Source organism: Pistacia vera, unplaced genomic scaffold, assembly GCF_008641045.1.
Source record: "Pistacia vera cultivar Batoury unplaced genomic scaffold, PisVer_v2 Contig22, whole genome shotgun sequence".
Classification (NCBI taxonomy): Eukaryota; Viridiplantae; Streptophyta; class Magnoliopsida; order Sapindales; family Anacardiaceae; genus Pistacia; species Pistacia vera.
Window position 1 is genome coordinate 112,722 of NW_022196024.1, and position 72,089 is coordinate 184,810.

A 72,089-nucleotide genomic window follows, 5' to 3' on the forward strand; every position below is an offset into this window, starting at 1 on the left:
ACTTATTATCCATTTTTACCTTTTTCATCTTTGGAAATTTTACGAGTGGAGCTCATGGTGTGTTAGCATGCTGGGAGTCGAGATTGAATCTTTTGAGCATGTTTTTGGCATACCTAGATAGGAGACAAACATGCCACAATCAATTTGTTTGATTTAAAGACAAGGAACATGCTAAGTTCCCCCACCATACTCATCTCAAATCATCTTTCATTAACGCAATAAATTTTTCAAGTTGGTATGAGAGTGGAACCAAAATAATATCGTCTACATAAATTTGAGCACAAAATAAATCACCTCTTCATGCTTTATTAACAAGGTTTTGTCGACATTACCTCTAATGAAATTATGATCAAGAAGGAAAGAGGTTAGCATGTCATACCATGCTCTTAGTGCTTGCTTCAATCTATAGAGAGTTTTCTTAAGTTTGAAAACATGATCAGGCTTGGGAGGATTCTTAAATCCTACTGGTTGCTCAACACAGACTTCTCATCAGTAATCCATTCAAAAAAGCACTCTTCACACCATTTGGTAAAGTTTCAGCTTCATACACAGGCAACACCTATCATTAATATTATGGATTCAAGTCTAGCTACTAGTGCAAAGTTCATCTAAATCAACTCCTTCAACTTGGGTATACTCTTGGCAACAAGTCTAGCTTTGTTTCGCACATGGTTCCAAACTCATCAGATTCATCTTGAAAATCCACTTCGTCCCAATGACATTTATCCTTCAGGTCTTGGAACCAGTTTCACACACTCATTTCTCTCAACTAATCCACACTCATCAGCGTAGGCAATCCAACAATCGTCTTCAAGAGCTTCCTTTGCATTTTTAGGTTCTGAAAGAGAGACATAACATAGATTATTAATTTCACTCAATTTCTTGCGTCTAGTAACCATACCTCTTCCAGATTTTCAATCACAGTAGATGCGAATGAGCTTTTTTAATCCAGAAGGTGGTTCTCTAGTTTTGAATGTCTTTTGTTGAGTGATTTCATCAGAGAGGTCAACAATTAATTGAGTCCTTGTCTTTCTAGAAGATTCCTTTGAGCTGCGAAGGTGTCTACTTCAGATTTTGAGGTGATCACATCTTTATGAGAATTGGAGTGGACACATCATTGTGGTTAGTGGTCACATTAGGAAGTGACGTTAAGTCATCAATATCTTCTTCATGGGAAAACCAAGAAAAATCTTGAGTCAAAGAAAACAACATTAGATGATTCCATTTGCATTGAGTTCTCATATTGAAAACCTATATGCCTACTATTTGCAGAATATTGAGGAAAACACCTTTGTCATTCTAGAGTAAAATTTTCCTAGGTGATCTTTATCATTCAACACATAGCATTTGCACCCAAAATGAAAGTAGGACAGATCAGGTTTTTACCCTTCCCACATCATATGGAGTTTGAGAGGTACCTTCTTTAGAAAAACTATGTTTGCAATGGACATGCAGTGTTGATTGCTTCAGCCCACAATTTGTTGGCAATTTTTTATCGTTTAACATGACTCTTGCCATTTCTTGAAGAACTTATTCTTTTCTCTATGACTCCATTCTGTTGCGGTCTTTTTGGGGCTGAAAACTCATGCCATATACCCTGCGAATCACAAAAACTAGAAAAATCAGGTGTCTCGAATCTCTTCCATGATCACTTCGTATGTTACTACTTCTTCACACAAAAACTTTGTTCAACTTGAAGTCTTTTGATCAAGATTTGAAAGACTTCGAATGTTCTAACTTCCTTAGAAAATCAACCCAAGAGAATCTAGAAAAGTCATCAACGCACCAAAGACATATCTCTTACCTCCTAAACTTTTAGTTTGCATAGGTCCCATTAACCATATGGAGAAGTTTAAGACACGTGAGGTACTTAGTTGAGATAAGGATTTGTGAGGATGCTTAGTTTGCTTACCTTGTTGGCATGGGCCATAAACTTTACCTTTGGGAACTCTAAAATAGGTAGTCCTTTCACAACATCCTTTTTAGAAAGTTTCACAAGAGCTCGAAAAATTATGTGTCCAGTTTTTGTAACAAACATCAACATCATCAATGCTGGAACTTAAACAAAAAACTTTGTTAGTCAAGTAGAGATAGCAATTATCATTGATCTTTTTCCTTCAAAACTGAGGTTCGTGTTATTTAAAACTTGACACAATTTTTTGAAAATTTCACAACACATCCTTGTACAGATTTGACTTATGCTTATGAGATTAGCTTTAAGACCATCAACATAGAATACATCATTCAACACAGGGAAACAGAATAGTTATAGATCCTTTACCAAGGATTTACTCTTTTGCCATCACCATAGGTTACATGACCAGACTCAAAACAAATCAAGTTTGGTGAACAAACTTTATTACATGTCATGTGCCTGAACACCCACTGTCAAAGTACCATTAGTCATTTTGAAATGCAAGCATGATGATGAGCAAGCAAACTGTTGGTACTAGGCTTAGGTCTCCATGTTTTTTGTGTTTAAAAAAATTGTTTTGATGCAGGGTTTTTTAGAGGGAAAAAACATGATTTCCAATGCATCTTTCAAATATGCAATGAGCTTGAAACACTTTGGTCTAATGTGACCTTTCTTTTGACAGAATGACAAGTAGGAGTAAACCTTTTTACCTTACAAAAAGGATCAAGAGGTTCAGCGAGAACATTCTGGTCTGAGATTGTGTTGACAGTGGTGGTCGCAATTGGTTTCAAAGTGCTAGGCTTAATGAAGATGGTCACACAGGTTTGGAAGAGCTTGCTCCAAGGGAAAAACCCAAACTAGTTTTGTCACCAAATGACTTCCCTTGGCCAAGAACTTCATCAAGTTTAAAAGAACCTGCATTCAATCATTCAAAAATTGTTTTGACCTCCGTTAGTTCATTTATAGCTTGATTTAACAGAAGTTCTTTGTTAGATAAATCAATAAACACGCTGCAATTATCATTCAACAATTTTTATCTTCTATTAAGGTGCAATTTTCAGATTCAAGAGATTTGATCTTTTTTATGGCTTTCACCATGACTCATACATCTTATCATAAGCCTCTTGTGCTCCTTATAGACATCACTTGAGTGATCTGAGGACACGCTCCTATTGTTCTCTTGGTTAGTAATAAAAGCCAAGAAATTCTCTTCCATTAACATCATCACCTCCACTTCACTATTATTACTTTCATTTAGTGTGGCAGCCATGACTTTCCCTTTGTTCTTTAAGTGTTCACATACTCTAACTAAAGTGTCCATATCCCTCACATTCATAACCCTAATGCCTTTGCTTCTTCCATTATCTCTCGAAAATCGTTTCGAGAAGGCACCTTGACCAACTTGGTCAAAAGGCTTCTTCACAAAAGGTTTTACTCCATTTTGTTTGTTCAACCTAGGTTTTCTCATATTCTTTTTCAAGAATTTAGCAAAATTCTTTGTGAGTAGGGCACACTCATCTTCCTTACCATCACTAGAGACAACACACACGAAAGTTTCAAATGTTACCTTATGCTTTAGAGCAAGACCCTTTCCCGATTTCTTCTCCCATCGTTTCAGGTTGAGTTCGAATGTCTAAAGTGATCCAATGAGTTCATCTAACTGCATCTCATCCAGATTTCAGCATTCTTCGATAGAAGTTGCTTTGGACATGAACTTCATAGGTAGACTCATTCGTGATATTTTACCCAAGGCAAAGCATTCATTCGTGATATCACACAACCTACCATGAAAATTAATGATAGACTCATCATCATGCATAAAAAGATTTTCATAATTAGTAATCAATCTCCTAAGTCTGGTCTTTTTGACAGTGTTAGTTCCTTCATTCTTAACTTGGAGTATGTCCCATTCATTTTTAGTTGTTTCATAGTTGGCTATGTTTTTCATTTGGTCAATACTGACAGCGTTAAAAAGTGCATGAAGAGCTTTAGAGTTGAAATTAGACTCATCCAACTCAGCTTTAGTCCATTGATCAAGGGGTTTTCCCTTACTACTACCTTCTTCTCCTACAACTTGTGGTTCCTTCTAGCCAACGACACAAGCATTCCAAGACCTTTCATCAATGGATTTTAAGAAGGCTTTCATCCTAGGTCTCCAAAATGAAAAACTAATTCCCTCCAACAATGGTGGCCTATGAGGAGATCCACCTTCAGCAAAGAAACTCATAGTGACAAAAAAAATAGTCACACAAAAAGAGGTGATCACACAAAACAAAACGAATTAATCTGTTCAACCAGAGACGAGAAAGGAATTTACAAACAAGTAAGGACCAATTAAAATAATTTTTTAGAACCTGCTCTAATACCAATTGTAAGTTTTAAATGGGTTACCAAGTGATTAAAACTTATGCTGAATGGGTTACTTGTAAAATTTATTGCAAATGAGTTTAGAATAACTGAATTAAAACATACATAAAAATAAGTAAAGAACACGCTCATTTTTACATGGTTCGGCATCAAGCCTACATCCATGGGACTACGTCCAGAGGAAGCAATTCATTATGAAATACTTATGAGTTCAAATGCAAAGTAAGACAACCACGGTAGTAAAACACTCCCTGTTTTCTACAAAGCGATTCAATCTTCTTTGGTTGAACTTCAAGCCATCATAGCAAGCATCACGTGCATAGCCATCATCATGTTGAAGAAGAGTTCCTCTCAGGGTTTAACAATGAAGATAGGACAGTAACTTACACTCAAGCTGTCCTCACAATGAAAAACAACAACCTAAGATCTCACACAAGGGTAAGTGATGAAGGTAATTTAAAGCCTACCAAGGCATAGAAGAAACCTTAACAAAAACAAGAGCCTTAGAGAATATTCAGAGAGACAGAACAATGTAATATGGTTTCTTATCAAACAATAAAGATACGGCAAAATATATAGGATCAATACGTTAAAGGGTGGGAGACAAAAAAGTTAAACTTTAACCTTTATTTCTTTCTTTTTGCACAAGACATTTTAGGACCACAGATAAGAAAAATATTCCTTTTCTTATTCAACAAATAAACATAAGACAAGTGTAAAGAATAATTCAGAGAATCAATCAAGGAATAATTCTATCTAGAACACAAACAAATATGTGAGGTGTGATTTGAAGAAAAATATCTGTCAGAACGATGTGAACACTCATAGGCAAAGGTGCTCATACGTGTGAAGATGGTTACCTTTAGAAGTGTGTGCACAATGGATCATAAGATGACAAAAAAACACTAACAGATCACAATGTGAGGTAATCAAAATATAATGCTTTATTTCTTTATAAGTTGGGTCAATACTATAGTAAAATTGTTTCATATTGTAATCTAGCATAACTTAAATCTTGAAACATTGCCCAAAATTTCCAAACTCATGGTTCATATATTGTTATCCGTTACGAAATATCTTCATAGTATATGATCACTCGGTCTTCTTTTTTAATTTATATACTTTGCATTTAAGACCAAATAAAAATACATAATTGAACTATATAAAGTGAAAATTCTTATCGCAACCGAGGATGTTAAGTTCTTCCATTTGTTCTTCCTTCTCCTTTAATTTGTTCTTCTTCATTTCCATATTATCTCTTCTTCAAGATAGAAATAACTGGCCCTGGAACAAAGTTCCAGCGCGCGACCTAGAAGATATACCTCCGTCTTGCTCTCGTCATGCGATTTAATAAAACCTATTATCCATTTTCCCAAGATCCCCCATCCCAAAAGAGGAAACTCATATAAAATAGATGCTAATAGCTTAAAAAAGGCTGTGGAATTTCCACCTTCGTAGCTTTAAGACTCAATTTACAGAGATCTTAATAAGCTGAAATAGCTTCCACTTTCTCACCTTCATTAAATTCATGATTGAAGGGAAGAAATTAAAGAACTGACTCCACTCTTCATACTTTTTCAAAAAGATGAATAATGAAGCGCGCCTGGCCTGGACTCTTACTACTACTGCAATTCAATAAATCAATCATGGCTTCATGGAATATATGATCTCATAGAATATTTAAAATAGTTTTTATCGCTTAATAAAGTAAAGATTTTAACATGATAGAAGACTTTATGAAGTTGAATATGGAGATTCGAACTTTAGACCTTTGGTTTTAATACATGTTAAATTGTAATCTCACCTAAAAACTTAAGTTAATAGGCGAGGATAAATATTATATTAATGCAACAATATTAGAGTATTAGAGTGAAGCTAAACTTGATTTCGTACAAATTCTGTTTGATACCTTGCCAAATTATTTATATATCACTTATTCGATGCTGCTGCTAAATCAACTTAATTATAAATCAATCGTTTCTGGGCTAAATTAGCTTTAAAGTGAGTAAATATTTATAAGTCTAGCATTCAGAGGAATTGCCTGTGCTGTCAAATTTAACCAATTTTTGAGAGTTTGGCTTACTGATCATACTCACACTTTGAAAGCATTGAGGCTTTCCTTGTTACCATTTTTTTTTTTTTTTTTCCTAATTTTTCATTGATGCAATCGATTGTTATTTTGTTTTAATACTTCTCTAGATTTGATAATTATTTATCTGGGAAACAATTAGCTCAATGGATAATATTAACCTGGGGTTTGGTTTACAACCCTTTCAATATATAACCAATCTTTATTAATTAAACTTAAAAAATAAATAAATAAATTAAATAAAATAAATAAATCCAGTATCTGTTTATCAACATAATCAAGGTTTAAAATACAAAAAAAATGGACTAGTACATCTTGTGACCTTAATTGTAAACTAATAGGTGTTTCTTCTTTTATGACACTACCACGTTTAAGATTCGGATCAACATAAATATACAATTGAGTCATTGGGTACTACAACTCATAATTATATAGTTAAGTTTGAAGTAGCACTCATAATTAAATAATTAAGCCAAAATAGCTTAGGCCAAAGTGGCACTCAGATTTAAATAATTAGGCCTTAGATAGACCATCGTATATATCTGAGACATGAGTTACCAAAACTCGTAAATTAGGAGTACCATATGTATATCACCATATATAATTGTTTCATCGAGTACAACTTGTAAATAGTTGAAGCCATCATGCGTGACAATTTTAACTACATCGTTTCAGATCAGTAGTTTATATCATGTTTTTATATCCATATATCATCTATTTGCATTTATCTGCTCTCCACATAACACGTAAGAAAGCCTACAAAATTTCATTAAAGTAGGATAACAATTATATCAGTATTAGGAGAAAGTTAGTAAGAATTTAGAAATTCATTTGAAAAATCTAATTCTCTCTTAGCTAAAATTAAATAATGATACAGGAAACAATTGCATTACCTTGTTATTCCAAGATCCCCTGTTCCAATGATGGAAGAAGGTTAGAGATTGCTGAGAAGGTCTATGGAATTTCCACCGTCGCGGCCTCATATTGAATGAGTGATAGAGAACCGAGGCAATGTGACATTCCGATGGAAGAAGGTTAGAGATTGCTGAGAAGGTCTATGGAATTGCCACCGTCGCGGCCTCATATTGAATGAGTGATAGAGAAGAGAGGCAATGTGATATTCCTAGGATCGATTGAAGAAATTGTAGAAAGTAAAACTTTCTAGAGAAACAAACAGAAAGTTTCGGAGAAAATGAAGAACTTTGAAGAGCAGATATTTCTGGAACTGAAATTCTATTAGAATGAGCTTAAGCTACCAAAACTGATTACAATCTGCTTATGTACTAAACAAAATCCACGCTGGCACTCTGTGTCAATCTGCCAGGTAACAGACACTTTTGATTCTTCATAAACGTTAAAACAAACAGTGGAACTGCTCTCTAGTTCATAAAACGCAGCACTTCATCTGTTGACTAATAGCTCTGTTAACTTACGATATTTGCATTGACGTTTTTTGTTCAACGAACATTCCCATTGGCTTTGACGTTTTCTGTTCAACGAACATTCCCAGACTTTTTAACAAACTTTCAAACACTTCAAAACTCCCTTTTTATAAAATACATCTCCATAGCAGCTGCTGAACTAATCTTCTGAGTTTCTTTCTTCAACTAAATTTTCAGTCTCAATCTCACCCATACTAACAGGCAAAAAAGCTGAAGGGTTGAGTGAAGAAACTGAAGGGCTCTTAATCTTTTATGCATGCTTTAAAATTCAACTTAAAGAGATGAAAATAAGCTGACCTTACTTTCCACTATTCAACTTTATCAAGTTCAATGGTTATGGTCGAAGGGAACAAAGAAATGATTTAAAAAAGAACACCTACGTGGACTAAGTTAGGTGGCATAACAGGAGTTGCTTGCACACATATCAGACCCTCCTTGTCAAAGGAACCTTGTCCCCAAGGTTCAGATCTGGACATTCCCTCTTTAAATCTAAGAGTCTTTCCCAAGTAACCTCATTGGTACTGGAGCCTGACCACTGAACTAGAACTTCGGTGATATTACGCCTTCCTTGTCAGACTATCTTTTTAGCCAAAATTTGTTCAGGAACAGGTTGCAGCTCTCCGGTGCATGCAATCCCTGGCAGATTGATCAATGGAACCACTTTACTGCCAACCTTGGGTTTGAGCTGTGAAACATGAAAAATGGGGTGTATTTTGGAGTCTTCCAGTACTTCCAACCGATAAGCTACGCTACCAATTCGTTCAAGGACTTTATAGAGGCCATAAAATCGCTACTCTTCATTCTTCACGTTTTCTGATCAAAAAATAAATAATGGAGTTGTGTGGACTCCCACACTTATATAATTAATTATTTTATTCACAAAAACATATGAAATATCCATGTGCATCATCAAAAAAAACAGTGAAAACCAGGACTGGAGCTGTTGGATGTTGCTCACGGCCTCTGCTATAACTTAAAAGAAATTATTGTGTAACTATAAAAATACATAAAGTTCTGTTTTGGATGATTAGTCGAAGGTGGGGAAAAATAACTTGCTTCTAAATAAACAATGTACTGTATTTGGAAACAAACCAATGGTATTGTAAAAGAGTTTGTACAAATAATTTTATTTTAAAATGATAAGAATGAAATTAATTTGAGTGAGCTGACTTTCACTATTCAGCTTTGTTGAATTTATGGTTATGTTGAAGGGAATAAATAAATGACTTTCACTCTTCACGTTTTCTGATTAAAAGATTAATATCGAGCCATTACTTTTCTTTAGGTACATCTCTTCATGCAGTAAGTTTGATGCTTTATTCGCTCCTCCGGAGAATTTCTTGTATTTATTGAGATAATCTTTCAACGAATTTTTGTGTTATATCAATTATATAAAGAATTTTATTTTAATATTTTTTTAATATTATACTTTAAAAACTTTATACAAAGTCTTCATAAAATGATGTGTCAAATATAATTAGATGAATTAATATAAAAATCAATTTATAAATACTTATTCAATGATAATGAATGGTAAATTAATACAAGAATATTATGACGCGAGAAAGAGACAAAAAAGAAAATGGTATCCCTCCGTTTCCTTTTAATTGTCGTTTTAAGACTTCTAAAATTTTCAAAATGAAAGTCGTTTTGCCTTTGTCTTGTCTGCAACTTTCATCATGCCTTCTCCACTTTTTATATCCCCTTCTCTTTCCATTCCATTTGTCCTTTCTTTACTTTTTGCCTCGTCCTCTTTAATTTTTATCTTTATCTTATCTCTTCCTTATTTCCATCGCCACCTTTCTTTCTCTAATCTGTTCTGCTTCATTTTCTCTCTTTTTCTTGTTTTCCTTTTATACGTTCCTCTCTCCACTTATTTGAAGCACCTATGTCTTCAATCTCCACCTTCAGTTCTTTCTTGAGCCTAGATGATCAGCCTTAACTCGTGAGCTTTTGGGGTTTCCTTCCAGTCCACACGGTGTTAACAAAAGCTGAAGTTTCTTGAGGGAGTTGAGAGGAGAGGACGATACAGATGATGGGAAAGGAAAGTCCTTGAATGAGTTACAGACGGAACAGAACCAGAGGATGTCTATGCGGGTGGCGGAGCGTTTAGCGATGGCGTTGAGGAGAAGTGCAGGGAGAGTGGAACTAGTCTGCGTAGTAGATTTGAGTTGAGAAATTTGTGATTTTTTTTCTTATCAAAATCATTGTCAAAATCAATTTGTGATGTTGTTGCATTATTGTCAAATTTGTGATGTCAAATTTGCGTTTGTGGCTGAATTTTTGTGACTTTTGCCTATGTTTGTTTTAGCCTATGCTGCGGGGCCTTTGATGTTGAGAAGGGCATGTGGCTGACCCAAGGGTGTGTGCTTGCAGTAGTTTTGCTGTGGTGAGTCTTGGTTTTCTGCTAGTTGGGGATTGAAGCTTTTGTTGGATTTCCTTAAGGTGGCTGGAATTTTGACACTTTTTGGCTGCAACCTTTATGTGCAGACTGTGTAGTTTAATTTGTGCCTAGATGGCTTGCTTTTTTTATTGCGCCTTTTTTTGTCCATGTACAGACTATATAATGAAAATTCATTAGCTTATCCCTCTTTGTTATCATTATGAAGGTTCAGCAAATTCATTCAATGTACTCCTGGAGGGAACTGCATATTTGATGTAGAAGTTTCAATGCAACCACAAACAACAAAAGATTTTTCAAGGAAACTTCTTGGATGGGAACGTGATTAAGGAAAACCTTGGGTGGAAAAAGTCGTTTTACTCTACAAAAATAGTGTAAAAGAAAGAAAAATCCATCCACTACAATTATTAAAATGCAATAAGATTAAAAGATAAAGTTGATTCTAGACAAAACCCTTCTCAAAGATCTTTAAAAATAACTGCTGTAGTCATAAGAGACAAATGAATCTTATTCTATGTTTAGAGTAGTTTTAAATGCATTAGAAAAGACAGAGTATTAGCATTTACTATGGGTTAGTAAACCATTTCTGTGGATAAGCATAGACTTTTCAAGTGCAAATATGTGATGCTGGACCAAACTCCTTTAGGGGAGGAAGCTTGATTTGTGCTTTTACTTTCAGTCTTTTGCGTCAAGAATGTGGCTCTTATTTTGGTCGGTGTTCCTCTTCATATTCTTTGCTGAAAACAGGTTTATTCAAGTGGGAAAAAAGTTGTCTAATGAAACACAACGACATGTTAGTTTGGTGTTTTGTTTGTCTTGTTTGATTGTAACACAAGTTACTTCTTACTCTTTAAGCCACACTGTTGATTGTCTATGCTTATCATTACAAATGATCTGCAACATAATTTTTACAGCTTACCATAAGAAGAATTCGTCAGGCAGATACCAGTTGATTGGATATACAACAATATATTCAAGGAACAATGATGTTCATGAATTTCCTCTTAGCAAATGCAACCACCATTTATTTGGAGTGCCATTGGGTCTATATGTAACACTCTACAGTCTCCCACTTGTTTCCTCTGTTATCTGCTTCAGATAATTCCTAAATAGCTTTGCATTTTAGACTCCAAAATTAAAAACAAATCAACAGATCAATGTCTAAGTATACTCAAAGCAGCCACTCACATCCCATTGTACCAGGGATTGTGCATTAGACTGAAACTGAACATTTGACAGTTTACAGAAATGCCAACATACCATACAATAATATGATTGTGGAAATAAGTAATCTAGATTGAGATTAATGCATACAGATAAATAAAATGTTGTTTTTTTTTTTATACCTGACGCCTAGTAGAAAGAAAAACTATTTTCCAATGTTATAAACTTGAACAACTTTTATAGAACTTCATCTAAAGCCATATGATGTGCAGTAGGTCATGCCAAAAATAAAATCGATCATTCAAGGGGAAGATTCACATTAGATTCAAACAATCATTCAAAAGACCTGAAACATTTGAAATATATAAAGTATGTCAGATTTCAATTTCAAGATATAAATTTTAAAATTCATCCAAAACCATCATCCTCCCGTATTTTCTGATTTGGGAATTAAATCACCATCATTCTCACCTTCTAGTCCCTGCTCCATTGATTTTCTCTTCTTAGGTTTCTTCTTGGCAGGTGTTCTTCATAGGACCTGCAGAAAAGATTAGATTTGTATATGGTTGTTTACTTCATTATAATATCATCGATCTCAGTTTAAGGTAAAGCTGATTTTCTATATGTGCATCTTTTGGTAGGTAGAGTGACACAAGAAAGTGTAGTGTACAGCTTTGGCACCTTGTTATATATTACCATAAAAAAGCTTATATCACAAAATAGAACAAGTTCTTTTTTGTATGTTGGAGTAGAATTTCTTTACAGCAAAAAAAAAAAAAAAAAAAAAAAAAAAAAAAAAACAAAATCAAAATGAAACACAAACTACTCCTAAAAGACAATATCTTATCAGAACCCATTGAACATCATGACAAAACAAAAATAGTCTTCAATACTAGATAGGTCAATTGTAACACTTATTGACATTGAGCAATTGCTTCTCCGATTAACGCGGGGTCACATCTAACTGCCTAGGAAGGCAATTTTGTCTCTCCAAACTATATTTTTTTGTGCGGAACCTTATATTTGTTCGAACCTCGGCTTTCAAAATTGAAATCATACATGACTGTAAAGTTAAAAACGTATGATTCAATTTTGTTGGCAAGTATTATCAAATGACTTCTGAACAGTTCTATGAGCGCATCTATAGAGTTGGGTGCCTGTTGGTATTGTAGTCCCTGTATCGCATTAAAAAAACCAAGGTCTAGAACATTCATATCTAGAGAATTCGGTGGTTGACAGATCAAACGTATGTCGAAGCCATCTTAGTAGCATTACTTTGAAAATACTCATCATCCAAACCAATATGAGGTTTCGCATTGTCTTGTTGGATAAATTTGGACTTCCTGATCAATTCTTGGCCACTTATCTCGGATAGCGGCAAGAGTTTCCAATTATGTAAGATCGATAAATTTCCTTATTGATAGAATTGATTGTTTTAGTCTCCATGGTTCCGGCAGAACGATTTTTACTACTCCTTCTTGCAGGTTCTTTATTATGAAAGGAAATATCCCGATTTTTCCAGAAAATAATTCATTCCCTGATTCATCAAACCTTGGGCGTGTCACTGCAGCCAGAAACATGACTTTAGTAATAAAAGTCTTACTCTTACATGTGCGTAAAGGCTCGTCTTCGTCAGGCAGGAGGTAATACTTCTCTGATGCTTTGTCATGTAGAACCACTTCTCATCAACATGAATAATATTTTCCATGTTACAAACCTCAAAAACTGGGGTTGTTGCCATGTTCATCATCGATAAACAAAAGCGTATTCTAGCTTTCATGTTTTCCACATTTAATAAAGGTTTTATAGCACTTGAATGACGACGTATGGAGCCCTCTTTTAATCGCCTAAACAATGTTGTCACTGAAAAATTTGTGACAGCAGATAAAGACCTCAGTGACGTCCTTCTTCGCAATGGAAATTTCGAAATTGACTGACGTCAATTTCAAGACGCTTACGCCCACAATTGAGTGCCTTTCTGCTAGATACATTAGTGCTAGAATCCAAAACTTCATTTTCTTTTCCCCGTTGCAATGCGTTGGACTGTACGCATACTAACTGAAAATAATTGAGCCACCTCAGATGTAGTGTTTTTCTTCAATTGTCCATAACGCTTCGCTTCAATAGAGATCAAAAATTGTTTGTCTTTGTTCATTTGTAAGGTTTTTTCGACTCCATGTGTATTAACTTTCTCGGTTATGTCATCAACTTCGTCCGTAGCTTCTATATTGGAAGAATATAAATCAATTTCTCCAAGTACACCTCTACTATTACACTGATCGGCTATGGTGACTGATTGAATAGAATCAAAGAGAACAAACGACTGAGGGACGAAAAAAAATTAAAGAACCGGAGCAGCTTAAAAGAAAAGAAACAGATGAAGTTGGGGGGAGAAACAAATGAATAAGCAAAATGGTTAAAAAAGTTAGTATTTAAATAGGCAGGAATATTTCCCACTTTTTTCAAAGTCTCTCCCACCCTGCAAAATCAGGGAAAAAAATGGTGGGAGAGAGAATTTTTCTTTTTTATTAAAACTTGTGCCCACCCCTAAAACGCCAATTAAAAGGAAACGGAGGGAGTATGTTAAAGTTAATTCATTTATTTGGATACTAGTTAAGCGCCCAAAGTACTATAAAAGAAGCAGCTGGGTGTTCACAAAGAACCACACAGCAGCAGCTTTTCATTTTAACAAGCTTAGGTTTCACTTGTTCTAGCCTCTCTCCCAGTTCGTCATCGCCCCCCACTCTTCCATTTGAGCATCCTTCTTTTTTCTTTTTCACCCTAATTCCCTGAGCAGTGCATGGAGAACGATGACGATCATTTGATACACTAAGCAAAAACTTTTTTATCTTTGGCTATATATATCATAGCTTCCCTTCTTCACCCTTCGTCCTCACTTGTATTGGAGTTGTGAGTACATTCATTCTTATTTGACTCTTTTATTTTACTCTGGCTACGGGACCAACTAAACATTTGGCCGCTCCACAACAAAACATTGCAACATTCTTTAAAACCCGAATTGGACCAGTCGGTTCGATCGGGACTGACAGCCTCTTGGTCCGGTTCAGGTTCTAGGGTTTCTACTATATTTCAAATTTTAAGGACTAATTGGTAATTTTTTAGGGTTTTTGCAATATTTAAAACTTTAGGAACTAATTAGTTATTTTTTTGGGCATTTTAAAATAAATTAAAATTTTAGGGACTAATTAAATTTTAGGGGTATTTTATTATATACTTAAATTTAAAGGATTAGTTTGCAATTTTTTAAAATACTTTTGTTGCTGACATCACGATTGGACGGTCGACCCATGACTCAGTCACTTTGTTGGGTCTTACAATGAGTCGGGTTTTAAAACAATACATTGGATGAGAAGACAACTGCAAAGTAGTAGTTGAAAATATATTTAAAAAAATAATTGAAAATCACAAAGCAGACTACCATATTCGTTGCATGGAAATGACACTATTTCATTTATAATTGATTCATAAAATTAAAGTATGATTTTAATAGAGAAGATAAATGTCAACAGTAACAATTTAGTACATCAAACAACAACTTCACACAAATTTCAAAATATCAATCACTAAAAGTTGACTAAAACTACGTAGACCAATGAGAGCTTCCAATTAATAGTCCCTGCCTATAAATAAATAATAATGTAAGAGGAGCTGAGTGAGGAAGGGAGGTCGCGTCAGGAGTGACTGCGTCAGGGCAATGTGCGCAGTCGACCTGCGAATAAACATGGAGCTCAACGCGTCCGTCTCTGCAGCAAGTCATGCAAAGTCAGCTTGGAAAAAGGGAAAACGGGACTGAAGATGGATGACGTGCTGACAATCACACCAACCCGTAGATTTAATGATGATTACACGCTTCCATTCGATATAAATGTAGAAAACCTCACCATAAGGGGGTTGGTTCATTCATTACCCAGAGATAACTCTTCTCTTGTAAAAAGTTAGAGCAAAGTACTTTTCATTAACTCTCTTGTACGTCAGTCGCTTAGCGACCTGACCCACACCAACATCAATACAAAATCAGTGGACGTAGGATTTGCACCTTAGCATCCGAACCACTTAAAAAGCCCCTTTTCTATTTCTGTAAAAGGCATCATTGTCACGAGCAAAAATTCTAAAACAGGGTCACCCACGTGACAATTGGTTGGTGCGCAAATCGAGCATCAACAGTTTGGTGCTAGAAGGAGGGCCTGATTTAGCATCTGTCCTTCATCAGGAAAACCTTTGACCCACTGGTCTTACAGCTACAATGGCCCGCCAATTGAACCTGAGCAGGGGAATCAACATGCAGAAGGAGTCCCCCCAGCCCAGGGGGCACCCCTTCCAACGTATACAGTTTCGCAAAATGCTGTTGGGAATACCCCACGGCTCCGCAACTGGACCCTGTCATTCGAAGCTACTGGAGAGGTCGACAATACTCTCCAGAGGTCAACCAGAGGTGGACCGTCTGGACCAAGGCATGTCGTCCGCGACAGCCGGTGCGGTGCAACCGCCAAAAACGCCTGCAAGCCGCGCGAAAGCACGCGAGCAGAGGGAATAGCACGTGCCGCGAGCACTGCAGCGCGAAAGCGCAAGGGTAAGCAAGTGGCAAAAAGCAAGCCTCCGAGCTCCAAGGCCAGCAAGTACAGAAGGCGCCCGAGCAGGATATCGGCAAAATTAAGACTCGGCGAAAAAGTGAATCCCGAGCTGTCCCACGCCACGTCGCAACCAAACCGCAGCGAAAATGCTGGGGCGACGATTCCGATCACCACCAGCAGAACGATCCCATCGTTCTCATGCGGTGGCCACCACACCTCGCGGGGGGTTCGTACCACCGCGAGGGGTCGTGAAAGCGCCCCGCGTTATCCACCACATTCACGCGTCTCTAGTCAGCGTGTGTCGAGCGCGGTTGGAATAGCGGGCCGAGGGGAGGAGGAATCCGACCTCCGAACTCTCCTGAACCGCAACCGAGGGCCGGGCTCGCATGGGTGAAACGACCCCCATGGCTCCTTACCGCAGATTGAGGAGCTCCAGCGAGCTCTGGATGGCTGAGGGAGCAGAAAACGAGCAGGCGCAGGTCGCCTCTACATCCCCGTTTCTCCTGAAGTATTAGCTGCTCCGTTCACCAGGGTTCAGAAGCCAGATATGCGACCGTTCATGGAAACTACGATCCGCAGGATCATTTTATGAGTCAATGACCTGATGGAGCTCCACCAGGTTTCGGACCTTGCGAAGTGCCGCTGCTTGGCGTGACACTGACCTCTCAGCCAAGCGGTGGTTTAGGTCGCTCCTGGCGGGATCTATCGGTTCGTGGGCTCAGATGAGCACAACGTTCCCCGGCATTTCCGCCCACCGAAAATTTTCAATGCCTAGAGCTACCTCAGCAATATAAGGCAAGAGAGAGACGAATCCCTGCAGTCTTATAGATCGTTTCCACAGGGAGCTCAACAAGTGGCTCACGCACCAGAAGAGTCCATCCGAACTCTTTAATAGCTGGAGTTCGCCCGCAAACCGACCTGTGGAAAAACTGAGGCTGAGGACAACATTTCCCTCACCAGGTTCCAAGCCTGGCAGAAAAGCATTCCGGATAGAGAATTCACTGGCAGCACTCCGTCGTCGCGCACCACGGCACATCCAGTAGTACGCCTGGTCGGAAGATACAGGCGAGCTGATCGCAAAGGAGATACTGCGATCAGCGAAAAGGGAAAAAACCCCGCTATGAGCGAAAAAGTCCTATGCTCCTGTTCCTCGTCGCGATCGCGACGCGACCCAATATACTCCGCTGAATGTGTCCGTATCCGCAATCCTCGACAAATCCGAGGAGGCCAGCTTGCTCGACGAGCCCGAGCCCATGAAAACCCCTGCTACGGCCAGGAACAGCAAAAAGTATTGCCGTTACCATCGGGATAATGGGCACCTCACTGATGAGTGCCGAGCTCTAAAGCAGGCTATCGAAGAGCTCATCAAGAAGGGGCACTTCAAGGAGTACATTGATGACTCCCCGAAAGAAAATCAAGGGGAACGAAAGAAAAAACGCCGTGATCGCAGCGGCTAGCCAGTGTTAACATCATCTTCGGGGGCCGCACCTCACAGGAAACACGCGAGGAGCGCAGGAGCGATATGCTCGCGAAGCTGCACGACCCGATTAGGGAATGAGCACTTGCCAGCGACCTCAAAAAGCTCGAAAAGAGGAACCGATCACCTTCTGTGAGAAAGAGGCAGCTCGCTTGCACCATCCTCACGAAGATGCTCCGTAATCACCCCTCTGATAGGGTGTGTATAATGTCTGCAGATGCTGTGGACAACGGAAGCGCTGTGAACATTCTGTTCAAATCCGCTTTCGATAGAATAACCTGGTCGAGGCCGACCTGAAGCCAGCCTCGATGCCTCTGTATGGTTTTACAGGGGATCACTGATCCCACATGGAACGATCCAGCTCCCAGTCACGCTCGGCGACTACGACGAAGTGACTAGGGTTACAGAATTCTTGGTCGTGGACTGCCCATCAGCTTTAATGGGATCTTAGGGGACCTCTACTGAGAACTTTCAGAGCAGTCACTTCCATTTATCACCTCAAAATGAGGTCCCCACTCCAACGGGGATAGGGGAGGTAAGCGGATCGCAGAGCGCATCTCGCGAATGCTATGTAAAATCGGTCCAGATGGCCGACAAAGGAAAGGGCGTTCGCGATATGCACCTCGCCACGCTATGGCGATCAGCCGGACCGAGCCCCAGCCGGGTCCGGCAGAGGATAACATAGATCCGCGAGTTCAGGAAATCCCCCGAGCGGTCCGGTTGAGGACCGTCCGAGGTTTCGGTTGATCCAAAGGAGCCGAGCCGAACGCTAAAGATCGGAAGCTGTCTCAGCCCGCAGCTCGCCTCTGAGCTAATAAGCTTCTTGAAGGAGAAATTGATGTGTTCGCCTGGTCGCATGAGACATGGTCGGATTGGCCCGAACGTTATTTGTCACTCACTGAACGTCAGCAGTGAAGCTAAGCCAGTTCGCCAGAAGAGAAGGGCAATGGATCCGGAGCGGTACGCCGCATTAAAATCGGAAGTGGAGAACCTTCTCCGCAAGGGTCTATTCGCGAGGCTCTCTATCCGACCTGGGTTGCTAACCGCGTTCTGGTCAAAAAGCCAAACGGCAAGTGGCGAACCTGTGTAGACTTCAGCGACCTGAATAGGCTTGCCCGAAGACAGCTTCCCTCTCCCAGAATGCACCAGCTCGTTGACGCCACTTCGGGGACGAGCTGTTAAGCTTCATGGATGCATATTGGGATACAACCAAATCCCGAGTACAAGCCAGACGAGGAGCATACGACCTTCATCACGGACCGGGGCTATACTGCTACAAAGTCATGCCCTTCGGCCTCAAGAATGCGGGTGGACCTACCAGAGGTTGGTCAACCGAATGTTCTCCGACAGATCGAAGGAAATGGAGGTCACGTGGACGACATGCTGGTCAAATCCCAGGCCGCACGGACCATATTTCGCATTTGCTGAGATGTTTGACATACTCCGACTCTACAGAATGAAGTGAACCCTCTTAAATGCTCGTTCGGAGTATCATCAGGAAAGTTCCTAGGGTATATGGTAAATCAGCGAGGCAAGAGGTGAACCCTGAAAAGATCCAAGCCCTACTCGATATGAAAAGTCCGACCAGCAAAAAGCAGTCATGAGTGAACGGGCGAATAGCGGCACTTAATCGCTTCATATCGAGGCTAACAGACCGCTGTTTACCATTCTTCAACGTACTGAAAGCCAATAAGAAATTCGAGTGGACTTCTGAATGCGAGCAGGCATTCCAAAGTATAAAAGAGCATCTTGGGAAGCCACCACTCCTCTCTAAGCCACTTCACAAGAATCCTGCTCGTCTACCTGTCCGTGTCTCAGTTCGCTGTCAGTGCAGCTTTAATACGAGAAGAGGAAAAGTTCAGTGGCAGTATATTATGCAAGTAAGCGTCTACGGATGCCGAGATGCGGTACCCGGAAATGGAGCGACTAGCTTTTGCCCTGCTGGTCGCGTCCAGAAAGCTACGACCTTACTTCCACGCCCCCAACAATTAATGTAATGACGAGCTACCCTCTCAGGCAGGTCCTCCAGAAACAGAGGCCTCGGGTAAGCTGCTCAAATGGGCCATGGAATTGAGCCAGTTCGACTTAAGGTACACGCCTAGGTCGACTATCAAAGGGCAAGCTGTTGCAGACTTTATCTCGGATTCTCCTATCACACCGAGCGAACAACAGTCTAGCGAGGTCGGGCAAGAAACTATCCGAACCTGTCGACGTGGAACCTCTACGTCGACGGTCATCGAACAGAAAAAGAGCTGGTGCGGGTCTTCTCCTAGTGAGTCCCGAGGGGGGTGACTCGACCATGCCATGGATCTAGCGATAACGTGACAGCATCCATGATCACAGAGCGGCTGCTCTGGGTGCGACTCGCCAAAGAAGTGGGGCGACCGCGATCAGTATTTATAGCGACTCCATGCTGCGTACACAGACTAAGGAGCTGGGAAGAACATGATCGCTATCGAAAGAAGCTAAGGTCTCTTTGGGGTGTTCAAGCAATTTGAGATGCTCAGATCCCCAGGAGAGCAACTCAATAGCGGACGCCTTGGCAAAAATTGCCGCACTAGATTCAGAGGCTCCTAATAACATTCCTGTTCGTTTTGTCAATGCTCAACAATCGGCTCGACCGAACCGGCCGTGAACGAGGTTCGGCCAGATTCCTGGATGACTCCCATTGTCCAGTACCTCAAGGATGGGACCTTGCCCAGCGCAGACAAGGTCGAGGCAAGGGTCCTACGAGTAAGGTCTGCTCGTTTCGCATCATCGGGGATAGCTGTAAGGAGGATTCAGTGCCCCACTCCTCCGATGTGTGACCAGCGAAGAAGAGACTACATCATGAGGGAAATTACGAGGGGATCTGCGGTAACCACACAGCAGCTCGGTCTCGGCGAACAAGATTGTTCGCAGGGATACTACTGGCCCCGATCCAAGAAGATGCGAACAACTTCGTCAAGAAATGCGACAAATGCCAACGGTTCGCGAACATTCCGCGAGCCCCATCTCACAGAGCTGATCACTATGACTAGCCCATGGCCGTTTTCATGTGGGGGATCGACCTCTCGGCCCCATGGCGGTTGGAAAGGGAGGAGTCAAGTATGGCGTGGTCGCGGTAGACTACTCACTAAATGGGTCGAAGCGCGAGCCGTTCCGCGATCACGACCAGGAAGCTAAAGGACTTTTTTCAAGAAATAGTGTGCCGCTACGGAATTCCTCACACCCTTATCTCAGACAATGGAAAACAGTTCGATAAGGGAGTTCAAAACAGTTCTGCGACGAGTGGGCATCCATAAAAAATTTGCCTCAGTCCCAGACCGCAGGCGAAGGCCAAGTTGAAGCAGTCAACAAGACCATCAAGCACACCTGAAAGCCAAGCTCGGGGCAGCCAAAGGAAATTGGGCTGACGACCTCCCCGAGGTCTTGTGGGCGTACAGGACAACTCCAAGGACCTCCACTCGGAAACTCCATTTTCGTAGCTTACGGCTGTGGAAGCCATGATCCCTGTAGAGGTCGGAACCGGGTCTCTTCGGAGGGACCTGTACGTAGAGGACGGAAACGAGCGCTAATGAGAGCAAGTTTGGACCTGGTCGAAGAACACCGCAACAAGGCCTCACTAAGGATAGCGGCCTACCAACAGCGAGCAAAAAGATTCTTCGACTCAAAGGTCAAACGAAGAGACTTTTAGGGCGGAGACCTTGTGCTAAAGGAGGTTCTCCTGCGGACCAGAGAACCGAGTGCGGGGGTACTAGGACCTAACTGGGAAGGTCCATACCGGGCGACAAGGTAATCAGCCGGGGACCTACCATCTTAAAAGGTTGAACGTGTTCCAAAGTACCCCGAGCTTGGAATGCCGAGCACCTCCGGCCGTACTATCGTAATCCTGAACTCAACTCACTATTTTTGTAAATTTCCTTTTTAAGTGTTACCGTGTTCGCTTAAAACAGTTGTATGTGTTCTGTTCGCATTTGTAGACAATTATGTAAATCGCAAATTGTAAATTGTACACACAATATATGAAAAGAGCGAACTGTGAATTGAATAGATAACTTCATTTACAAGGAAAATTCAAAAAACCCGATTACAACAAAGACAGTTCACTACGCCTAAGGTTGGTGGGGAGATCCTTCGAGCCAGAGCCACCCGCCTGATCGGGTCCCTGGGCCGGGCGGCAGCCTGGTCGTCCTCTTCGGCCATAATCCGCAAGGTCGCCTGCCAACCCTCCGGGAGGGCGGACATGTCCAAATCCGGGTTCCTTGCTCGCAGGGTGTGATACACCCAATCGCCCAGTCCGCGGCCTTTCTCTAGCTCCGACTGATTCTGCATTTCATAGTCAGAGATCGACCCTCGCTCGACTTTCCTGGAGCTCGGCCTCAAGAGCTAACTTTCTGTTCGGAGACCTGTTTATCCCTTCAGCTCGCTGAGCCGTGCAAAGGTCGCCTGAAGCTCCTGGTCCTTTTCTCCGACTTCTCTAGAGAGCCTGGCGGTCGTCCTTTGAAGTTCCCTGACTCTTCAGCACGCCGATCGAGCTCCTCCCTGGAAGTCCACTGTTCGCTGAGCAGGTCCCTTTTGGTTCAGGTAACTATTCGCTGCTTAACGCTTGGGTCCTTTCGCTTAATGGACTCCAAGTTCTGCTTCAGTTTCGCGACCTCCGCTCCCAGGTCGCCGTTCCTTTTGCGGCCCCAGCCGCGCTTCTCCATGGACATCCTCATGCAAGCAACCCCTTGGAGCAGTATACGAGTTAGAAATAAAATCAAAATGGGAATTCAAGGTACAGCTGGTTTACCTTGCTCAGATGCTGAAACGAGGTGGCCATCAGGTCGTCACCCGGTTGCAAATTCATTATACGACCCCGATAGCTCGCTTCGAGCAAGCCATATACATTGGCTGCAAGTACTCGGGCAGACTCCCGAACGAGTCCGAACAGGGGCGTCCTTCGCCTTGTCGCCAGTCACCGCCCCGCTCGCGGGTTCCTTTCCCGGCCTCCTGGATTCTTGGCGCGTCCTGGGGGCCTCCTCGGATTTGGTCTCAGATTTCGACTGGACCTGTTTCCTTTTCTGGACCTTTGGGCGGAGCCTTCCGCTGGGGCGAGAGGAGGTGCTGGAGCGACTGTTCTGTTTGGTCGCTTCTTGTGCAGGACGAGGCTGCGAAGGCGCAGAAGTTCGCAGCGGTTGTGCGGGAATGGCGGCGAGCAGCTTGGCCTCCCTTTCCCCTCCTCTCCCTCCTTGATCGAGGGAAAACAATGGCGCCGGCGGGATTGCCCGGACTCCTTTGGGGGCATGGTCTCTACATTTAAACTTGTCAGTAAGGGAATTTATATCACGACCGGAAAGTTACCAACATAGCTTACCGTCCAAGGGTTCTAACGATGCCTTGTCGGAGAAAAAAACCGGACTTTCGCAGGTTCGCGGTCGTCACAAGTCTCCTCGGTCCCGCTGTTCCTCGTTAGTACCCCGAAAGATACGAGCCTGTTCGGGTCGGCGAGCAATTCTGGCTGGTCGTTTGTTAACTGCATAAGAAAACAGGGTTAGCCAACGATCGTGCGAGCAGAGAAAACAAATCCAGCAAAAGAAAACCTACTGGATCCTGAAAGTGGCGGGTGACCGTCATAACGAAAAAGAAAAACTTGTCTCGTAGGTCCCGCATTGCGGGATAGCTATGTATCCCCGCAGCAATGGTAGGTCGCCGAGACAAATAGTAGGAATCCTTGTCCCTACTCTTCTTCAGGAGTAGGCGACAGAGCTCACCGCCGACGGCTCCCCCAAGCCGTTCTCGCAGCAGCAATGTACATCGCGACGGCGATGGCATACGCGTTTGGCGTCAGCTGCATAGGTGCGATCCCAGATAAATGATCCAAGACCGACCTAATGAAAGGGTGGAAGGGAATCCTCCCCCCACCCTTGAAGATCTCCTCAGAGATCGCGGCAAGGCCATCGGGTGGGCGCCGTGACGGCAGTGTGGTCGAGGAACACCTCTTACGGATATCGAACTGCCGCTTTATTTAGCATATTCCTCGGAGGTAAGGACCGAATAGACGTCGAGAGCTGTCCGCCGGAGCCCCGCGAGGACGAGCTGGCTCTCCCTCGGTCCTGGATGTTGACGGTTCCATTCCAGTCTGCAACAATCGACAGACACGGTCATTTGGGCCTTCGTGTTTGTCCCGTACGGCAGCAAGGGACAAACAGTTAAAACCTAGTGGTGATTCAAGCTGCCATCAGGCTCGAATCCAATAACGGCGTCGCGACTCCGGTGAAACACCGAAGACCCAACGCCGTGGTTCAACCAAACTAATCCAAAAAAAAAAAGGAGAAAGAAATAACCTTACTCTGTGGTATATGGAGTTAGGGCCGAGCTCGTTCCGGTTGCCTGAAAAGCGTCGACCGGAGAGAAATGACTCTTGGTTTGCCAAAGTTTGTCACTCAAAGCGAAAGAAATTTCGGTGACCTCGTCTGAAAAATACAAAGTTTTTATATGGATAGCGAAACGACGGTTACCACCTCTCGGAGTCGAAACGGCAGTTCCTCTCCCTCCGCATTAAATGCGCCCCCACGTCGCGTTAAAGCCGTGAAAAGGGGCGCATTTAAACTCACGTCGATTAAATGCAGTGATGTGGGTGTCGGTTTCAACGCGTTAAACGGTCAATACTGTCAAAACGGTGTCGGGTCATCATACGCGCATTAAATGTGTCTGACAAGCGCTGTAACGCATGCAGAGTGCCTGACAGCGCAGGGGCAGATTCATTGAACACTAGGCTAGGCAGAAAGGAGCGTCCGTCAAGTCCAGGTCGCTGAGATAAAGATTGTTAGGTCGCTTGGGCAGGGGTCGCGGAGATCGCGCGAGATCGTGTTCGCTGCGAGTCTTTAGGGCGAGCTCGCCCCATCCAGGTGGAGCGACCAAAGTCTCCAGTGTGACTTAGTTTCCAAGGCTCGTCCTCGAACCTTAAAAACTAGGGGGCTCTGTTATGCACGGGAAAATGAAGAGCTGACGTGGAAGGAGTCGGTCAGGAGTAACCTGCCCCCGCAGGGCAATGTGCGCACGTCAGACCTGCGAATAAACATGGAGCTCACACGCGTCCGTCTCTCTGCAGCAAGTCATGCAAAGTCAGCTTGGAAAAAGGGAAAACGGGACGTGAAGATGGATGACGTGCTGACAATCACACCAACCGTAGATTTAATGATGATTACACGCTTCCATTCGATATAAAATGTAGAAAACCTCACCATTAAGGGGGTTGGTTCATTCATTACCCAGAGATAACTCTCCTCTCTGTAAAAAGTTAGAGCAAAGTACTTTTCATTAACTCTCTTGTACGTCAGTCGTTAGCGACCTGAACCACACCAACCACAATACAAAATCAGTGGAGTAGGATTTGCTACCTTAGCATTGAACCACTTAAAAAGCCCTTTTCATTTATTTCGTAAAAGGCATCCATTGTCACGAGCATAAAATCATAAAACAGGGTCACCCACGTGACAATTGGTTGGTGCGCAAATCGAGCATCAACAATAATAATAATTGTCTATAATATTAACAAGTAAAAAAAAATCTAATAATAGTCACAATAAATAGCTTATTTTTTCCAAGCTCCCCCATTCCAAAATGGAAATTAAGGAATTAAAAGAGATATTGATTGCGGAAAAAAAATCACTAGATTTTCGCCACAGACGTCGCCGTGGCCGTCTGTGGCGCTGTGGCCTAATGGAACAAAATTGGAGAGTGAAGAAGCCATGGAGGTGTTTTGCTTCAAGATCACTTAATTTATAGAGATGATCAAATTAAACTGAGTTCACTTCCACTTTCGCAAAGTTGTTAAAATTCATGATTCAAATGCAGAAAGAATTGGCTACTTTCTTGCATTTTCAAAAAGATGAATTTCATAGTGACTGGACTTCCACTATTTTCAGTGTACAATATAATGATGATTAGCACAAAGTTAAGTGTTCTGTAATCTGAATTTAATTCTATTGTAAATTTTTAATAATTAAAGCCCAGATTTTTTTCTTCCAGAAATTAATTGATCGATAACGGTAATAATGATTAAAAAAAAAAAATATTTACCCTGCTAAAAATCCAAAAATTAGCCAAGCCATGACAAAGATGTTTAAAGATGACGGGGCTTATCTTTATGCAATGCTATGCTGATCTCACTTTCACTTTCTCTGCTTCATTAAATTCTAATGGAAAAAGAAGAAAGAAATGGCTCTATCTGTTAGAGTTGTCGATCATTTCAATAATAAAGGCGAGGTAGACGCATTTGGGGTTCCACTCCCTAGTGAGCAAGTAAGGGTGGAAGGGACAGTGCCTCGAGCCATAAACAGTTTGGGTCTAATCTATGAAGAAGTTTGTAAGATTTCTCTAAGTAATTAAATTCTTAATTAGGTTTAGTTTTAGGAAAAATGATTCTATTAATATTAAGTTTTTCTTATTAAACTTATTATGCTCCTATGAGTTGATAAAAAATCATAGACTAATATATTCATTATAACAAAGAGGTAAGGAATATTTCAACAATATTAACAGTATGGACGTAGACTTTTTAGATAAACCAAAGTAAATTACGCGTGTACTATCTCTTTACTGTTACTTTGTTTGTGGATGATTGTTTTTTGTTTGGTTCTATTACTTCACATTCTTCACGTTTTCTGATGAAAGGATTCATAATGGAGGCTATGGACTGTTTCTTGTTTGGTTTTCTATTACTCTCACATTTCTCAGTTTTCTGATGAAAGGATTCATAATGGAGCCCTATGGACTGTCGCAATTTACAGAAAAGAAGATGAGATGTATTATTAGTTACTTTTCTGAAGCCATGTGGTATGGGGATTGTTTTCAGTCTAGAAAATAACGATGCTTCGTACAATAATTTTGATGCTTTGTTTGCTTCCGCAATGTAATTTTAGGTCATGCAAATAACTTTTGATGCTCTTTTGGGAAAGCTGGACTCCACCATCATCGTCCATCCATTTAGTCTTTTGATCATGTTTATATATACTAATTCGTAGAGGATTTTGGCTCGTTTTCTTTTTGGATTTGCTTTGAGTTTGCATTTCTCTAAGAAAATCTATAGAATAGGAATACAATTAACACAAGGAATAAAAATATAATTCCTACAAAGATTAGAAAGATATTTTCTATTAAGAATTGTAGATCTCCTTTGACCTATAGTATACGATGTCAAGCATTGAGTTAGCTCATAGGAGAGAGAATTATGTGAGGGTGTCACAAAGTTTGTTAACATATAAGGAGTTTTGTTTAAACACATTTTGGATACCATTGGCTAGAGTTTTGGTAGGTATTGGGATATCATTGCTCCTTTGGGTTATCATATTATATGTTATGCTCCTATATCTTTGTGATCGAATTTTATTCTTCTGTCATAGGTGGACGTAGGCTTTACGCTAATCCACGTCATTAAATGTTGTGTCTTTTGTGTGAGTGGTGATTTATTTCAAATCTTGCCTGAGTTACGCCTAGAAATTATCTTTGAAAATTAGTATAGAAATATAATATTTCATCCTTAAATATTGAATTTTTCACATTTTAGGCTCCTTTTAGGTGAATTTTAGGCCCGTCAATGGCTCAAAAATAACTTCTTTATTTTATTTTTTTTTTTAACTATTACTCCATTATTTGTTGGACAGTACACTTTGACCCCCAAAAAAATTTCCATGCAAGTTTGTTTAAAAAAATTAAACTTGTTGCCAAAAGCCCCCAGGAATTTTGGTTTTATCATTATTAAATTTGATTAACACAAACCATGAATCTTGATTGTTTAGAATTGTAATCAGCCAGAATTTTTATTCAGTGGGGTGAATACATCTAAGTAGATATACCGAAACCCCAAATCTTATAACTTAGGTTTTTCAAACAATTTCTACTAACATAATAAAATTCAACTTATAAACTCATGAAAACTCATCAATTCAGCTCTAAATATCAAGCAATTAACCAATATATTAAAATTAAACCAAATCCCCAAATCTTTACAACTTTGGGTTTCATAAATTCTTTAAATCATTCAAAATTAACTCAATAACTAACCAAAATTTATCAAACCCAACTTAAAACAAAGCTAATTAACCCATACCTTATCATAAACAAAATTAAATCAAAACCTACATCAAAATTTAGGAATTTAATCTTCCAATTTCAAACTCATTAATTAAACTCAACAAAAACTCATAGTTTATGTTCTTTCATCAATTAAGAAAGCTAAAAGAAAAAAAAAATTAAAGTAAAATAAAAAAATGCGCATCATCTTATCTTATAATCCAAAAGAGTATTCGTATAAAACTAAAGGAAAAAGAGAATATGAAATGAAATGAAGAGTAGAGGAAAGTTAAAAAAAATGTTAATAAATAATTCATTTTTGTGGGATTAATACAAAGTTAAGTGGGTTAATTAATAATTCTATAAGAAAGTTTTAAAAAGTTGAGTGGGTTCAATGGAACCCACAACTGTGTAAGTGGCTACTACGTCCCTGTTTGTAATCCAATAAATTTGCAACCGAATGCTTATTATCAAAGTTAATAATTTGTAGATTAATTTCAACATAAGAATATTATTACTGGATGTCACCCAGTTAATGTGCTTAATTACTCTCTAATCAAACAAATTGAAAAAAAAAAAATTCGAAATTGCATATTAATAATTATTTTCTTCCAGGAGGGTATAAAATTAACTACATTTATGCACAAAAACGTATGAATAACCATATGCATCACATATAAAAAAAAACCACTGTGAATTACAGAAAATTATTAATTAAGTATAAATATAAAAACACTTAAAGTCGTAAGATAACAAATCTTTTAACCATGAGTGTTAGTTATGCTCAAGAAATCTTGTGCTCGAGTGTGTAATTACCTTGATTCATTGAGTTTGTAAGATGTTTCGTTACTATGAGGAATAGGTAAGCTTCAATATAGGCCTGGATGTCTTAGATCCCTAAAAAAAAAAAATACTTAAAATCCTATCTGGATTCATGATTAGTCAAAAAAAAGGAGACAAAAAAAAAAAAAAAACAACGTTTGCTTCTAATTAAATAAACAATATGCAGGAAATTTGGAAACAAAAAGCAAAATTCTATTTCACAAAAGAGACTGCTCACGTTGACCTCTGCGTCTGGTCTCCTAATTAACAACGAAAAGTGTATCAAAATCTGTGAATAAATGCCCAACACTGCCTTAAATACTAGTAGTCTACATCTCCATCACCGGCTCCATGCAATGAAAACAAAGTTAAATTAAAACCATCCTACGACATCAAAATCACAGTAATTAGATTCTATATTAGCCCGGAAGATCAAAGAGACGAAACGAAATCACTCAAACACAATCATGAGCTGCATTGTTGTTTTTGTCTGATGAAGTTTTGGTGAGAGCAACAGGGTACTTAATGGCGTTAAGTTCGACCTTACGGAGAGCGGCTTTCCCCAAATCCACGCCACACATGTCAGAGAGCCTGACGAGATAGAGCAAAACGTCAGAGAGCTCTTCCCCAAGGTGTACTATTTCCTCTTCTTTCCAATCAGGCAATCCCTTTGGTACCTCTCCTTTCCACTGGAATATCTCACTCAGCTCTCCTACTTCACCCACCATAGCCAAAAGGAGGTTTCTTGGGCTATGGAAGCGTTCCCAGTTGCGTTCTTTGGCAAACTCATCCATCTTCTTCTTGAGAAGAGCAAGAGTGACACTTTCTCCGTCTGGAACACGAGTCATGATTTCTTTGACTAAACAACAAAAGAAACAAGAGAGGATGTAGGCAGAGAAAGAAAGAGAGAGTGACGCAGCGGAAAGCTTAGCTAGATGTCATTCTAACCTTACTACTCGGACTCAAGTGACTAATGCTGAAAATACGATAACGATAATTTTAAAAGGAGGTAATAAAAGATTTTATTGAAAACTTGAAACACACAGTCTTATTTATAGCAGGCTAATCAAAATTTTACTAAGAAAAGTAATTAGAACAAAATAAGAAATTTTTATACTACTAAAATAATGAAATATAAAATAAGAAATCAAGTAGAGAAAATATAATTCTATTAAAACAATAAATTATAAAATAAGAAATCAAATCCCAATTAGGAAGAGAAATATTACTACTTCAATCACAAAGGAACCACCAAAAAATTTTATTAAAAAAGTCATTCATCATTGTTTGTAGAATAACAAGTCTATTTACACTAAACTAATCATAATGCTACAAGAGCAAGAAATAAGAAAATCATAATATTATTAGAACAAGGAATTATAAAATAATAAAGTAAAGTATAACTAAATTAAAACTTCTTAAAGTAAAATAACACTCCGAATTAAAATGGGAAACTAATTAAATTCCTAAAATGAAATCCTAAATAAATAGAAAGACAAATAAAAACAAATATAATTTAAGGATCATCAAGAATTTTTTAAAAAAAACCCTTGACCCTTGTTTGTAGAATGACAAACCAATTTATACTAAATAATCATATACTATTGAACAAGAAATAAGAAAACTAATATTATTAGAATGAGAAATTATAAAATAAGAAATCAAATCTCAATTAGGAAGATAAATATTTCTACATAAGAGAGAGTAAAAAACAAGCCATTAGAGCAAAGTTGTTGTGTGCAATTTTTTAAATATAATTTTCAATAACAAAAATAGAAGAGGCATCACCCATCACAGTTAAAAGATATAGACAGAGCTAAAAACATCAATTTCAAATTAATGATCTTTGAACATAATTGAATAAATTCTTAGTAAACTTTTAAGTATATTTGAACAAAGTGAAAAAAGATATATATTTAACAAAACATGTCAAACACGTTTTCATTTTTCATATTTTTGATCACTTTTAATATTCTCAAAAAAAAAAAATAAAAAGTAAAAGAACATATTCTACATAATTATCGGCGCTTGTTAGCAATATATTTATGTTACTAAATACTACAAAAAAAATTAATTAAACTCTCTTGTTCTCAGAAAAAATTGCATGGATGATGGTGGAGACCATGTTGGGATATTGTGGCCGTTTTTCTATTTGTTCCCATGTAAAATTAATATCTTTAGGAAAACTCTTAGTAAAGAATACAATTTAATAAAATGAAATAATAAAGTCATATTAATAATTGATATATGAATCATAATGAATAGAATCCTATAACGAATGAATATTTCTATATACCATAAATATAGGGGTAAGAACCAATTCAATATTATAAAAAATGAGAGAATGTGAGAACATAGGATATTTGATGTAAGGTTATAAACACTATGAGAAAGTGTCTTAAAACTAGGATTGTTCCACTTTAGATACTGGGTTAAACGTGATAAAAACTATGATATTTCTGCTCTGTTTTGTATCGGATTATGGTGTTGTGTAATCTTGTATATTGTGTTCATGAAACTATAATAGATTTCTCTATATGTGTATGTAAGAGGGTTATGCTGAACAAGTAAATATCATGTCTCTTTACGTGGTGTGATTTTAATCTTATATTATTATCCGAAAGTATATTTTCGACTCATGATCTCCTAACAGTCCAGGAATCTCACATTTATTTGGAGGAAGTAAAATCACATTGGGGAAGCAAACAAAGCAGCAAAATTATCGTACGAAGCATCGACTGAAAGAACATGCAGAAAAGTAAAAGCTACTGATTCATTTTTCTATAAATCGTGGGAGGCCACAGGGCTCCATTGTTAATCTTTTCATCAGAAAACGTGAAGAGTGAAGCCATTTTTTTTATTCTCTTCATTCATGAATTTAATGAAGCTGAGAAAGAGGAACTATTTCACCTCTTTAAATTCAGTCTCAAAGCATAATAAAGTGAAATGGGAATCCTTTATCCTTCAGCTTTAAATCCAATTTTAAATATTTTAGCCAAATTTTCTCCTATCCAAAATTGCCAAATTTTATGTTTTAAATTTAATTGACTTCAATAAACAGCAGTTTACATTGGAAATTATATCAAGTATATTATTAAAGTCTTATGTTATTAGTATATTCTATTATACATAGGAGTACTTTAAATAGATGATAGTGTTAGTAGTTGATTTATTTAATTAGGAGTTTTAGTGTAAGTGACATTATCATTTGACTCCTATATGAATCAATACTTTTGTCCGTTTATGTGTGAGAAGAAAATAATGTGACAAGAAGTGAGGTTCCCATTTTTATTGTTTTTGTTTTGTTTTGTTCCTGCTGAGGTAGAAATAGGTTTTTTTTATAGTTTTGCTTTAGTCCGGCAAAGGCTTTTTTATTTTTGTTTCCTAACCCAGGGGTCTCTTGACTCTTGAGATAGGAAAATGAAGGTGTTTGTCTTCTCTTGTTTTTTTGCCTCCTTTAGTCTTGTATAGGCTAATTAATTCTATTGGTTCTAACCCAGACTTCTAACCAAGAGTTCACCCTGAGGTGGCCATTTTTGTTCTCGCAAAAAATTAATAAATGTGACAAGAGTTTTTCTTCTTCACTTTTGTATTGGGTTACCTTGATATCATTAGTATTATATATTTTATATTAAAAATTTCTTGCACTTTAGATTTTTAATTTTTTTCAAAAACGTTTATAAACAACAGAAAATTTTGTATATACCTATATCTATGTATGTGTGTTGAAATGGACGATAGGACTCCAGATTTTTTAAAATATTCAGATGAACTAAAATTAAATTGAGGAAGTAAACAAAGCATCAAAATTATTGTACGAAGAACATTATCTTCTGGACTGAAAACAACGCACATGGCTTCACTGAGAACCTTCAGAAAAGTATCTTTTCTCTGTAAATTGTGGGAATCCACAGAGCTCCATTATTGATCCTTTTTATCAGAAGACGTGGCTAGTGTTGTCATTTTGAATTTAATGAAGAAGACAAAGTGAAAGTGAGTCAGCCTTTTTTTTTTTTTTTTTTTTAACCTCAGGTGAACGAGAAAATTTTGTTGAACAGAAGATTACATTCAACAAAAAGACATAAGGGTGTTTGTCTAAGCTTATAAACTGGTCAAACTTGCTTATAAGCTTTAAAATTAAGCTGACCTGTTTGTTTATAATTTTTTTGAGTTTATAAGCTAAAAAAAATAAGTTGGGGCGAGGTACTTTTTTTTTTTTGGCTTATAAGCATTTTGCTTATAAGTTAGTTTGACCAAGTATATTACCACATTATCCTTGTTTAATTTTAAAATTTCATAGTATGCCATTGTTTAATGTAGTACCTTTTTTAGTAATTTTATAATAAAATATACTTATAAGCCACATTTTACCAAACACGTCAATTACTTATCAGTCACTTATAAGTATTTTAACCAAACACGTAATTGCTTAAAATTTCAAATGCTTATAAGTTAATTTTAGCTTATAAGCAATGGTTGCTTATAAGTTAATTTTCATAAGCTTAGACAAACGCCCTCATAATGAGCCTTATCATGGTTGCTTATAAGTTAATTTTCATAAGCTTAGACAAACGCCCTCATAATGAGCCTTATCTTTTCAGAAAGCTAAAAACAATAAAAGTTAAAAGGAAAATATACAAGATACATGACATTATGCAAAATCAAAATCGAAAAAATTAATAAATAACATTAAGCAAAAACAAATTGAAAAAGTTAAGCATAATGACAAACTTAAATTGAGATCTCAAAGAAATCTTAAGTTTGAATCTCTCCTCAGTTACTAATGAGAATAGTCACTAAAATTTTTACTCAATCTATAGTTTTAGGGTTTCAGTGAATTTATTGAGATACGCGTAAGTTGATTTGAACACTTCCGATCATTAAAAAATAAAAAAAAAATTGAGATATTAGCTTAATTTTATCTCTTTTTAACTTCAGTCTTAAAGATAAGAAGCTATTAGATTCTTCATAATTGTCATGACTTTAGGAATTTTGGCAAGGATAAATAATTTTTCTTTAATTTGATCATTACAATTATTAGGTAATTGAATTTTGGCAAATGAAATGAAAACTCTGGGCTCTAATTGACTAAAACTTTCACAGATTAAAATGCAGATTATAGAACATTTGAATTTTTTCCATGAATCATCATTATATTGTGGACTTGGAAATAGTGTAAGTCCACACAGATTATTAATTATTTATCTTTTTGAAAATATGAAGAGTAGCGTGAGTGGAGCCAATTATTTCTTCACTTGAATCATGAATTTACGAACTTGAAAAATTGGAAGTGGACTCAGCTCAATTGTATCATCTCTATAAATTAAGTGATCTTGAAGGCATAACACCCTCATTGTTTCTTCACTGGCGGCGGTGGCTGCGATGGTGGTGGCGACGGTGGCAAAAATCTATTAGTCTTTTTTCAGCAATCAACATCTCTTGTTATACCTTACTTTCCATACTTGGAACGGGGGAACTTGGGAAATATAAGCTAATGTATTGTAAGTATTATAAGTTTCTATTTTTATTTTTAATCTTCTTTGTAAGTAAGTTTTATAATTGTAGTCATTTTAGGTGGCTGATATTATTAAAAATATTATTTTATTTATAGGCATGGAAATTTTACATAGAAGCTGTCATTGGTCTTCGTGTTCTTCGTAGGCTTCGAAAAGGTTAGTCTTCACGAAAATAAAATGTTTTGTTTTCAATATTTTAATTTTACGAAAATAATGTTTTAGTAATACTGCAAATCCTGAAACTTTAAATTATATTATCGAATTATTGTTATTAATTTCCATGCAATGAATTAAGGTAGTTTAGTCATTGATGCTTTGTGGTTTTTCAGTTAATTAATGTTTGTTAATATATTTGCAACTGCTACTGTACAGCTATCTACTCATCTAATGATCTGTTGTGGGTTGTCAAACATTAAGTTTGTCCCAAATCCAAATCAAAACAAATAAAATGTAAATAAGAAACGAGTGGTCGAGACTCGCCAAGTTAGGTGAAAGAGAACAAGAAGGATAAAAGTTTATGCTCCGTGATACAAATGGTTGATTTTCGTTCACTTGATTTTTTTGGGTCCATTGAATACCTTACAAATCTAATTTCAAGCTTATTGAATACTATACAAATTCAATGTTTTAAAAGAAGTCACAAATATGATAAGTGGTTCTAAAGTTCAAACCCAATTAAGAAAGTAAACCTTCATAACCATCAAATCAAACCCCTTAGAATTATTTATGTTTGATTTTGTTAGCCTCTAGGTTTGTATGAGAGATTGTAACTCGCTGTTTTAATAATGAAGATGTTGATATCTTACCACGGTTGGAAGAAAAAGTTTAGGTAGCGTCCACTATTGTTTTTGTTTTCAATATTTATTTTTTCTTGAAAAATATGTAACCTTGTAGTGTATACAAGGACTTCAAGGACTTTGGACCTATATATAGTATTTCTCTTTTTTTTTTTTTTTTTTTTTTTTAAATAACTAGGATGTTCAGATCAGTTTACATGCATTGATATTATTTTGGAGTTTATTGAACACCCTACAAGCTTAATATTTCGAATTTGAAACCAAAAAGTCAATGAATAAAACAAACCTTTTTGACCATTAAGTCAACTCTTTGGGGTTTACATCTAATATTTCTCTACTACTAATAATAAAAGAAGATTAAACTATATCAATTTAATTTTTTAATGTAAAATGCCACAAGTTTTTAACAATTGATTTGCTACTATCTACATGATAATAAAAGAGAAGTCGAAAGTAATTCTTTAGAATAATACTGTGCGTACTAACGGATTTTACTAACCAATGTACTAACCTTTATAAATCACACATAGTACCCGTACTATGCGCATGGTACCCGTACTATGTTTTAAGTTAGTACACCAGTTTGTAGAATCCATTAGTACCCATAGCATTACCCAATTCTTTAATGTATCATTTCATCATCATTAATTAAACTCTTTGGATTGCAATTTCTTACTGTGTTTAAGTTATTGTTACTTTCAAGAATAATATAAACTCTTTTATGCAAACCGATATATCACAATCGAAAAATCATCTGAGTCAATACAATAATCAAACAAAACAACAAACGTAGTGCATGAAGAGATGAACTACCCTCATACTGTGGAGAGGAAAGAACCCACATGGTTTCAAGAGAACCTAAAGATATCTAGTAATGACTCCATTATTAATCTTTTGATCAGAAAACGTCAAGATTAGGGAAATTTCTTTATTCCCTCCCTTCAACATTTCATTATTTGTTTAATTTGTTTGTAGTATGAGCTAATAGTAATATAATTGTTATACATTTCGTCCACACAAATAAAACGAACAAGCCAGCATCTGGCCTGAACCACTGGTAGGATATCATGACTCCGGAGCTGTACAATTAAGGGTCTGAAAAGTTAGTGAATTTTTCCTGTGTTGGTAAACCGTTAGCGAAGAGTTAAAATATTACAAGTTAATAAATATTTGCTTAATTGTTTTCCTATCATTCGTTTTAATGCCTAAAACTTAAAATACTGTAATTCAAATTTGATATCTGCAATTAGGTTTCATGAATTTTTATATGGGTCAAACTCAGCCCAATACTAACCCAAAACCTACAAAGTTAAGCCCGGCCCGTCGCGGCTCACCCGATCGGGCCAGGCTTTCTTGACATCCCTGTTTCAAACTGCTATTAAGATCAAGTGTGAAAATGTTGTTCTTCATACAACTGAATCAGGTTGAAGAAATTATTCAAGAATACAGAGAAGAAAGGAATAATGGAGCTTCATAGATGGTGTACCGTGGTTCACTGAACAAACAAATCAGAGAAACCAAAAAATCAACCAGCATGGCAGTCTCCAGGAGCAAAAAAAAAATTGACAACAAAAAGAGCTCCGTCTCCTGCAGCATAACTATCAAAAATTCACTAGAACTAAGGTTTAAGACAGAACCCCTTCCCAGTTGAGATGAACAAAGAAAAATTATGAACCCTGAAAGCTGAAAGGAATGAAAGACATAGAGTTTTATCCCACACGCAATTAAGTTTTCTGTTTTCTTCTAAAAGACAGTTGTCCGTTTAACACTGAAAATCTAAAACATAGCTAAAGACAGCACACTTCCAAGGAATCCTAGCTATCTGCCACAACCTGGAAGAGCCCACAATAAATTTGGCTCCTCTGCAGAATTGAGCCTTGAGCATTAGAGGAATATATAGTCAGCTGTCTCTTCACTTTCACTTCACATGATAAAACAAGATGAGAATAGACTCATTTTTGGGTACTTTGGATGATGCATGCAATGCTAATTCTTCTATAGATGCAAATAATAAAATGAAGGGTTGGTGTGATATAGAAATTGCAGGAGGTACATAATGAAATTTAACAGTCCTAGCAACTTGCTATTAGAATATGCAAAAAATCCTGAACTTCACGGCAGACAATTTACAAAGAGATATGCATGTGTACTGGAAAATACCACCATTGCAAAACAATAAAAATCTATCATAAAATTGTTTCCAGTCAAACACAGAAAAGCAGAAAGCAGAAGTTACTTCATGACACAACATCAGGTACCCCTATAAAGGACGAACTTGGATCACTATATCCGAGCATTGCATACTCAGATCCTCTCACATGGACACTAAAGCAAGCATTCTCTATTTTTACCACGCTTTGAAGCATTGTATCCATCTTTGTCTTCATGTCAGAACCATCATCCATAAGAGGAACAAGAAGAGTCAACTCCCTATAAATATCACGTGCGAACCTACATATCTGCTGAGCAAATTCAAGTTCACCATCTGATATTCGACCAATAGCCAGCCGCATCAATTCGCCTGTCACGTCTGAGAGCCCTAAGATATAGTCAAGGACGTTGATTTGTAATGGCTCAAGTGCAGGATCACTGAGTCGTAACAAAGTGGCATTTATCTCTTCAATATTCAAAAGAGTTCCAGTTCTACAGAATTTGCAGAATGTTGCAGCTTCCACATATTCTTGCACCCCGGGAGAGTATGCTCGCCTTAGCTTCCAAAAATCAGTCCCTTGCAGTTCTTTCACCAATCTGGACACGTACCGATCTGTCACTGCTTCTAAATCCTCTTCTGCCTTCCTTAAAACTTCTTCTTTGTTGGATCTACTAATTCTATGGACCTGAAATATAACCTTCTTGCTATTAATGGTGATATCACGACTTGCCTTTACCACTCTCTCACGTTTGTCATTGAGGTTGTTCAGGTAGTCTGCATATTTGGCAAAGGCATCCTTCATGAAGGACTCTGTGCTCATTGTCCTCGCCCTCTTTGGTGAACTCTCCAACACTGTTCCTGCAGGTTGATAGAGTCGGTGAGGATTGGGTTTAGGCGCCATGATTAAGTGTGAAAACCCCCTGAATGCATAATATAAATTAAAAACTACACAAATTATGAAACAATACACATAACTAGATAAGCAATTAGGAAACAATACAGTCTATACCCTTACCTTGTGTAGGGCAGTAAACTTTTTCCGTTGAAGGCTATGAATCTGCTTAATATTCAGAAAAGAAAAAAAAAAGACAAACAAAAAGCATAGAAATCAATATAGAGGAACCTATGGAGATAAAAATTCAAAACCAAAAATTCGTTTTCTTGCCGTGTAGACTGAACATTCCAACATCAAAGCAAAAACATCACTTTTAATTGCTAACAAAATTAAAACCACGCAACAAGAAACTAGGTCGTGATAGGTATGCTACTCTATCAATACCAGTATAAACACAAAGAAGGCACACAAAGAAGAAAACCATGCTCTAATCATTGGGTTCCTACTATAGCAATAACGAAATACTCGCTCCCATATGGTAAAATATTTTCCGCTTGGCACCTAACACGCACGGTTTTGCTCTTAGACTTCCCCAAAAAAGCCTCATACTAATGGAAGGGCATCGTACCGACCCTCTCCAAGTAAAAAATAAGGGATTCAGACTAAAACCCTTAAACCCCCACCCTCACTTCATCTATATCAACCCTAAGCAGCAAAATGAGATTCAACGTTAACGAATCCTAGACAATCGGTTTTCAGAGTTTCCAGATTAGCTATCATTTTCTTTGCAAAATCAACAAAACGTGTGCTTATAAGAACCACAATTTTTGCATTTTTCAACTAGCCAAGAGCTAAATACTTCAAACCGAACAGACCAACAACAAAAAGATAACTTTCAGTTGTGGCTAAAATAGATATCACTGAAACCAAGACACCCGTATACAATATCACATGATGAACAAAAATAAATTTGCACTGAAGATATTTCAGTAGAATGCAATTGAAAGAACATACAAATCAATAACGACCCAGATGAGAGTTAATTGTGTAAGTTTTACCTGATTTGCGAAATACCCAGTTCGAATAAATGGGAAACGAACATTTAAGTGGTGGTGATTGCTAAGGTTTTCAATAAATATTACGCATTTACATGCCACTAAAGAAACTGAAGCCGATTTTTAACTTCTGAGAAGAAGAGTGAAACGGCGGCGTTTTGAGGGAGAGAGTGAGGGCAACATTTGGCTGTAAGGCAAAAATTAATTTTTAATAAAAGAGTCAAATAAATTACGGGGAATTTACTTTAAAAAATTATATTATAATAATGTAATCGATTTTAAAAAAAAAAAAAAAGTAAGTGGCTTAACTCGGGGTGATTGGATCCAGATAACCCGCATTTTTTTAAGAGGTTCCAATTGTGGTTTGGGTACCCAAAATTACCCCCATAATTATTAAAAAATAACAAATACACCCCCTACAATTTATAAAAACTAAATTCAATCCTGGTTCTTACCCGGCTACCGAACATCGATTCCGGTTCTAATTCCCTGTCCCAGCACTACAGAAACCGAAATCAGACCCAAAAATTCCCTGTTCCACCGATTCTATCATTTATTCATGCTCACCCTTAGTCTTAACGAATGTTTTTTATATAATTTTACGGTATTCCTTCCAACTCCCACTATCTCGTGAGGAAACATCCCGTGCGATGTAACACAAGGGAGGCCTTATCGACTACTGAGCTGCCCTTCATGAAATTTTGGACAGTTACCCGAATCTAGACCATAGTCATTTGTCCGGACGGGCCACAAAGCTCTTACGATCAATTTGGAACCTTGAAGGGAAGGGGAGCTCTGATCCTTAGCTTTAGGATTGTGAAAGAGGTTGATGCAAGTATTGATGATCAAGATTTGTACGTGGCTCTAACAAAACCCAACATAGTAGTGTACGCCAAGAAATGGATTTTAATCATGCATACATCCTGCGTCAAAAAATTAACCAACAAGAAGAAATGAGATTACAGCAATACATGGTGATTATCGAGCAAATACAATTCAAGAACACTATTCTTAGCAAAGTAAACACAATAAACAACTTCAAACCCTTCTCAACAACAAGGTTTTAGATTACCATTATCCTCTCATTTCTTTTATTTATTTATTTATTTTTATTTTTTATCATCAAAGATGTTCAGACTAGTTTGCGCGAACCTCAACTAATCCTCTAGAGTCCTAGTTGTCGGTTAGGTAAAAACCCTAATGATCACTTATGTTAGTGCTTAGAGCGACTCAAACTCAGAAACTCATGAAACCTCTTTTTACTCTTTTATTATCAAGTCACCCAATGATTGTTTATCCTTGATATCTTGTTATCACATAATCTAATATTTAGGCTGCTCACATTTTGAGCAAATGCTGAACTAGCAGGTTACCATCTAACAATATCGTTAGTCACTGAATGCTTACACTAGAAGAATTGCAGCTTCAGTGATCTGTGGTACTTATAACTTTTCAAGGACTTATACTCATCATTAAGTTAGTAATAGACCACCTATTTTCGTTTTTCAAAAAGTTCAGCAATGACAAGCAGAAATTTTTGGAGAAATGTATTTTGATGTATGACAAAATGAGGATGCGGCCAAGAAAATTTAAGCCCATTCAAGTAATAAAGCAAACAATAAAACACATTTATAGCCATTATGAAATTTAAAATTAAAATTATGCCCTGTTACAAAACACATTTATACATCAACTTTGAAACTAAATGTAAAATGTAGTTTGACTCTTATATTCATCACACATTATTGTTGGCTACATACAAAAGACATTCCTTAAACCATTGTAACTCCATCTGCATCTACAACGCTGCACTGATGACTTGAACTTTGTATCTAATTGCAAAATGTTGTGTCACATATCCCTTAAACCATTGTAACTCCATCAACATCTGCAAAGTTGCACGGATAACTTTGAATCTAATTGCAAAATGTTGTTTCACATATCCCTTAAACCATTGTAACTCCATCAACATCTGCAAAAATGAACCAAAAGCCAAAGCTTTGCATCTAAATGCAAAATGTTGTCAGACTCTTATATTCATCACACATTATCGTCTGCCACATACCCAAGTCCTATCCCCTTAAACCATTGTAACTCCCTCTGCATCTGCAAAGCTACACCAGAGTTATCTCCTTGAACCATTGTAATTCCCTCTGCATCTGCAAAGCTGCACCGGGGACTTGACTTGAAGGCATTAACCTTGCATCTAAATGCAAAAGGTTGTTGACTTTCATAGTCATCACACATGGGCAAGAATTCTAACTATTTCAAGTGTTTGCACATAACATACATGTTAATTTTGTGCATGCAAACACATGAATTAGTAGCTCGGCCTAGCGGGGATAATGTGTAATTTTTGGCGCAAAGCACCTATAATATAAACAAATAGCAACTTTCAGAATTTTATGACGGTAAAAATATGATCCAATAAATAAATGAATATATATAGATAGGTTACAAACCAAAAATTTTGTTGAAGAAAAACCGAATGAGTGATTTTTGCCAACTGCTTTGATCTCTCAATCGGGTTTTTCTTGTTCCCCTCGGCAGTACTTTCACGGCGACAAATATTTTGAAAGTCAACCCTGCAAAGACAAAGACAAGGATTATTAATTTCTAAATTTACATGGTTGCTCATTAGGTGATGTTCACTAAAACAGGATCTAGCTAACACAGTTCTACTTTCAAAATCACCCAGAATAATGCATTCTAGTTGAAAAGATTATCACAAGAATCTGATGAAAGGTTAAACAATTCACAATCCTGATAACATAACATCTCCAGAAGGATTGCAGCAACAGATCCAAAAAATAATAATAATATATTTAACATTTCCCCCTTCTTGAATCTTTCAATAATTGACCTTCAAATCCACACCAATTTACATAAGATTAAGATAATTAATAACATAAAACCAACTTAACAGAGATCGATCAATCCTCAAACATTTCATTTCTGGAAAGCTCAAAACAATCTAAATCAACAACAATTCAAGCCCAAAAAAATAAACAAGTAGATAAAATGGATTACCTTAAATTTTCCAAGGCCCCCCGTTCCAAAATGGAAGGGAAAATAAAAGTGAAGTTGATCGCTGAAAAATGGCTACCGGGCTTACATCGCCCGTGACCCACTTTCTCCATATCGCAAACCCACCACCAAGTCAAAGAGCAATTGAGTGAAGAAGCAGCTGATGCTTGCTTTGATTTAAAGACTTTCAAAAGAGTAGGGCTGACGCCATTTTCACATGCAAAAGGTTATAAAACAATACGAAACAATCAAGGAGATTTTCTTTTCCAATTTCTTTATCAAAAGAGTACGTTTATTTTTTTTTTTTTCTATAAGGGTATTTAAGTCTTTTCATTCATTTTCCATTAAGATGTTATTATTTAAAACACATCCGTAATTATCAAAAACTCCATTAAAAAAAAATTCAAAGAAACTCGTTTAAAATATCCAATAATTCTTTAAAAAATTAAATATAAAAAAAGCATTTTTGTTTTTTTTGGAATGAAATGGATGAGTTTAATAATACATAATTTTACAGAGGAAAAAATTGACCATCATAGTAAATAAATGTCCCGTCCCATCGAAGTTTTGAAAAAATATTCATCTACCCTCTTCAAATGATATGATTGTGGTGTAAAAATAAAAATTTTCATAAGATATGTACATAGAAAATACATTTTTTTTTTTTTTTAACAAAAGGGTCCACCTAAAAATTATTTATTCTTAATTTAGTTTTCAAAAAATTATTTACATAGTACATAAAAAATATATCTTTTCAAAGGTATTTTCCATAGTTATTTAGTTCAACATAGTGTCAAGCGAGCTAGCAAAGAATATAAATTAATATTCCTCTATGTTTTAATTTTTGCTGATATTACCATATTTTTCATAGATTTCATCTATTCAGTACTCGCTAAACTAAAGTGAAACCAGAAATAATACAGAATAGAGTTTGCCATGAATAGACAAGTAATAACCAGAGAAATTGAATTGATTCCCCCATTTCTTGAATGATAATTCATCCATTTTCTGTGGCCAAGATCAATGAAATCAAGATACTTTAAAATCTTCAACTCTGAAAACCTTAACCATATTGTAAGCTACTTTTTTCCACACCAATGATTCATTCAACAAACGAAAATAAAAGCAAAGCATCCACTCTCTTTCTAATCACAGCTGTTGAGTCCTTGAAGCTTCTAAGGCAGTTGATTCCTTTCTTGCGGATATAAAAAGCAGACTAACCACTAACCATTAAAAAAGGGAATATATGGATGCTTCACATATTGGTTTTCCTCTGGTTCTTTGCTGCTTCAAAAATTTCACCATGAAATAAACTTTCCAGCTTTTCACCATATGAATATTTTAAACCTGAATGCTAATGTTCACCAAGTGCAAAAAGAGACACCTCTTTCTAAAATTACGACAGTTTCGGGCAGCGATACATCCATTTAACACATAAAAAGTTATCCACAATTTTCAAAATCAGAGAAGGTGAAATTGAAATTAAGAATCACGAGACCAAATATGAACATAACAAGTATCTTCCTAAAATATCACTGCAACAATGGTTTATTAAAATGTCACGAGTTTGAAGTTTGCAGCACTGTGTATAAACCAGAAATATTTGACAGCATTATTCAGTGATATATGGAGAAAATTATCAGCATGGCTTAACAAGTTTCACTTGGATACAGTACAGTAAAGCAATGCCAAGGAATGAAAACATAACCAATAATATGAACCGAAATGCAACCTTCAAGCTTTAAGGGTTGGACTTGACAATAAAATTCTGGCGACTGATGGGGTTCATTACAACAGGAGGACCAGCAACACGAGGCCATGCTTGGAACTTCTTGTCAGTCTCTTCCCACCATTGCTTGTTCGAGACGGTGCCTGGGGTGGTACCTGATCATCAAATTAAAGATACTGTTTTAAGCCACAGAAAACCAGTAAAGAAAGACATAAGAAGGTAAATTACCAAAGTTTTACCTCCAAATATCTTCTTGTCAGCAATTATGTAGTCACATGCGTAAGCAACAGCAAAGGACGCTGCCAGAGATCCTATGATGTACTTTGTTGCCATGTTACAACTGCAATAGATTGAAGAATGTATGTCAAGAGACCTGATACAAGAACATCAGCAGTTAAAGTTCACTGAGCTTCCAAAGTTAGGGCACTTATTTTGCAGAATCAGTTTCATATACAAAAATGAATATAGTATAAACCACCTCACTTGAAAAGTTTGTCTATAACACTAAGGAATTTATTTATAATCCATATCGTAGTATTAACAACCTCGTATAAAACAATATAGAATGCATTCTATCTGTTTCATTTTAACATAGGTAAGTATTTCATCTGTTTCACTCTAAAATTAGCTAGATAACACTAGAGTTATAACAAAATTAAAGAGACTGTAGAATTCTTCAGTAAAATTAAAAATTAAAAAAAAATACTGGACAAGCAGGTGATCACCTAAATGCAACACCACAATTTCGCACCAATTAAGTCCTCCATCCAGTTTATGCAACTCAACAAAAGGGCATACAATTGAAGAAAATAAAATGTGATACATTTCTGAGCCGCATGTGATGTGCGAATATATGGACATTATGCCATCTCATACACGAATACATATTCCAGGTACCTCTCCCATTCATACAGAAAAGAAAATATCCAAGTAAAAAAGAAAAAGGAAAGGAAAGACTCAGGTACGTAAGAAGTGTAGAAAGCACATTTTCCCTTCCAATAATTAATGATTACTATGCAATGAAACAAAAAATAAATATGCAAATCAAGAGTTAAACATCATAAAGGAATAAAAACCCCTTCTAGTGAAGAAAATAGACTCTTCAAAAAGTAAGTTCAATCTATTCAAAGACTTTTCCTATTTCTCTCATTCCAATCAGAAACAGGCTACTTCGTTTTCCAGCTGTATATAACCCAATTAAGAGTTATTTCTATTTCTCCAATTTCATGTAATTATTCTTTTTAAACATCTTCGAAAAAAAGAATAGATCTTTTAGTTAGTTAATCATACCAGATATGGTATAGTCCCAGTTGCTCCATTCAATACTTATAAAAACACATCAAACCTAGTTTTCTACAAAATTCATTCTCTTCAAACCATAATTTTCGCAGAGGTTATCTTCCACATAGAAAACCTTGATTAATGATAATTAAGCTAAAAGTACAGATGGCCTTCGAAATTTTGGTAGCACAAAATCCATTTCTATGCCAACTGTCTAACAAATCTTCCATAATACAATGTAAACAAACCAAAACATACATTCTCACCAACTGCAATGAAGACTTATCCAACAAAAGAACCACAAAACAGCGAAAGCCAATTTCCCTAATTCACCTAAAATCAAAACCCTAAACTCTCAGAATTAATTAAAAGAAACGCGAAATCACACAAAACCATCACCCATGAAATGCTGGAAAACAAACGAAACAAAGCAACTTCTTCTATCCAGAGTAGCTTCAACTGCCAAATAGACACACCAACACTTTAACATAACAAAGCCACCCACAATATTAAACACAGCATCCAAATCTGAATTTACGTTATTTTCCTACATTTTTCCACCAACCAAACAGTCATATAAATCCGAAAAAACAGCCACAAACGACTTCAAACAAAGCCACTTAAGATTACACAATATAAAGATAATTTAAAGAGGTAAAAGTCTACAGCAGTATTACGAAATAAATAGACTCCAATTTTGGATTTTTAAGTTATTTTCCCACATCTCCGGCAACCAAGCCGATAATTTTACTCCAGAAAAAGCCTCAACAAACGAATCCAAACAAACCCACTTCAGATTACACAATATAAAAACAAATCGAGACACCAAACAATCTAATAAAACAAATAAGACTTTTAAAATTGAAAATACGCCCAGAAACAGCAGATTCGAACTATCTTACAAGAGAACACCGTGAAATATGTAGCTAAGACACTTTAATCAATTCGAAAAGTAACGAAAACACTCACCGATGAGCCTGGACGGGGCGGCGAATACTGGAATTGACGTGGACGACTTCTGATATTGGCTAGAGAAAGAACTAGAAGAAAGCTATTTATTGCCGGCCTGTCCGTTTAGTTGGATCCGGGTCAATCCGTTTTTTCTATTCGGATTCGGATCGAATCCAGCTAAATTGTGGAAGAGGGTGAGTTACTGAGTTTATTTGCAAAAAGAAATACTCTCACTAACCTATTATTTAAATATTTATTATGAAAATTCTAAAAATTAGATTTTTATATGAAATATTTTCATAATTCTATCATAAGACTAATAAATTATTCCTTACTAGAATATAAAAAAATTAAAATCTATACATAAACTTCAAATACCTTCAACTAATAGTACAAAATTGAATTATTTTCGAATAACATATAATTTCATGTTTTCTGTCATATATCAACATTTAAATAATGAACTTATTATTTTTTTTTCACATAATTTCAAAATTTTATTACTTTTTTTTCCCTAGTTGAAGTGAGAAAGGTTTTTAACTACTCTTAACATAGTTAACATGAATGAAATATTTAATTAAGTTCAAAACACTTTCTTATATATAGAGAGATTTTTTTTCAATTTCTATTCCATATAATATCCGCAAGAGAACAATTCTTATTTTGAAGTAATTGGTGGAGTCTTTCTTTAGATCGTGATCCGTATTCAAATTTATATCTTTAAGATGTATTATGCTATATAATATAAATCGAATTGAATTGGTTGAAATTGATTAAAAAAAAAAAAAGCAAAAATCTTTCCGCTTGTATCTCTGGCTAGTTTTGGCATACTACATTTATGGATGAAAATATATCACCCAAATTATATATATATATGACAATTACTCATACAAAGTCTTCAATGATTCACATATCGCTCGTTCTGTGATACAATAAGATACTCAAGAGTTCAATTGTTACCAAGCATGAAGCTCATCAAAATCAAGCTTACAAACACAAAACCATGCCCTGTATCAACTGGTTAACATTTGCCAACTGAAGCTCAGGATGGAAACAAAGCTTCAATCCAGGAAAGGCAACTAGACTTTTCATGCATTTGAGACTCAACTAAATTAAAGACATCGCATAATCCTGACATTTTAGGGAAGCCCTGACAAGAGTCAAATATCGGATCCCACTTAAATAACTCTAGAACATAATATAATCGAATAACAAGTTGATTAGTACCAATTGAAGAAGCTGATGATTTAAACGACTATAGAAAAGAATATAAGGATGTATACACATCGCGACCTTGCTATCAGCCTTTCTAAAGGTAAGAAATGGATCAAAGCAGTAAGTTGCAACCAAGACAATCAATCAAAACTCCATATTAACACCACCAATTACAAAGGTCATGTTGAAATTAGTACTAAAGCAAGAGCCACATTTGAAGACACTGTTTCATGTTATGCAAATCTGTGATGATGCAAATAAGTGCAGAAGCCCCAATTTCTAAAACAAAGTTACTGCATAAAGCACCAAGGGAATGCTCTACATAAAAGGGAATCAAGGCAACAAGTTGTCGTCAAAAAGCAAAATAAAAATGCCAATTCAAAACAATCAACAAGAAGACTCTGGATGAAGTTCAACTTATTTACAAATGAAATGTTTGAACAAAGTTGAATATATAATTATGCTTTAGTCCACAACAGATACAACAGTGACCATTAGTCCCCATGCTAGACCAAGACTCAGCAATGCTACACTGAGGAATGGTTAAGCAGAATGGTCTTCAACAGGCTCTTGTCATCTATACCATCACGCTTCTATTTTGTTGAGGTATATTATTCTTAGCCTTCCTCATTTGATCATTGTGTTGATCCCATGTCTGAACTTTTTTATGAATACACTCCTCTTTCATGTTATCCATAAGACAACATCACGGATAATATCATGTACTGTGAATAAATTCTTCTTCATTACTCACTTCTCGTAGGTACAATTTTCCCATTAAATGGGATACATAAAGCAACATCACAAACAATATCATGCATAGTTTCACGTTCTTCCTCATTACTTGCCTCTCTTTGGATGTTATCCATAAAGAAACATCACAAACAACATCATGCATAGCTACATGTTCTTCCTCCTTACTTACCTCTTGTGAATATATTCTTTCCTTTGGATATTATCTATAAAACAACATCATACCCCTCTAATCCTTGTTTTCCCATTTTTGCTTTCCTGGGCATTACCATAGAATTCCATTACTACCATTTTTAGCATAATCTTTGTTCTACGAGGTATTTGCATAAAATTTCATCACTACCAAACCCACAGCAACCTCAGGCTCCTTGCGCAACTTCTCACAGCCCAAAGCGGCAGAGAGCTGCAAAAATAAATCAAAAGCGCTTCAAAACCTAACCCTTCGAGCTACAGTTCAAAAGCAAAATAAAAACCCCAACTCAACACAAATCATTAACATTAGAAATATACATCTAAAAGGATTAAGCTAAAAATAAACCAATTACAAAGGTCATGTTGAAATTAGTACTAAGGCAAAATCGACAATTGAAGACAATGTTTCATGTTATACAAATCAGTCATACTGCAAAAGCAGTACAGAAGCCCCAATTTCTAACAGAGTTACTGCATAAATCACCAAGGGAATGCTCTTGATAAATGGGAAGCAAGGCAGCAAGTTGTTGGCAAAAAGCAAAATAGAAAAGCTAAGTCAGTGCAATCAACAAGAAGAGTCTGGATTAAGTTCACCTTTTACAAATGAAGCTATTCACCAAATGATCTGAGACGTGTCAAAACAAGGTTAATCAACTCAAAGCCAAAAGAATCAGACAATATGAAATTAACTTTGACAATAAGAAATTGAATATATTATGCCTTAGTCCACCACAAGTACAAAATTGACCATTATTCTTAGCCTGCCTTCATTTGATCTTTCTATTGACCTCATATCGAACTTATTTGTGAATACATTTTTCCCTTTCAATGCTATCTACAAGATAACATCACGAATAATATGTATTGTTACATGTTCTTCTTCGTAACTCACTTCTCATAAGTGCACTTTTCCAATTAGAGGGGATCCATGAAACAAACAAACAACATCATGCAATATTTCATATTCTTCTTCGTTCCTCACCTCTTTTTGGATGTTAAACATAAAGCAACATCACAACCAACATCATGCATAGTTATATGTTCTTTCTCACTCCTCCCCTCTTGTGAACATATTCTTCTTTAAATGCTATCCATAAAGCAATATCACAAACAATATCATGCATAGTTACATGTTCTTCCTCATTCCTCCCCTTTTGTGAACAGATTCTCTCCTTTAAATGCTATCCATAAGACAACATCACGAACAACATCATGCATAGTTACATGTTCTTCCTCATTCCTCCCCTCTTGTGAACTATTCTCTGCTTTAAATGCTATCCATAAAACAGCGTCACGAACAACATCATGCATAGTACATTTTCCTCTTCATTACTCACTGCTCACGACTACATTCTCTCCTTTGGATGCTATTCATATCATCTCTTACATGCTATCCTAAGCACAAGATGCACCAAAAAGCAACCAATTCGGAGGTGATTGATTCCACTTTAGATGAACCAATTCAAAAACAGCCTCCCGAGCCTCCTTAAAGCCCTAAAACATGTTGAAGAGCAGAAACTTAACGATCATGGATCACTAAAAAAAAAAAAAAAAATTTAAAAAGCAAACCAGCCAGGAGAGACTTGAAAAGACACTTTATAAACCAATACACATATGCATAACTCGATTTTTTTACAAACCCTAACTAAAAGCCATGAACCAAACCGAATCATACCCTATTTCATAAAATACATACTTACATGCAATATTAAAAATAGAAATCTAAAAGGTTGAGCTAAAAATAAATAAATAAGCAACAAGTTCCTTATGGAAAAATGCATTCAAAAAGCAAATAAAAATCCCAACTAAATACAATCATCAAGAAATTAAGAACTACAAATCATAAAGATCAAGCTACAGCATCTCATAGCAACATTTCTTGCAAGCAAAAACAGCTAAAAATCAAAACCAAAAATAAATAAATAAAAACGGAAATTATAACTTACGGAGAAAATTTCTTGCCAACTCCTCCCATACCAATAAAGGAAGGGAGCATATGATTATATGCTTATACCTTGGCCTCCAACTTCTTTTCTTCTTCTTCTTCTTCATTCCCACCTGCAAAGGAAGAGACAGGCGGCTGTTTTGAGTAAAGCTAAAGCAGTGTGATGAGATATTCAGCTGAGATGACCCAGTCTTCAAGCATTTGTTTCAGTTTATATTTATAAAAAGATGTTCGGCCTTTGGGCTAGCGCAAGTTTTGCTGGTCCCTTTCCTATGCTATGAATTTCGGGCTTATGAGTAAACAGCCAGCCCATGTAGCCCACGGATATAATTACATAAATACTGTTTTAGACCGTTATTAAGAAATTGTTCAATGGTTAATAGCGATTTATGTAATTTTCCTATCACTCATTATAGGCCAAACGACATCTTTCCCCCAAACTTGCCTTAACGACATTTTGTTACTGTTACGATTAAAACTATTACCAATTTCAACTTAACAAATAAAATTAAGAATCATCACAACACACACTCTAATATCTCACTCTCTTCCCACTAATCACTCTTCTTTACACCCATAAATCTGCCCCAAGGAACTCAACCTGAAAACCCTTACACCCCACGAGTAACCCAACCCTCACAAAATGACTAAATGTCACTACTACAATGACAGATTTACAAAGAAGGAAAAAATCGGAGAAAAGCAAGCCTAATACGTGCAGATCTAAAAAACAAAAGAGAGAGTATTCAATTGTGTTTTTGTGTTGACTTCAGAAAGAGAGGATGATGCTTTATACTCCTATCCAGGTGGTAACAAGACAGACTTCAGATCATATTACATATCCACTGTCAGGAAAGGTGCAAGGCAAAGCGGCAGCATATCAATTTAGTTTGTGCGATTCGTTTGACCTCACCTTCAACAATTCCACCTTGAAGTCAGAATTTCTAGTAGCAACACACCAACTTACTTGTGCAGAGAACTCATCATCAATTGCTTCTTTAGTTATACTCCTAATGCCTAGCCGATGGACAACAAATCCAAGCAATGTTAAATTTGGTAGCAGTGACTACTTTTGTGCCATATCTGAAGATATTTCAGTTGGAATCTTTCTTAGTCAATCACTTCCTTAACAATAGATCCCTTACAAAGGATAAACTTGCATCCACATGCTTGGTCCTCTCATGGAAAACTAGGTTTTGCTTAGATGTATAGCTTGTGGCTGTCTGAATACACTGTACCCATATTGTCCACCAAATTGGCTTCCTTCAAAATTCCTTGAACCACAATGCTTCTTTGAAGGCATCAGCCATAGTACGTATTTAGCCTCTGTGTAGACAATGCAACAAGAGGCTGCAATTGGGACTTCCAATTAACTGATCAAGTCCCACCCAGGTGAAACAATAGGATGTGGTTGATTTTCTTGTATCTTGTCACTTCAAAGTTAGAGTCTACAAATCCCACAAGATAAGTGAATTACCCTTTACAATAGTTTAAACCAATATGTAAAGAACCATGACATACCTAAGCAACCACTTTAATGCAATCAATGATCTAGTCAGGATTAGACATAAATCTACTAAGTAATGAAATTGCAAAGGACAAATCTGTCTAATGCTAATCATGGCATACCTTACAAACCCTATTGCATTAGAGCAGGGGATATTCTCCCATCTTAATCATTCAACATCAGATTTAGGGCATTGTAGTTTTCTCAAGATAAAACGACTTGCAAGAGACAAATTACAGGTTTGGATTCGGACATACCAAACTTAGTGACCAATTTTTGTAAGTATGACAACTGATGGACTCTTAGTTCATGATTTTTCTATTTCTTTCATTGAACATTCCTAGAATTTTCTTAACAGATCCTAAGTTCTTCATATCAAATTCTGAGTTCAGTTTCAGTTTTAAATCTTTATTTTGATTCAGACTATAATTAGGAGCATGTCATCAAATATAATAGCAAGTAATATGCATACATCGTGGAGGCAAAATAAAAACAGCTATCATATTCGCTTCTAGAGAACCCAATGCTCAATATAAAAGTATGAAACCTTTTATACCATTACCTAGTGATTGCTTACGGCCATAAAGGGATTTATACAAAATCAAACAGGTTAGGTAGTTCTATGAATCAATAGGTGTGTATAAAGATCTTTTCCTCTAACTCCACGTGAAAATGCAGTTGTTTTTATGTGTTCTAATTCAAGGTCATAATGACTACTAAGGAGAGCATTATCCTAATTGTTTTAAACTTAACAACAGGGGAGAAAATCTCCTTAAAATTTATACCCTCCCTCTATATATACCTAGCTACTAAACGAGCCTTATATTAGGAGTTAGTAGGGGACATCCTTTTTGAGCTTGTACAGCCATTGCATTCATAGGTTTATAATCTATGGATTTAGGGACCAAGACCATGTCCATTTACTTTAGTGACTGCATTTCTTCCTCCATTGTAGTCACCTATTTTCTTTGTCCTAGATCTATAACAGCCTCAAGTGTTGGTTCAATCCTTTGAACTTCAGTTCCTGCCACCAAGGCGTGTAGATCACGTCTGCATAGGAGTATCTATAGTGGCTCTAGTTTCTCTCTGGTTTTGTCCTTGCCAACTGGTACTGTGCTAGGTCATCATGAAGTGGTTCTTCAGCTTCTAATGTTTGGTCAAGACCCTCAGTGGTGTATCAAATTCAGGTTCAGTTTCGGTCATGTGAGGAGTATCAGGCTTTGTGGAATTTGCTCCACTCAATTTGAGTAACCCTGTTTGAATACGACTTATTCATGTATTAGGGATACCTGCATTTGGTTAGTGAATACAAGGGAAAACAGTTTCATTAAACACAACATCCCTACTAATTATGATTTTTACCCCTAGTGACTCTATTCCATAGTCTATACTTAGTCCCCTCTTGGTATCCTAAGAATATACACTTTAAGACCTAGGGTCTAATTTCCCTTCACTAGTGGTGTATATGCAGCACACCCAAATAATCTCAAATGGTTTAGGCTAGGCTTTCTTCCTGACCATTTTTGTTCTGGGGACATTACTCTATGGCAGGGAAGGGCTTCTTTTCACTAAGTATGCAACTGTGGTCAAAGCTTCTCCTCAAAATGTCTTTGGTAAATCTGAAGTACAATGAGGCATCTAACTTTTTCAAGCAAGGGTATATTCATCCTCCACAACACCATTTTGTTGAGGAGTTTTTCTAACTGTCTTATGTAAGGATCCCTCTCACTCATTTGTCAAATTCTGCGTTACAGAATTCCAGACCATATCAGTCCTAAAGGCCTTAACGTTCCTATCAACCTGATTTTCCACTAATAGTTTCCAGTTTTTGAACTTAAGTAAAGCCTCATCTTTAGACCAAGTAGGTAAACCCAAACTTCTTACTAAAATCATCTACAATTGAGAGAAAATAAACTATCCCTATAGACTTAACCTGTTCTAAACCCCACAATTAGCATGTAGATAATCTAAACAATTAGTGGCAAGGTGTACACCTTTTGAGAAACTCATACAGTGTGCTTACCACACACAAGTTTCACAAAAATTAAGAGGAGAGATAGTGTCCTTACCAAATAGTCCTTGTTGTGAGAGGATGGTCATCCCCTTTGGCATATGCCTATCCTCAAATGCCATTTTTCTTCACATTAGGGTTAGAAGAAACAAGAGCATTATTGAATTTATCAGAATAGTGGTTCCACACAGTATATACAGCCCATTTTTTTCAAACCCTTTAACACTATGTTGTTACCTCATATACATTAAGATATCCATTTTTGCTTTATAACAACATCCTGATTCGTCTAGTGTTTCTAGGGAGATTAAGTTTCTTTTAGCTCGGGATGTATCTAACCTTAGTCAACTATTAATTTCCCATATAATCTTAAGGTCACTCCATTCCTTGAACTTTGCATGCATTGTTATTGTGCCATAAACACTATTTCATGTTCATCTTTTTCAAAGTCTTGAAACCTTCTATTCGGACTCATGTGAAAAGAGCACCTTGAGTCTGAACCCTCTCTAAACCTGGTCTGATCTAGACACTTGAGGACTCAGATTCATTGAAACTGTCACTAGTGGAAGCTATATTACTTTAGTGTTTGATTGTTTCGTTTTTTAATCAACCCAAAGCAATTATTTTTTAAATGTCTAGTTTTATTGCAATAAAAGCACTTCCCGTTTCCCCTTACTTTGACAGATCATTTTCCTTTCTTCTAATTCTTTGAAACAGTGACATGTTGTGTATTGTTCCGATGGCCAGATCTACCTTACCCTTTACAAACAAATTATTCCCACTCCTTTTCTGAACTTTTAATTCTAACTCTTTGCCTTTAATCCAGCAATGATTAAATCAAGACTAGGTACATACCGTATATTGTAAAGCATTTTTAACAATCTGGTACTCTTTTTTAAGGAATTAAGAAGTATCATGGCAAACTGTACAGTAAAACCCTATATAGTATAATATTGGGATAATTAATTTATTACTATGAGGAGGTTATAATTAATAGAGTGTAGTTACAAAAAAATTTTATTTTTATATTCATGTTTTAGTACAATATTAGGATTTCATTTATGTTTTAATAGTATTATGATTTCAATTCAGGGCTTCAATTGCCTACTTTTAACGAAAAGAAGATCGTGTTTAGAAAGGCAAAGATAAGTGTTCTTATAAAATTATAAATAAGTTGTTGCATGGTTAAACTATGTGATGAAGCCACAAACAATTGCTAATTCTTTTAAGCATTACAAAATTAGGATCATTGCAAGTTATAAATAAAGTGGATGAGAAGAATCAAGAGATATAGTAGTGATAGATGACATCACTACACAATGAATGGATATTAATGAATTCCTCAATCATTCAAATGAGCAACAAGTCATGTATACTTTAACTGAAGAAAAATCATTGATACAATTACCCATGAAAATGATAGTACGGAAATAATAAAGTTTCATGCCAAGAAGCTCCAAACATACTAAGAAGCTATAAATATTTTGGCTTAAAAGAACATGTTATGCTAGCAAGTAATGTATTCGCAAGTTAAAAGATATGGAAACAATTCTAAAGCATAAATCATTCTCCCAAACAATTTAAATAAATATTTTATTTCATCTTAAACCTTTAATGTAACAAATAATATATTTTTTTTGTAATATACAAATAATTATTACTATGTGGAGGCAACTTTCCTTAAGACAGGAATTAGAAAAATTATAACTTATAACAATGTGGAGTTTATTCTTATTTATAACTATCCAAAGTTGGGAATATTATTTTTTATGACTATGCAGAGTTTATTCTTATATAGAATATCACTATAGAGATGTTTTACTGTATCTCCTAATTCTTGATATGTTCCCTTTAAAATTAAAGTCATTTTCAAGAATTTATCCAAATTATTTTCTATAGATATAGAGCTATTCATTTTATAAGCAAATAAGACACCTTTTAAGAAAGCTAAATTTGGAGCAGATTGTAAAGAGTATAATAAATCGAGTTTCCCCCATAAAGTCAGTGGAGTCTCCATGCCTTCTACCTTCCTCAAGACTTTGTCCAAGAGATTCATGATGATGAGGTTGTATGCCTCTTCATCAACTTCAGCCTTTTTCTTTAATTTCTCTTGTGGCCACTTTGTTACATCATTTTCCAGTGCAATGGCGACCTTGTTGTGTAATAGTTACATTTTTTTCTTCTTCTTCCAATTGTTAAAATTGATCTTCCCATCATACTGGGTGATCTCCATGCGTGTTGTAGCCATACCAAGTTTCTTGATATTGTTATCAAAAGAATCTCAATCGAAGAAACCCTAGAACTCGAAATTGATTTAATTTGACACAATTGAACCTCGATTATGGACTCTAATCTGTTTAGGAGCTCAAAGAACTGACTAATCAAGAAAACCCCCAAATTCGATGCACCCTAGATTTCCAAAAAATTACCAAATCGCAAAATTGATAACTCGAATCTTAGATTTAAAGACCCTAGAACTCTAAGGAACTTACAAATTGAGAAAGCCCTAAAATTTGACGAACTCTTAATCAAGAAATTACTCCAAATCAAGAACAGACCTAGAGATCGACGAACCCTAGATTTCTAGCTCTAATACCACTGTTACGATTCAATTCTATTACCAATTTCAACTTAACAAACTAAAATCAAGTATAATCAAAACACACACTCTAATATCCTCACTCGCTTCCCATTAATCACTCTTCTTTACACCCGCAAATCTGCCCCAAGGGAACTCAACCTGGAAACCCTTCCACCCAAGAGTAAACCCAAACCTTACAAAGTGACTAAATGTCACTACTACAATGACAGATTTACAAAGAAGGAAAAAATCAAAAAAAGCAAGCCTAATACGATGCAGATTTGCAAAACAAAAGAAAGAGATATTCACTTGTGTTTTTGTGTTGACTTCAGAAAAGAGAGAGAGGGTGCTTTTATGCTCCTATCCAGGTGGCAGCAAGACAGCCTTTAGATCATATTACAAATCCAAGGTCAAGACAGGTGCAAGGCAAAGCAGCAACATAACAGTTTAGTTGTGCGACGCTGTTTCTAACTTCACCTTCAACAGTTACCCAAAAAGTTACCCACACTCCGTCAAAATTTATTAGTAAAATCCATTTAAAACAAGACAATATGGTCATTTTTTATGTAGCCAAAAAATCTAACGCCGCGTGTTGTTCACCCTTTTTAATATTATATTCAAACTATGAATTAAACCGTCAGCCACAAGACATCAAAAAACAAAGAGAAGGTGAAGTTTTTGTGTCATTGATATACTAAAACCTAATTAAGTTTGTACCGAATTTCTACAATAAGATTATTAAGTGAAAGCACAAGAAACATTCCCATCTATCCTATTCGAACTTTGGATATAAAGTATTTATGATTTTTTTTTTTTTTTTTTTAACTCAACACATTGTTTTATTCATATTAAAGGATTATCTTTATACACATAATGATACTACAAATATGTAATTTTTTCAAGGAAAAAATTCAATAACAACAATGAATATCCCAACTTGCATCTTCAGTAGCCGATATTGTCTTTATCATAGCATCATAGTCCACATTCCGTAAGTATGTTGCATGTTCATCGTTCTTTACATTTTGCAACCCATATAATGCATTGACAGTGGCTAAATCAAATGCAACTTCATACTCCTCTAATCTGGGCATTAGCATAGAATTCCAATACTACCATTTTTGGTTTCATGGGCATTTGAATAGAATTCCATTACTATCATTTTTTCTTTCCTAGTCATTGGCATAGAATTCCTTTACTACCAATTTTGCTTTCCGAGCATTGGAGTAAAATTACATTAACTACCAAAGCCAAAACAACCTCAACCTTTTAGTGAAAATGACATAAATCAAGACTACCCTTGCAGCGTCCACAGTGCTGTAGTGAGTCTCTAGGATCAATCTAGCTAGACAAAGTGTCGCCAGATTCTTGTTTCAATCCCAAAACTTTCCTATTTCCTCCCATTTTCGAGAAAATCGACCCTGGCCTCCAAAGAGAAAAAAATTTTGTTTTCAATTTCAGGCATTCTCCCCTCAAAATTCATACACCATTACAATCCATTGCATCCCTGAACACTCAAACACCCTTCCTTTGCAACAATTTGAAGAAATTTTGGAAACACTAAGTTTTCCGAAATTTGGGGGTTTTGCAATTTGGATGAAATTTGGAGCAATGAAAGGTTAGATCTTCTTGGGTGTGGTAAGATTTCAAGTTCCCATGCTTTGAATTGGTTCAATTTTGATCATTGATGCTTTGAATTTGAGATTTTGCTTGAATTGCGTTTTTGGTGGACATTGTTGCAATTTTTGGATTTGATTGTGATATGGGAGTATAATCCTTTGTGGGTTTGAGTTGAATTGAGATGGAGTTTGGGTTTGTCGATTTCAATTGTTGTGGGTGGAATTTGGAGTGGATAGTTGTTGAATTGTTGAGTTGTTGCTTGATTGAGTTGTGTTGGTTTGAAAAGAAGTGATAGATTCTTAGTTGCTTGTGCTAGGAAAGAGTCGTTTAAAAGAACTACAAAGGGGAAGCAAGCAAGTAGACTATAGGTTTTTGTCTTCTAAGGAGAGAGAACGATATGAAGCAACCGTCAAGAAGAAAGATAAAGGTTTTATTGTAGAGAGAGGGTTGACTAGTATCTATGCATCAAATTGGTGGATAAAAGGGATTGTCAACTTTCATGGAAGAACCTAAATATCTAGCCGTAGCACCCCTAGTAAGAGAATTCTACGCCAATTTTCCTGATTGTGAACCTAAGCATGTGTATGTGAGGAGAATTAGAGTTCCATTTAATGCACGGGTAATCAATGAATTTTATGGAACGAGACCAGTAGACCATGATGATGACTGGGAATACAAGAAAAATCCAAAGTTTGAGGACATCATCAAAGTCGTGAGCTACCAATAAGTTCCTGGCTTGGTATTGTTCCAAGTATTTCATCATAATCAAGATTTTTCAAGTATTCTACATACTCATCATGCTCTACTACTCTCAAATCATAGAATTCATTGATCACCACTACACTGTAAAGAAGGTTTACACCCCTAACATATACAGTAAAATCTCTCTATAGTCATAATAGTGAGACTAACTAATTTTATTACTATGAGAAGGTTATAATTTAATAGAGATATAGTTACAAAAAAATTTTATTCATAATTCATGTTTTAATAATACAATATTAAAATTTCAATTCATATTTTAATAGTATTAGTATTTTAATTCAGCACTTCAATTGCCTACTTTTGAAATGAATAGAAGATCGTATCTTTGAACCAACAAAGATAAGTATATTTGATGAAATTGTAAATGCAGTTACTACATGATCAATTAACGTAAAGCTACGAACAATTGTCAATTATTTTAAGCATTGTAAAATTGGCACCATCGATGTCAATGAATTGTAAATTACAAATGAAGTAGATGAGAATAATCAAAGAATCCTTGTAGAATTGAGTGATCAAATTCAGCAACTTCAATATACTAATTAAATAGATATTAATATCTTCTTCAATCATCTAAATAAATAACAAGTCACATATGTTTTAACTGAAAAAAAATTACTGCTATAATTAAACAAGAAAAGAAAGAAAATAATAATGAGAATGATAATACAAAAATATAAAAAGTCTCATAGCAAGAAACTCTAAACATGCTTGAGAAACTAAAAATGTTTTGACTTCAATAAAAAAATGTCAATGATAACGAGTAATGTACCTATAAGTTAAAAGATGTAATAACAACTCTAAAAAATAAATTATTTTCTCAAACAACTTTAGATAAATATTTTTATTTACATTTAATGTAACATAACATATATTTTTTTGTAATATACAGATAATTATTACCATGTAAAAGTAACATTCGTTAATACGGGAATTAAAAATATTATAACTTATTATAATGTAGAGTTTATTCTTATTCATAACTATCCCAAATTGGAAATATAATTTTTTATGACTATATAGAATTTATTCCTATATAAGATTGTAGAGAGTTTTACTGTATATGTTCGTAATTTTTGTTTTACCGAACATTGGCATAAAACTCTCTTACTACCAAAAGGTAGTACTTCTCCCATATCAAAGCGGCAGAGAGCTGCAAAAATAAAACAAAAGTGCTTCAACATCTAACCCATCGAGCTACAGTTGAAAAGCAAAATAAAAATCCTAACTCAACACGATCATTAACAATATTAGAAATATAAATCTAAAAGGATTAAGCAAAAAATAAACCAAAGGAAACAAGTTGCTGATGCAAAATGAAAATCCCAACTCAAAACAATCACCAAGAATTTTGGAAACACAAATCTTAAAGATCAAGCTACTGCATCTTATAACAACATTTCTTTGCAACCGAAAAGTTGATCTAATAACAAAGAAAAAACTGAAATTATAACTTACGGAGAATAATTTCTTGCCAACTCCTCCCATACCAATAAAGGAAGGGAGCATATGATTATATGCATATACCCCTTGGCGTCCAGCTTTTTCTTCTTCTTCTTCTTCATTCCCACCTGCGAAGGAAGAGAGACAGGCGGCTGTTTGAGTAAAGCGGTGCGATGAGATATTTAGCTGAAATGACCTAGTCTTCAAACATTTATGTTTGCAGTTTATAATAAATTTTTTGTTTTGAGTTTAAATGATTTAAGAGTATGTTTGGGCTTTGGGCTGGCCCAAATTTAGCTGGTCCCTTTTTCATTGTGAGATTATGGAAAGAGAAAGCATGTGAAATACTTCAATTTATTATAAAATCAACAAAAAGATAAGCATTTCAATTTACCAACAACATACTACATACGACATTTTTACTCGTTATTTTCTCATTTGATGCACAATTTGACACTCTTAACTTCTCTTATTAAGTTATCTTTGGGTGATCGAGTAGTTTAATAGGGATTCTTAGGTGTATTACTCAAGAGGTTCTGAGTTCGAATCTCTCCTCAGTTGTTGATAGCCTGATAGGACAGTCACTGGAGCTCTTATTGGCTAGTAATTCCAAAGTCTCGGGAGATTAATTGAGGTGCGTATAAATTTATCTAGACGCTCCTGATAATTAAAAAAAAAAAAAAAACTCTTATTAGGTATTAGGTATGGAAATTGGAGACAAGTCATGCTTACTAAACCGATTTGCAACTTTGTTATCTTGTGACTTCAAGCATATCCCAAGGCTTGTAACATATCCACTCTTTTTGTCAAAGACTCATTTGAATAACACAATGGTTGTCTATGCTAGATATTTGCTCTCTAGTATGACGCCTAACAAACATTCCATCAAAGGCTTGTAACATATCCACTCTTTTTGTCGAAGACTCATTTGAATAACACAACGGTTGTCTATGCTAGATATTTGCTCGCTAGTATGACGCCTAACAAACATTCCATCAAACACTTGGTGGACGTCACCCTAACACTCTAGAGCTCTCTTGGATATTCTAGAACTTTTTTGGATTCTCTACACTCTTATAATTAATATGACAATTAATAAATAATAGTTGATAGATAGTAGTTTGAAGTTAGCTAATGTTTTGCCCATCACATATTTGGGACTACTCTTTTGCCCGAGTTTTTATATCAAGAACAAATTAGTTGCATGCATTTTCACTTGAGAAGTGACTTTTCTCCCTCAAGAATCTGACTTAATTATTCTAAAATAAGGATTAAATTAGAAGCTAATTAAGATTAGATGCTCCATAATTGCGTAAATAATCTAATGTACGTAAAAATAAAGTAAATACATAAGAGAATGACATGATGGATGCATGAAATTGAAAGATCTATGATGATCCAAAACCTCGGGGCGCATGAGATGTAAGTAGCTCTATCATGTCGGATAGCTTGAGACGGAGTAGTTCTGCCATGTCCGAGCGAAGTAACTTTGAAGTCCTGTCATGTTTCATTCATCGTCCTCTACTGAAGCATTAGAAGAACTCGCACCAAGACGCACCTATGGATGTTATCCATCACGCTCTGATACCCACCTGTGAATGCTATCCGTAACATTATGCACTGTTGAGTGCTCCTATTGTATTATTCTTCTTTATAAGCTTTGTCAATAGCCTTCTAGGTGTCGTTTATCCATATCCATGGAAGCTTCATTTAGTAACTTGCTCTATTTCAAAACGCAATTCTTTCTCTGTATCAAGCTCCGTTCAAGGGAAACAGTACACAAATATAACAATGGCTCTTCATATTAATCAATCCCCAAATCAATTGAAAAATGCTTTAAGATCTAACCCTTCGAGCTACACTTAAAAAGCAAAATAAAAACATTCTGATCTATCCTATTCGAACTTTGGATATAAGAGATTCATGATTTTATGTTTTTGCTAAATCAACACATTGTTTTACTCATAGTAAAGGATTATCTTTATACATATAATGATGCTACAAATCTGTAATTTTTTCTAGGAAAAAATTCAATAACCACAATGAATATCCCAACTTGCATCTTCAGTAGACAGTGTCTTTATCACAGCATCATAATCCGCATTCTGTAAGTACGCCTCGTATTCATCATTCTCTACATTTTGCAACCGGTAGACTGCCTCCATAGTGGCTAAATCAAATGCAACTTCATACCCCTCTAATCCTTGTTTTTTCTATCTTTGCTCTCCTGGACATTAGCATAGAATTCCATTACTAGTTTACTACCATTTTTAACCCCAACCCTTATACAAATTTCAGTGATGAGATGCGGAAAAACATAACTCCCCTCACTAGTTTAACTACATGCCTTATATTTTTCATTATAATCCCGCCTACATCCATTTTCATTCATGTTGCAATGACATAAAACAAAATAGTTCGATCTACATCCACTGAACCGTAATACATCCATTTTCATTCATGTTGCAATGACATAAAACAAAATAGTTCGATCTACATCCACTGAACCGTAATACATCTCTGGACTCATCCTAGAACAAACGAAGCACTGCTAGATCCTAGCCACAATTGTCAAATCAGTACCCCTCAATTTTCTCCTTCCCTTCCTAGTGACTTCCCAGGACGCTCCTGGCTTTGCTATGACCGATATCTTTCAAATTTTGGATTTTTCTTGTATCCTCTCTAATCATCACGGTCCACTGGTCTAATTCCACAAAATTCATTGATTACCCGTGCATTAAATGTAACAAACATTTCATCAAGATTATAACTTATTACAATGTAGAGTTTATTCTTATTTATAATAATCCCAAATTGGGAACATAATTTTTTATTACTATATAAAGTTTATCTATCACGATAAGAGAGATTCTACTGTATATGTCCATAATTTTTGTTTTACCGAACATTGGCATAAAACTCTCTTACTACCAAAAGATAGTATTTCTCCCCGATCAAAGCGGTAGAGAGCTGCAAAAATAAAACAAAAGCGCTTCAACATCTAAGGCTTCGTTTGGTTCGTGATTTAACAGTTTTGAAAATAGTTTTCTGAAAAAAGTTGGTGGAGTTGTATTTAATAGTTTTCTGAAAAAGTGTTTGCATTTAAATATACTTGTTTATTTATTATAATTATCAATAGATAATGTCAGAAAAAAGTTGTTTGCATTTAATAATGTCAGATAATGCTGTGCGCCTGGCGCCTTTGTGTCATTCCTTTATTCCACGCCACTTCGCAAGCCAACAGTTAGCTGAACGCAGGGGTGTTTTTTGATAATTATTGAACTTTTCAATTCACATTTAAATAATATTAATTAGTTGTTGTGGTAAATTTTTAAGGGTTTAATTAAAAACAATTTCTCCGTAACAAGTTCGACTACTAATATCTATTTAAAAACACAACATTAATACATATCTAAATTAATAATACGAAGCTACTAATCATCCCAAAATTCTTTGTACCCCAATGTTCAGTTATCAATACGAGTTGGACTCATGTTCTGCCACAGAGCATAGTTATGCTATCCCTCATCCTTCCCAGTCGTCTGTATTACGCTGAGTCAGTTGATTCGAACTCGTCCCATCTTCTCCTCACAAACTCCATTGCCATTAAACCTTTGGAAGATAGGGTCATTCGTATCGAACCTTTTGATAAAATATGAATTACACAACATCATAACTAGTTAGCTTGCTTCTGCAACGGGTATTATTCATGCCATCAAGAATGCGGAACCTTTTTTAAAAAACACCAAGGTCCTCTCCACACATTCCGAAGCGATGCATGTCTGTAATTAAACAACTCCATAGTCCAGAAAGGTTACGACGCACATCGGAAACATGATAAGGAACCTGTCTATGTGGGGCGAGGAACCCACCTTTGTTCGCTAACCCGCATCTACTAAGTAATATTTACCTATAATGATATGAATGTTATTTGAAGAAACATGAAAAAAATGTTTCTAGTTTAGCTACAGTACATAAACAAGTGTTATACAGGGAGAGGAGTGCGGGAAACCCAACCAGGATCATCTAAAACTGAATTTAGAACCCTTGCGTCATGGGCAGATCCTTCCCAGCCAGTGACACATATGTGAACAACATATTGAAGTCCGCACGGCCATCACATTCTGCGACATGCCCCTTTACGATTTTGATACGTATCACTACCCAACTGCGTCGACCCACTATATGTGTACCGTCAATCGCTCCAATACAGTCCTGTTGACAAAATTGCATTTTAGTAATATGTGAAGACGAACAACAATTATGAAACAATGAACTTAACCAACATCTAATTAAAATTATTAAGTACCTTAAGAATGGGTAAAAGTTTGGGTTGGTCGATATCTCCAATGGAACATCAGTAAAGTCAGGTGACTGATAAAGACTACATCAACTCCACTATCGCATCACAAACTGCATGGACATTCTACAGATTGTCTCACAGAAATGCTGGTAATCCTCCCACAATCACGATTTGACGCATTTCTGCCACTGTTGTCAAAAATATCATTCTTGTTCTTCAATACTCATGTGTCTGGTTACTCGTAGTTTGCCTCGTTTGTCAATATATAACATAAGGTTTGAAACATCTTTTGCTCATGCGACACTTATTGTAAATTCTTCTAGTGACCATTCAGCAGTTCCACCATATAATCGTGACCATTTAATGAAGATGTATTTACAGGTTGGCGTGATTGCATGCTTAACTCCATTTCATATGTAATAGCCCCACACAACGCGACTGCAGCATATATATATAATTGTTCTTCTTCACTCTCATTATCTTGATTATGGTTTGTATGGCTAGATGACGCCATTTACACCTGTCCATTTGAGCTTTACTTCCATTAGTTCATACTTTTTAATACTAAACAAATAAATAACATTCAATTTAAAGATATGAATCATGCACAACAACAGATGGTGTATCGATTCTTAGAACAAAGCAAGTGAAGTCTGTAATACGAAGAAAGTAAATATAAAAATATCTCATATGTCAACAGAATCAATAAACACTACAAAAACGAAACAAGTTCAACAAGGAAGTCCTAAACTGTCATCTACGTACGACGGATATCATTATAAACCCAAAATTCCCTGTTCGCATGTGACATGTTCACCATAAGCTACGCCACTCTGGGTTGGCAATTAGTACTTCATAGCATCCAAATATACTTGCGGTGGAAGTTGCATACTTTCCAAAATTGACTGACAATTTTCCAGGGAATATCGATCCGTCAAACCACTTGTGTTCTCTTGGGTCCCACCACCGCCACTGCGAGTTGATGCCGCAGATCCCATAGTCTTATTGGAAATAGCTTGCGCCAACTGAGTCATCGCACCCAAAAATGGGTTTCCCTCCTCGTCTCTCCTTCTCCTCCTCCTATTTACGGATCTGCTATCTCCAGACCTATTAGATCGTTTTTCTCCAGTTGATCTATCTGGATCAAGATCGAAGTCATCTTCATTCATGTTTGCCTCGATGGGATCGGAAAAACACACGGTGGATGCCGCAGGTTCAGATGGCGATGTAAAGCAAATCTGCCAGTTGCATTTTGCTTCTCGAATATGACCTCATATAACTCTCTATCAACGAGTCATTATGTAGGAATTGTTGGCGCACCAGGGTTTTGCTGTTATTGAAAAACAAACATACACATTAATTTATATTTACCCAAACAAAAGTGCATACCGACTACTGCGTTATAAGAATTGGAAAAAAGAAAATGTTTTACCTTTATATATCTTCCTATATCTCTTTAGGACATGTTGGAGTTTGGGACTCTGATCCCAACCAAACCATGTCCTATTAGCATACGCCAAGACATGTATGTTGATCGCAAGCGTTAGTACTTAGAAGCCAACTGTTACACTTCCAATTTCTTCTGGCTACATTTTGTAATTGTTCACTAATCCTCCGTGTGTTTTTTCACCCACTCAGCCACAGTTCTAAGAACCTATGGGTGAGTTCAGCAGTCCTATGAACGGACTCACTCATCTAATAATAGTAGGGTGAGAAGAACATCATGATTGAAATATTGTAACAATTAGGATACATATCAATATAAACATATGCAACATATAACATTATAAACAAAACATACAAAAATATTACCGTCGTTGACCCAACACTGCTTTCAACAAAAGTACGGGGGGCACACGGCAAGGTAGACCAACAAGGTCTTTTGTGTACCCCAATTTCGAATAAACGTCGACCTGTCTTCTGGCGTCGAAAGTATTGATCAATTCTGCGGATGGTGGCTGGTAACATGTACATTTGTTCATGGCATTGTAAGTAACTATTGCGATGAACTTACAGTTATCAACCTACAAAATGATTAATACATAAGTTAGACAAATCATCACCTCTTCAAACTATTGATTAGTTTGCTAGAATGAATAAGAAAATAGTGCATGATGGGGTGAATAGAGCTGAATCAAGCAATGGAAAATAAAGTTTAATCTTTCAAAGTGATTATTGGATTATGGAAGAGAAATAAAAATTTTACAGAATAGAAGGTCAAACTAGACATCCTAACAGTTCATAATAGGGTCAACTCACTCTCTTCAAGTAGGTTTCTACATTGACATCTTTGAAAGTAATGAACTCCAACAAATAATCCTAAGGAGTTTAGGTTGATCACTTACTCATCTCATCTTTTATAAATTAACTCTGTATACAGAAATTTGGATTGAGCTGTCCTGCATACGACCATGTTACTGGATCTGCCCCACTATCCATTCAATTATGCAATTTTCATTTACTTTCAACTCATTCTATCTACAGTTCTTTCAATAGTAAATCCACCAATAGCTGGTGAATATCTTTTTTCACAACTCCTTCATTCCTCTTCAATTCAATCTCAAAATTCCAACACATTTTCCGCTCTCCAACCAAACACCCTCATCAGCCACCATATCCACCATTTCATAACTATCTCCACAATAATGCACTGCATTACAGAAACACACGCCTTTCAAAAAATTTCTACATTCACATAAACCCTTTTTTACTTCTTCAATCTGCAAAATCCTTAATCCCATTTAGTCAACTCAAAACAAAACTCCCACCGAATCCATTAATCATAAGGAACCAAAAAACCAAAAATATTTATGATTTTTCACAAGTAGGTGGTCCTAATGGTCTAACTCCAAACTGTGGTAGCTACAGCTATGTCCACACACAGAACTAAACTACAACAAATTACTCAACTATCACACCATTCATAAATTCCACATTACTCAAACCACCATCAAAATTGAAACTTTGCAAACAAGTCCTCTCTGTCAACCATATAACCACAATCACAAGACACATACATACACCAAAATTCCACCATATTCACAACACATTCTGCAAATTAAACCCTACTCGTTTCCAGAAACACAAAAAACACAACTGGGTTTTAAGTTTCACTGCAAAAATCATACAATAAAATTGCCCTTTTTTTTTCAGTTTCATTTCATTGGGGTACAAAATAGTAATATGTAAAGCTTAGAAATTGAAAAAATAAAAATAAAAATAAAATTCTGAAAGTGGAAGGTACCAACAAATCGTGATGCATTTGATTGAAAGTTGAAACTGAGAATTGTTCAAAGAGTAGCCCTAATTTGCGCAGGGTGTGTGAGAGCCGTTTTATATATCCTGCGCATCTTTCTTACCCTACGCTTTCTCGCTCTCCAAACATCGCTCTTGATGACTCAGAGAACGACGTCGTAGAAAATTAAAAACCAACAATCTGCTTTGGTGAGAATAGTGGAGTAAATGAGAGAATAAGGAAATGAAAGCTTAGTAGCAGTTGGGCGAGAAGGAGGAAGAGTTGTATTTCAGTGTGCTTTGTGCTTCGTTGATGAACTGAGTGAGAGGAGAAGTCACGGGTGTATGCAGTAAATAAACAGGAGAAATGTCAGTTGTTGTGGGAGAAATAATGGCGAAAAATTCACAATGGTCAAAAAAATACTGATTAATATTGATGGATATCGAACCAAACACAATTTTTACTGTACCCTTTATTGAGAAACTCATTGACAGTTTTTAAAGACTGAACCAAACGGACCCTAACCATCGGCTACAGTTGAAAAGCAAAAAAAACCTAACTCAACACGATCATTAATATATTAGAAATTAGCTAAAAATAACCAAGGACAAGTTGCTGATGAAAATGCAGTCAAAAGCAAAATGAAAATCCCAACTCAAACAATCATCGAATTTTGGAAACACAAATCTTAAAGATCAAGCTACTGCGCCTTATAACAACATTTCTTTGCAACCGAAAACTTAATCTAATAACAAAGAAAAAACTGAAATTATAACTTACGGAGAATAATTTCTTGCCACTCCTCCCATACCAATAAAGGAAGGGACATATGATTATATGCATATACCCCTTGGCGTCCAGCTTTTTCTTCTTCTTCTTCTTCATTCCCACATGCGAAGGAAGAGAGACAGGGCTGTTTGAGTAAAGCGGTGCGATGAGATATTAGCTGAAATCCTGTCTTCAAACATTTATGTTTACAGTTTATAAATAATTTTTTGTTTTGAGTATAAATGATTTAAGAGTATGTTTGGGCTTTGGGCTGGCCCAAATTTAGCTGGTCCCTTTTCATTGTGAGATTTGGAAGAGAAAGCATGTGAAATACTTCAATTTATTATAAATCAACAAAAAGATAAGCATTTCAATTTACCAACAACATACTACATACGGCATTTTACCGTTATTTTCTCATTTGATGCACAATTGGCACTCTTAACTTCTCTATTAAATTATCTTTGGGTGATCGAGTAGTTTAATAGGATTCTTAGTGTATTACTCAAGAGGTTCTGAGTTCGAATCTCTCTTCAGTTGCTGATAACCTGATAAGGAGTCACATGAGCTCTTATGGCTATAATTCAAAGTCTCGGGAGATTAATTGAGTACATATAAATTGATCTAGACGCTCCTAATAATTAAAAAAAAAAAAAAAAAAACTCTTATTAGGTATTAGGTATGGAATTGGAGACAAGTCATGCTTACTAAACCGATTTGCAACTTTGTTATCTTGTGACTTCAAGCATATCCCAAGGCTTGTACATATCCACTCTTTTTGTCGAAACTCATTTGAATAACCAATGGTTGTCTATGCTAGATATTTGCTTCTAGTATGACGCCTAACAAATATTCATCAAGGCTTGTAACATATCCACTCTTTTTGCGAAGACTCATTTGAATAACACAACGGTTGTCTATGCTAGATATTTGCTCGCTAGTATGACCCTAACAAACATTCCATCAAACACTTGGTGGACGTCACCTAACACTCTAGAGCTCTCTTGGATATTCTAGAACTTTTTTGGATTCTCTACACTCTATAATAATATGACAATTAATAAATAATAGTTGATAGATAGTAGTTTGAAGTGAGCTAATGTTTTGCCCATCACATATTTGGGACTACTCTTTTGCCGAGTTTTATATCAAGAGCAAATTAGTTGCATGCATTTTCACTTGAGAGTGAGAAGTGACTTTTCTCCCTCAAAATCTGACTTAATTATTCTAAAATAAGTATTAATTAGAAGCTAATTAGATTAGATGCTCCATAATTCGCAAATAATCTATGTACGTAAAAATAAGTAAATACATAAGAGAATGACATGATGGATGCATGAAATTGAAAGTCTATGATGATCCAAACTCGGGGCGCATGAGTGTAAGTAGCTCTATCATGTCGGATAGTGGAGACGGAGTAGTTCTTGCCATGTCTTGAAGTCTTGTCATGTTCATTCATCATCGTCCTCTACGAAGCATTAGAAGAACTCGCACCAAGACGCACCTATGGATGTTATCCATCACGCTCTGATACCCACCTGTGAATGCTATCCGTAACATTATGCACTGTTGAGTGCTCCTATTGTATTATTCTTCTTTATAAGCTTTGTCAATAGCCTTCTAGGTGTCGTTTATCCATTCCATGGAAGCTTCATTTAGTAACTTGCTCTATTTCAAAACGCAATTCTTTCTCTGTATCAAGCTCCGTTCAAGGGACAGTACACAAATATAACAATGGCTCTTCATATTATCAATCCCCAAATCAATTGAAAAATGCTTTAAGATCTAACCCTTCGAGCTACACTTAAAAAGCAAAATAAAAACATTCTGATCTATCCTATTCGAACTTTGGATAAGAGATTCATGATTTTATGTTTTTGCTAAATCAACACATTGTTTTACTCATTTAAAGGATTATCTTTATACATATAATGATGCTACAAATCTGTAATTTTATCTAGGAAAAAATCAATAACCACAATGAATATCCCAACTTGCATCTTCAGTAGACAGTGTCTTTATCACAGCATCATAATCCGCATTCTGTAAGTACGCCTTCTATCATTTCTCTACATTTTGCAACCGGTAGACTGCATCGATAGTGGCTAAATCAACATGCAACTCATACCTCTAATCCTTGTTTTTTCTATCTTTCTTTCCTGGACATTAGCATAGAATTCCATTACTAGTGTACTACCATTTTTAACCCCAACACCTTATACAAATTTCATGTGAGATGCGGAAAAACATAACTCACCTCACTAGTTTACTACATGCCTTATATTTTCCATTACAATCCCGCCTACATCCATTTTCATTCATGTTGCAATGACATAAACAAAATAGTTCGATCTACATCCACTGAACCGTAATAACTCCTGGACTCATCCTAGAACAAACGAAGCACTGCCAATCCTAGCCACAATTGTCAATCAGTACCCCTCAATTTCTCCTTCCCTTCCTAGACTCCCGGGACATTCCTGGCTTTGCTATGACCGATATCTTTCAAATTTTGGATTTTTCTTGTACCCCTCTATCATCACGGTCCACTGGCTATTCCACAAAATTCATTGATTAATCGTGCATAAATGTAACAAACTTTCATCAAGATTATAACTTATTACACTTATTTATATATCCCAAATTGGGAACATAATTTTTTATTACTATATAAGTTATTCTACACGATAAAGAGATTTTACTGCATATGTCCATATTTTTTGTTTTACCGGACATTGGCATAGAACTCTCTTACTACCAAAAGTAGTATTTCTCCCCGATCAAAGCGGCGAGAGCTGCAAAAATAAACAAAAGCGCTTCAACATCTAACCCATCGAGCTACAGTTGAAAAGCAAAATAAAAATCCAACTCAACACAATCATTAATAATATTAGAAATTAAGCTAAAAATAAACCAAAGGAAACAAGTTGCTGATGTAAAATGCACAAAATGCAAAATGAATCCCAACTCAGAACATCATCAGAATTTTGGAAACACAAATCTTAAAGATCAAGCTACTGCGCCTTATAACAACATTTCTTTGCAACCGAAAACTTAATCTAATAACAAAGAAAAAACTGAAATTATAACTTACGGAGAATAATTTCTTGCCAACTCCTCCCATACCAATAAAGGAAGGGAGCATATGATTATATGCATATACCCCTTGGCGTCCAGCTTTTTGTTCTTCTTCTTCTTCATTCCCACCTGCAAAGGAAGAGACAGGCGGCTGTCTGAGTAAAAGCAGTGTGATGAGATATTCAGCTGAAATGACCTAGGCTTCAAACATTTATGTTTACAGTTTATAATAAATTTTCTGTTTTGAGTTTAAATTATTTAAGAGTATGTTTGGGCTTTGGGCTGGCCCAAATTTAGCTGGTCCCTTGTTATGAAAGATTGAGTCAAGTCTTTTGTTGTGAATCCCTATAGGTGCGTTTGATTTATTATTTTAGATAGGATTTTGGAAATAATATTGGGTAGTTGAATAGGAGAGTATTACGAGGTAAAATTTAAAAATTTATAAAAAAGTCCTTAGGTCTACTAATTTAATTAAACACCCCAATATATAAAATGACAAAAATACTTTCACCACCTGTAATGCCAGATTCCGGCCACCACCGCCGGAATCTGGCCGAAAAATCGTGTTACGACACAAACCAATCGGATCTGTGTCGTAACACGTTGTTATGGCCTTGTCGGACCAGATCTACCACGAATCTGGTCAAAAAAGGCCAGATCTACGGCTTGTTGTGGTCGCGACTGCCGGAAAAGGCTAAAATGATGGCCATTTTTTACCGTTATTTTCGATCAATGATGGCCAAGATTTGGCTGTCGTTGACCGTCAACGACAACCGACGGCCAGATCGGTGAATTATCGGCCAATTCCAGTTGGTAATTCATAGTTGTGGTAGATTCCGGCTACCACCAACGGTAGTTGCCGGAATCTGGCAAGTATGGGTCATGGGGGTATTTTTGTTAATTTTTAAACTTTTTTCAGGGGGTATTTAATAAAATTAATAACCTTATGGGGTCTAAAAGTAATTAAAAAATAGGGTAATATTTCTGGAATAATGTACAAAACATTATTTGGAGAATAGGATT

The 72,089-nt window shown here is 36.4% G+C and overlaps 2 protein-coding genes, 1 long non-coding RNA gene and 1 pseudogene across 8 annotated transcripts; all 4 read right to left on the reverse strand.

Annotated features, from left to right (window-relative positions):
• Positions 1–28,468: 28,468 nt before the first annotated feature.
• Positions 28,469–29,306, reverse strand: LOC116130429 (annotated as a pseudogene).
• Positions 29,307–36,785: 7,479 nt separating this feature from the next.
• LOC116130383 (translin-associated protein X) lies at positions 36,786–38,804 on the reverse strand. 4 transcript variants are annotated; one of them, XM_031416126.1, is made up of 3 exons: positions 38,666–38,804; positions 37,788–37,829; positions 36,786–37,692 (listed from the first exon to the last, which is right to left on the reverse strand). In XM_031416126.1, exons 1-3 carry the CDS (start codon positions 38,707–38,709, stop codon positions 36,858–36,860), a joined length of 921 nt encoding a protein of 306 aa, XP_031271986.1. In that variant the 5' UTR covers positions 38,710–38,804; the 3' UTR covers positions 36,786–36,857. The 4 variants fall into 4 exon arrangements, with proteins under 4 accessions (XP_031271986.1, XP_031271985.1, XP_031271987.1 ...); XM_031416125.1 differs by having other exon boundaries at positions 37,788–37,832; XM_031416127.1 differs by having other exon boundaries at positions 36,786–37,630; positions 38,666–38,745.
• Positions 38,805–43,165: 4,361 nt separating this feature from the next.
• On the reverse strand, positions 43,166–45,817 carry LOC116130384. 2 transcript variants are annotated; one of them, XM_031416129.1, is made up of 3 exons: positions 45,669–45,817; positions 43,658–43,791; positions 43,166–43,573 (listed from the first exon to the last, which is right to left on the reverse strand). In XM_031416129.1, exons 2-3 carry the CDS (start codon positions 43,749–43,751, stop codon positions 43,431–43,433), a joined length of 237 nt encoding a protein of 78 aa, XP_031271989.1. In that variant the 5' UTR covers positions 43,752–43,791; positions 45,669–45,817; the 3' UTR covers positions 43,166–43,430. The 2 variants fall into 2 exon arrangements, with proteins under 2 accessions (XP_031271989.1, XP_031271990.1); XM_031416130.1 differs by having other exon boundaries at positions 43,658–43,758; positions 45,669–45,807.
• Positions 45,818–47,267: 1,450 nt separating this feature from the next.
• LOC116130394 lies at positions 47,268–59,889 on the reverse strand. 2 transcript variants are annotated; one of them, XR_004128039.1, is made up of 2 exons: positions 59,698–59,889; positions 47,268–49,304 (listed from the first exon to the last, which is right to left on the reverse strand). It is a non-coding gene; the product is annotated as an uncharacterized LOC116130394 (long non-coding RNA). The 2 variants fall into 2 exon arrangements; XR_004128040.1 differs by lacking the exon at positions 59,698–59,889 and adding an exon at positions 49,757–49,931.
• Positions 59,890–72,089: the final 12,200 nt, after the last annotated feature.

Excerpts from the sequence above, each read along its gene's own strand:
- LOC116130383 (XM_031416125.1), bottom strand. The coding sequence starts at position 38,709 with ATGTTCGTTTCCCATTTATTCGAACTGGGTATTTCGCAAATCAG. Across the intron at positions 37,833-38,665 it reads CTGGGTATTTCGCAAATCAG|CAGATTCATAGCCTTCAACG; the intron begins GTAAAACTTACA and ends CTGAATATTAAG. Across the intron at positions 37,693-37,787 it reads AGTTTACTGCCCTACACAAG|GGGGTTTTCACACTTAATCA; the intron begins GTAAGGGTATAG and ends TTATGCATTCAG.
- LOC116130384 (XM_031416129.1), bottom strand. The coding sequence starts at position 43,751 with ATGGCAACAAAGTACATCATAGGATCTCTGGCAGCGTCCTTTGCTGTT. Across the intron at positions 43,574-43,657 it reads TGACAAGAAGATATTTGGAG|GTACCACCCCAGGCACCGTC; the intron begins GTAAAACTTTGG and ends TTTGATGATCAG.